Genomic DNA, 64,740 nt, shown 5'->3' with positions numbered 1-64,740 from the left:
AAGAGGATCCCGATATTCATCTAGTGCTAACCTAGTTAAAGAAAGAGAAAGCCAACTTAGGAAGAAAATATTATAGGATTCGAAGTTGCTAGAGGAAATCCATGCCAGTTTAGGAAAGACTCTGGGAAAAGTTGGGGAAATATTTTACTGCATCAATAGGAAGACAGGTGTAACGGAACAGAGGCAGAGAATAAGTACATGATCGTGATGGACTACTTCAGCAAATGGATTGAAGCATATTCTTTACCAAACCAAACGTCTACTATCGACGACGTTTTAATAAAAGAATGGAATGGCCGATTTGACGCTACAATCAAACAATTATTCCAAAGCATTTGCAAAACGCTTGGAATCAAGAAAACGATTAATACTGCATTACACCCGAAGTCAGATGACATGATGGATCGAATGAATAGAACGCTTAATCGGTTTTTGGCCGAAGTAGTCTCTAGCTAGAGATCTAGCAAAGAGATTGAGATAGGTTTCTACATTTGTTTCTGCTGGCTTATTGATCGGCCATGAAAGCACATGCGGTCTCCGACTCGAAGAGTGATGGGAGAAGAACTCCTCTGCCAGTCTCCCATGCGATATGAAGTTCGGTTGCCTGCCAGGAACCGATGTTGCGAGGGAGGACTACGCCACTGAGCTGCATAGGAAAATGGATCTCATTCATAATCAAGTTCGCATTTTCATGCAAGATGCGAGCAATCAGATAAAAGATGCATATGATATCAATGCCAAAGACCAGAGGTACAAAAACAATGACTTTGTTTGTCTCTATGACCCTAAGAAATGGAAGAGTCTGTCACCTAAACTGCAAGCATCCTAGGATGAAAAATTCTGGGAGCCATCAACGATGTTCTTTACAGAATACAAGAGCCGCCGGGCGATAAAGCTAAATTCATATATTTTAACCGGCTTACTCCTTATTATGGAAACTACGAAAACGCTGAGTTGCGGCAAATCTAACCAGAGTCGGATTTCACATTTGATAAATTCATGGCCCATCATTTTAATGGCCGAAAGAGTCGCTACAGCCTAACCTGAAGCCTAACCTACAACCTAATCTGAAGTGCAGCAAGACTTGTTTACTGCTACAGCTGAGGCACATCGTGTAGCTAAGGATTTACAAAAGTCTGGAGGAATAGATGATGTTATATAGTTCGGAAAAATTCAAGAGGTGGTTCGGTCTTCAATTTTCTTCGGTCTTGAACTTTCAAGACCAGAATTGAGCAAGCACTTAAGATAACCGATGAAGAAACTAGTAGAAAGATCTTCTACCTGATTACCAAAAAGGCGCTAGAAGTCAACCTATAAGGATGTTTGCGACGCGTTGTGTTCTCTAAAGGAGGAGTGGCTTCCAAGGATCTGAGAAGCTTAACAATTCCCAAACTCGATAACCTGAACTTAAGGCTAATTCGCAGCATGTTAGAAGTGATCTTCAGATCAACAGGCGTGCAAGTTCTCGTATGCCGTGATACTCCCCAACGTCGCTTTCTGGATAAACCCGGCAGTATAATTTTGTATATGATATTGTAAACACCGAGAAACCAGCTGAGTCTCCGTCATTCCGGAATGATACAAATAACGATAGAAGATCGTTAACGATAATCTTCCGGAACAGCGTTCTGCCGAGTATATAAGGATTAGAGAAGCATTGCCGAGAGTTATCAGTTGTCAATTTAGTGAAGTAACGTTCGGAATATTGGCGTAAGATTTAAATAGTTGTAAATACAGTAAAAATAAATATCTGTAGTAGTCGTAAGTGATAGTGTGTAAATAAATTAGTTGACGTTTGTCGATTCTTTTAATTCATACAAATTGGAAAAACACTACAATACATACTATCCTCTAAAGTCCATAGATCCATTCAAATAACAATGTATTTGGTATTTAAATACATTTAATATAATCAAATAATTAATTGTATATACAGGGTGTCCCGGAAATATGGAAAATCTCTCGAATTCAGGTTTTCTAAAAAAAAAATTCCTATTGGTCCTCCTTACGAAGATATGGCCCCTTAAAGACGCCGCTGGAAATCTTGAATAACTTTTGAATTACTTGGTACAATTTAATAAAAATTTTGCGTGGTGAACACTGCTAAGAACCTCTTAAAACGGAGTCCTTGAAACACATTTACCTTGTTTATTTTCCTAGAGGAGGACTAGGTTGTACATTATAATGCTTAAATTTTTAACACTCTATATGATAAAGGCTCTGAAATAATAGATATAGATAGTTTGACCCTTAAGCTAAAGAAAAGGCAGTCTTCTTCATTATGGGTAAAATGCACCGTTTTGTAGAAAAAAAATGTTAAAAACGCAATGTCGTTCTTAGAAAGGCACCTTAACGAAATTATTTAAACAAATGTAAAGCTATGTTTTCATAAAACAAAAAAATTGCCCGAAAAAAAATTTATTATTAAAAAAATTAATTAAAAACTTCATAAGTAGGTTCAACTTTGGCTCCGTGATGTCTGATACACTCGCGGGTAGGACGAATCGTAGACAGCTCTACTCGCCACAGCCACCTTGGATTGTTCCTTATCACAATCAATCCTGATTTTTTGTAAAAGTTCTTCCCGAGGACCGACTGGAGTTGAATACATCAAAGTTTTGAGGTGACCTCATAGGTAAAAATACAATGGCGTTAGATAGGGAGACCGAGGAGGCCAAGCAATATATCTTCCTCTACCTATCCTAGGGTTTGGAAAAACGTTATTCAGGTGGTTTCTTACAGCAACGCTGAAATGGGGTGGGCCTTCATGATACATAAAATACATGTTTCGGCGAATCGAAAGTGGCAAATGCTCTATTAAATTCAGAAAAATATTCTGAAGGAACTCCAAATAAAATTCTTAATTCAATCTTGTCGGTAACAATCAAAAAATTGCCAATGATTCCTGCCCTGATATTATTTGATTGGATCTGATGTTGATAATGAGAAACAACAGCGGCATGAGGATTTTCATCAGCCCATCCATGCGAGTTATGTATATTCACAATACCATTTTTCGTAAACCGGTCAAAAAAGGCTAATGAAGTTTGGATTAGTTCGCTGCTGATTTAATAGTCAGTTCGCGAACTGTATTCTACGAGGCAAATCTTCAGGAGTTGGTCTATGCCCTTTTTGTAGATGATATGAGATAGCTGTTCTTGAAGTACTTTATGTATTATTATTTTTAGTGTATTAAGCTGAGCGGTTCATTTTCCAGTGCTCGTTGAAAAGTATCAGCTACAGCATCTAAAATATTTTCGTCCAATTATATCGTACGTACTATTCTTTTCTGACCAGCATCAGCACTTTTTTCCCAAAACTTGCTAAAATTATAATAAAGAAAGTCAATAATATAACCTTAGTAAGTGGAATCGCCTACCAGTTTCTCTTAGACGTCGGTCAATTCGTTAAAATGTTTTTTGATTTGGAATAGTGCGACTAGGAAATCTTTCTTCATACAACCTTATTGCTTTCAATGCATTGTAACACGCAAGACCCTATATAAGATGCATATCTGCATACTCCATAAACGTGAATTCCATATTTCGACTTAAGTGAAATTAAATTTACCAAGAAATCCAAAAATCAGTAAATTATTATCGAAATAAAGGATCGATGTATCATGTATTAACAACGTGAAAGGTATTAAGTTTTGAAAGATAGGTATTTGTTTATTGTGGACCATAGAAACGTTTTCAAAAGTGGTGCGTTTAGAAAAACACAAAAATGCCGATAAAAAGATGCAAAAACATTTTTGTTTACATTCTTTTTTAGGTTGTTTTTTCAAGAACCAAACTGCATTTTTAAAAATATGGACTTTTTTAGATTAAACAACTTAAAATGGAACCTCTCTGTTGTTTAAATAACTGTCGCATCGCTAAAAAAATATATCATGGTTCTTTTTAATTAAAATAAAACAGTGAATTATTTTTTTTCTCTAAAGCGGCTTATTCTATCGATAATGAACAACAGTAATGTCTTTTACGGTTCAAGCTATTCATATTTATTATTTCAGAGTATTTATCATATAGGATGTTAAAAATGTAAACATTATAATACAACCTAGTCCGCCTCTGGTAAAATAAAGAAGGTGTTAAATGTGTTTTGAGAAGTCTGTTTTAAAATGTCCTTAGTACTGTTGATCATGTAAATTTTTTATTAAATTATACCAAATACTTCAAAAGTTATATAAGAAAAGCCGATTTCTTGAATACCTTTTAAAGTATTTGCAGCGGCGTCTTTACGGGGTCGTATCTTCAGTCGTCTATCCACCCTTTGATGGGCCTATAAAAAATTTTTTTAGAGGAAGTTCCATTGTTATTTGCACAAATGCAATTTTTCTACATTAAACATGCGTTTGATTTTTATATAAAATATTAATAGTGAATATAGATTTTTGACAACATAATAAATAATAAAATAATAATAAATAGAAAATATTATAATAACAATAAAGGATATCCCACTAGTGTTTTATGAAGGTTTAAACGTTGGAACATGTTTTAGTTAAGTATTTCCAGGATATTAAAAAGAAAAACATAATATTGTGAAATATTGATGTTTGAATAAAACTTCCTTTAGAACTAAATTTTAGAACTTCCTAATAAAAGAAATGATAATTTAACATAATTTAAATAATACAGAAACTACACCTTTTAAATTTAAAAAAAAAAAACTTTTTTTATATAAAAGTTGTGAACAATTTAAAAAATGTGAATTCTTAGATTTTTTATTCTGAATTATTAATATTTTTGTTTTTTTGGAATGTGAATAGTTATAGTATTTTTAACAACGATTTAAAGAAGGTTGCAAAATAAATGAAATATAGAACATCTAGAACTATGAAAAATTAAACCTTTTATCAAAAAGTAACTCAAAAAAAGTGTAAAAGAATAACGAAAATATAGAACAAGAAAAATAAATGGTTGGTTTGGTTTTTATAAACCTTTTATTGGCTTTATAGTTTCTTAAGCAATAGAATGTAACTACATAAAGAATATATTTATATATTTTATGTGTTATACGAAACATAATCTATTTTTTAAGTTGACTATTCTAAAGAGTGATTGGGAATGTTTTGGGGATTATTCCATAAATGTAAGTTTTCAAGAATTTTAAATTTCTACAAGATATTTCCGAGATGCAATAAATATCATAAAATATAATTATTTACTTCATAATAATATAAAATAGTTTTCTCAAAAATAAGATTTGGAAAAGCCTAAAAATTTATAAAGTATGGTGTTCAAACTATTTTTTTTATATACCTAACGTCAATTGCCAGTACTTATAATAGATTAAGCTTGGCTTGGATATATTTTTAATTTTACCACTTCGTCAAACTACTTACTTAACACTCGAACAAGTTTGTTGATATAAATATTATTATCTTCCTGTTTTCCTTTAAAATCTACACCGGGTAAGTAATTCAGAATCATTTAGATTTTTATTTCATATTTATATATAAATATATTTTGTTTCGACGATTTCACGTCTTACGATATAGGTTTCTTATCTAACCTTATTTTAACTAATTTTGGCTTCGACAGGATGTTATCCGAAAGCCGTAATTTTAATACTTTCGCAAAAACATCGACTATGAGACAATAAATGATAATAAACTACAATTCTCCTAATGTACGTACATACCTTAATATTATAAGAATTATTGAGTAATAAAATTCGCTACTTATTTATATTTTTTTAATTAAAAATTAAATTAATTTAGGAGATATTTTTACTTTTTTTTAAGGAGATGCTCAATAACACAATTTTTGATAAAACTCTACTAATATAGGAGCTATTATATATATTTAATCGACAGTGCCCTTTTATGATTCTATTATAACCTTATTAAAAGGTTCTCAGAAATTCCATAATTTTCTATAGTCTACTATTGATTTCTTCAATATCTTTATTATAGCCATTTGTTGAGCACGGCGCTGTTTATCCTATCAGGTAATTTTAATACTTTCAGTACCTGGAACTTCTGGAGCCCACTCTCTTTCTCTCTACCATTTTTATTTAGGAGTTTTACTTTCTTTTGTCGGTAGTCTCTCCCTTTAACTATTGTCATGTCGTATAATTTCATAAATCTCGGTTTAGAAAATCCTGGCGATTTTGCCCATTATAAAAAATGTTAGGTGTTTATCCGGGCTAATTGTATCGTAATTCTGGCTCTGTGACTTAAGTATTTGATGGGCAGTATGTTTTATGTTTAAGGTTTTTGGTTAAGGTTGTTATTTAATTTCATAGTTTTAACAGACGGTTTTCAAACTTTCTTTCAGAAAGGACTATAAAATATTATAAATTAAATTAAAAACACTTTTTAATTTAATGAATATTTAGTGAATAGTAGTATCTTTGTCATAAGTTTTTATATACTCACATGGCTTGTTGCTGTTTTATATAACATCACATTACTACTTCCACTTCACAACATTCAGGCTATTCTTTTTTATTGCAGTTATTTTTATATATAGTTTAGGTATCTTCTATATAAGTTGACAACCCTGACCTTTTCATGTTATTTGTCACATAGTCAGACAAAACATGAAAGAAAAATTATAATACATAAAACTTCTCATGTATTAACATTTTCATACATCATGCCTATTATAGTAGACGACTTGCCTATAAATTATTCAACATCCGATCTTAAACAACAATAAATTGTAAAACAATCATTTCAATTATTGGCAGCAAACATGTGATTTGCAACAAAGTACTGTACCGAGCGTGACGTATAAAATTGACCTTGTCCCAGTATTATGCAATTTTTACCATACGATTGGAACGGTACTGCTAAATAACGTAATTTGGATATTGATAGATTTTGGTTAAAAACGCTTTCTCCTTTTGATTTTTAACGAAAGAAAAACGAGTGCTATAATGACCGTGTTAAAGTTTTGTTACGTAATTTTTTGCAATTATGTGCCAGCTCTCACCATCTAAGTTGCTTGATTTGCATTTACGCCTTGGGACAGCTTGTTTCCTTTTTCATGGTTACAAGCAAACGTAATCTAATGGGCAAAAATATATTCAGTTGTCAATATGTTAATGTTTATATCCCTGTCGTTAAAGATCAGAACTAAAATATTTATGTACACGTGTATAATAGCTATAAAATATGTTTGATCAATATTACGCTTGGCTTGTAAAATATTGATAAAATGAATTCATGTTTTTTACCAAGTTCAAATAGTCTGTAGAGCTTATCTGAATTCATTAATATGTAAATTCTTCAATCATATGTTGCTAAATATCAATTAATATATCAATTACCACAAACAATTAACTGATGTTTTCGATAGAAGTGCCAATTGACATCTTTTGAACAAGAATCGAGCAAAGTTTTCTCTAACAAACAAAAATTTATTAATTTTACCTTTCGTAATATAATCTTAAATAGATTTATGATACATTTTAAATATCAAATGTATCATAATTTTTTGTTCCAGTCAAGTTATGACTGGAACAAAAAATTATGTCCAGTCTGAGAACAAAATATTGTTAAATTCTTAACCTCTGAAATGCCCCACAGGACTTACTAGCTAAAAACTAACTAGCCAGCGTATTACCTCCCATTGCTATATCAGTCCATTCCATTTAATTACATTAACGGAATGTATCTCGGACAGTAGCTTATATGTTGCTAGACGCTTCTCTAGGACGCTCGGTACTATTATTGAACTAGAGATTGAATTGATTGATCTTTTCCGGTATTTGCTACGTCTAATTTTATCTACATCAGTTTTAATTGAAAAATCTTTGTAGACATTTTCACTTTAAATTTTAATTAAATTTGGTTCTCAATCCCTTTTTTCCGTCCAAGTCTGCGAGGTCTGCCATCCGAGGTTTTTAAATGTAAAGGCGCGATAACAATGGTCGTAACTAAAGTCCAGACAGACCAATCGGTCTTTACCGGCTAGTCAGTGATCTAAGTCAGCACTAGTGATTATACCACAGATCGATATGATCCTCGATCGAATGACTAAAAAATATAAAACTATTAAATAACATGAGGTATTAGGCAAAGACTTCAACTAATCTAACATAATTACATACTCTACGAAGATATACTGATAATCCGCAATTTCATAATTACTTTAATATTTATAAAGTCTAGTTTGGAGAAAGTACAAAATGAAACCAGAGAAAATTGCATCAATATTGATGAATTAATTAATTAATTAGGCATTGGATCTAAATCGAACAACAAAAAATTGGAACTAAATGGTTTTAATTAAAACTATTGGTCTGTGGCCGAAAAAGTACTAAGTTTTCTCAAATCCTTAATTCACCTCATCTTATAGTAAGAATATTAGGACTCAATTTCCCTTTCACATACAGACCCAGATGTAAAAATAAAAAAAAACTTCTGGCATCGATGGGTTCTCAGTTAAAATTTTAGAATATTTACCAGACCAGGCACTCTCCTCCCTTGCTTATGCCATAGATAATTAATTTGAACCTACAGCTTTCCTGAATTTCAAGATTTCTGTGATAATACTATTATTTAAAAAGGGTGAACTAAATGATCCTGTTAACTATCGACCCATATCGCTTTACCCTAAAAATCGTAAAATTCTATTTATTAGTCTATCTAAAATTATTGAGATATTGGTTAAAAAAATAATGATCTTTTTTAAGGAGTAATATCATCTGGGACCTATTTTTAGTATTACATATAATAGTTTTGATAGAAAAATAGTGACATATTTCCGAAAAGTACCGTGCTTAGTTAATTTTCATCTTGCAGTGTAGTGCAGCTCATTGTAATTGTTATTCATAAACTGTTGGTATACCAAGTTTGATACTTGCTTTGTAGAAATGTTCCCTTAAAAATAATTTTCAATTTTAACTTGCCGCTGGAGACGAGAGGACGAGAGTCAATGATCTTGACCATCCTGTTGTCTTGAATGGGTTATATCCAGCTGTACCAGTGGTAACCATGCCACAGTACAAAATATAACCTTCGGTTGTATAACAGCTTTTGCATGATGTGAGGATAGGTCCCTCCCTCTTTTTACCGTTCTGTATAATGGCTCTCAACCACGAACTTAATAAAGATACCTGGACTGCTACTTCAATGAAAAGTAAATGACCGCTATTAGGGGGTCGCCATTTTTGTGATTGTGTCCTTTTCATGTTGATAACTCTGACCAATTTCAGTTGTACCAATTGTAGGGAAACAAAATAATTAGTTTTTGAGAGGTTATGTTTAGAAAATAGAAAGTTACATTTAGTTAAAAATTTAAGATAGTTGCCTTAGATCTGTAATTTTTCTTGTACTTCTTTAAGAATTTCATTAAAATTTATGAAAGAATCTAATCCTCACCTAAAATGAGACAAAGTTTCAATTAACTTAAGATAGATGCATGATGCTTTTCAGAATATTTGTTTTATTATTCTGATAATCTTGAATCTTATAAATCCTAATATCATGAAAATGATAATCTTCATTTAAATTTTTGCTTATACTTACTTAACAAATTTAAATAAAAACACTTTCATTTTCTTTCTATTTTTACCATTACGACTTTTAATTTCCTTCTATGTACAGTGTTTCTACATTAATAGGTACAACCATCTATAAAAATCAAAATATAGATGATTTTATGAGGTTTTGTAATTAGCAAGGGTTTATATAGTAAAAAATATAAACAACTCATATTATTCTATCATAAACACAGTCAGACAATTCACAATAATTTGGTCTTCAGAAACAGTGAATCAAATACGTATAAATGAGGATGGTGATACATTATCTACGTATTAAATAAGGAGAAAGCTATATTGCCTTTTGCAGACGATATACCCAAGCGTCATTTACAAATCGCCAAAAACTAGGCAATCCGCTATACTCACACGTCAAACGTTTCGTTCGTCAAAGTTCGTGTTCTCAACATATTGAAATTCCGTTATCATTCGAACTATGATTATTTTTCATACGCAGCAGTCGTACATTGGCAAATTATCATTTATGACCTATCATCGCCACATATTTTTTATTCATTTTGTCATTTATCTTCTTGGTTTAAGACATTTTCTAAAGCTAGAGGATTTAACAGTGGCACATTCTACCTTTTCAGCATTTACAGAGGGACTTTTGCTGTTAGTTGCGGCTTTCTTGAAATAGCATTTCCTTGATTATGTACGTGTCAATCATTCTTTTTAATCTTTGTTATGCATGGTAACCGGAATATAATCTTTACGAATGGGTTATTACGATGACGTCTGTTTGCAAGATCATATCTAATAATTCTATCCCAATCTCTATCTTCTTCGATAGAAGGCAGCCTATCTTCTTCACCTTTTTTAGTCCACGAGTTTTAATAGTCACGTCTAGACTATTAAAACTCTAAGAGTCTAAAAGGGATTCTGTTTCTTTAGCGAACTTTCTCTAGCTATTTCTCTAATTTGTCTTCAGATCATAATCCGTTGCCTAAGTTAACCATGATTGAAAACAGATATTTTTATTCAAATGGTTAGACCTAGGATTCCTATTTTTTTCATTAACCCAAAAAACTGTTATACTTCTTGCTAAGTGAGTTGGATCTGAGGTCAAATAAAACTCAGATTTTAATCAATAGATTTTAACAAAACTAGGTTTAAACAGCAGTATTAAAATCTAGGATTCTTATTAAAAATCGGTTTTATTTTATTCGATACAATAGTTATCGGTTTCAAAATTGCGATTCTATTGGAGTATTTTATAACTTCTCACATTATGCAATATTGTGTGTATTTGCTGCTATATTACAAAAAGATGATAAAAAACTCTTTATTTATGTAACTCATGTCCCACTTACCATATGTCACTACAAAGAACTGTCAAGCACTATAATATCTTTGAAGCTTCTATGGGGTTTAGGAGATCTATGGTAGGGTAGTCGTTTGGAGTTCCCTGGATATTATTCTTTTAACGCTATCGTCATATCTGACTGTATGTATGGGAAACATAACAGGATAACGATAAAATAGCTTGACATTCATATGTAGGTTAATGGTCGTCCGATACCAAGATTAAGTTTTAAGATTCCATATTTTCGTTTTAAGACTAGTATTTAATTGTAAAGCTATACTAAATATGAGGGCATATTTTGTTTGTGCCTAACAATATTTTGTTAGGCACAAACAAAATATTGGCCTTGAAGGAGATATTAAGTTTTTGTTAATTGTTGCAGAATATTGAAATACCACAGCTACACCGGGTGACACAGAAAAAAGGGAACACTTAATAACTTTTTTATTTTTCAACATAAACAAATGAAATTTGGTAAAATATCTATATATATATATATATATATATCTATCTATACCGATAGAATAGTCATAAGAGCATCTTTTGACATATTCTATTGTTTTTATCACTTCCGGTTTAACAGGAAGAGACTCTACCTTTCTTATTTTAAATGGGACACTTGGTATATTATTACGAATTCCGATAGAAAATAATATTCTGAAAACAATGATTCTCTATTTGCTACTTTTTGTTTTATACTCATGGGAAAAAAAAATCGTTTTTTTTTAAATTTTAAAATAGGGTGCTATGAATGCGTTGAAAGTTTTAATTTTTAATCAAGTAATCACAGAAAAATAAATTTCATTGCATTTTATTGACGACTTAAATCGTTTACACGCCTATTTAAAATATCCAAACTATTAATTTTGGCATTTACTTTATATTTTTTAAATAGCACATTATTGGGAACAACCACTTTTGAAATGCGGTTTCTATTTCCCAATAATTTGATATGATTATTTTTTAAATCAGTCGATAAATAAGTCCATAAGAAGAAAAAAAAGACAGATAAATAAACGCATTTAATTAATAAAAATAGCATAGAAGGCTTTGATTTCTTGAATAGGCTGCGTTTTGACGCGTTCTTCAATCATTTTTCAATTGTCATAATACATGAGATCTTGTTCAGCGCAATTATTATTTGTTATTAAAATATATTTGCTAATATTTGAAATGTTTACCAATGAACAAAAGGTTGATGTGCTGTACTCTATATTCCCGCGCATACGTACTTTCATCAGACAAGAAGGTGGTTATTTTGAACAATACATATAAAAAGTTTATATTAAAATAATTTATAAACCTCATATTTTTTCTGTTTGTTTACCGCTTGTGTGTACCAATGTTAAATAAAATATGCAATATTAAGATACTGAAAAAATATTGCATTGAAAAATTAGTTCTTTTATTTTCAAATAGTAATATGACGTTTGACAAAATATGATGTATTATGTCAGTTAAAAAAAATAAGCAGGCGTGTCATTACAATACTTCATGTTCGTTCACTTTTGTTAATTAGTTTTTTTCTTCTTATGGGCTTATTTATCAACCAATTTAAAAAATAATCATATCAAATTATTGGGAAAGAGAAACCGTATTTCAAAAGTAGTTGTTCCCAATAATGTGCTATTTAAAAAAATAAAGTAAATGCCAAAATTAATAGTTTGGACATTTTAAATAGGCGTATAAAAGATTTAAGTCATAAAATGCAATGAAAACTATTTTTCTGTCATTACTTACTACCAAATTTCATTTGTTTGTCTTATTTAGTGGTCCCTTTTTCTCTGTCACCCGGTATATGGAATGTAATGTAAATCGTACTGTAAATAATAATTTGGTATGTGGCATTTGGTCAAAAGGTCCTTCCAGCAGCCAGCTTATAGATCCGTTGAACAAGGAGATCAGATCTACGAGGAGATTTAAAGAGGTGTAAACTGACTATTAAGGCTCACTGGAAATCTGTTCAAACTATTCATTTTAAGCAAACCAAATAAAATAAATAATTAATTTAATTTACATTTTATACATCTAAATAATAACCTTAATGCATGTCAAATTTATATTAGAAATTTAATAGCTCTAATACTGATCTCTTCTAGGAACAACAATTTTACGAATACAATCCCTAAAAGATACCTATCGACATTTAAAAATTAATGGCAAGATCTCTATATCAACCTAGACAACCTTGAAAGGCTTAAAAAAAGTCAACTCTTATGTACTATTGTTACATGTCCTTTTCAAATAAGGCTCTGTACATGGGGAAATAATTATAAGCTATTCAATAGAATGAATAATAGAACATGGCAGCTGTTCATAACATGCCATTATAAAACTCCAAAGAACATATAAATAATTCACCGTTAAGACAAAAATAAACCCTTTCTCGCCTACATGCACAGTACCATGCATTTTATAAATTAACGGGCAAAAATTACCCCTCACAAACAAACACTTTCTATAATAAAATGCCAACCATTTTATGCTTAGGTAGAAAAAAGGCCTAAAGACCTCTTGTTCTGTTACAGCCGTCTGGTTTCTATCAGTTTCATAAACGTGCTTTTGAGATATTACCTTCACCCTAATTCCAAACTACGCAGTTGTCGCAACACCCCCGGGTTTATGGATTCTGTGAGTTTCTGACGCCATCATTTATTAAAGTGACAGCTGCATCCGTTAGTGATGACGATATAGAGGCAACAGCACACACACGCCGACAAACCTTCTTGGGACCGAAAAAGGTGATAATGGTGGATATGAATCATAGACGATAAGGGTTGTCAAAAATTATCTTGTTGGTATTCTGAGCTATTGGGGTTTTCAAAAGATAGATAATTAATTCTCTATCTTTTAATCTTTATCTTTAAATTATAATACGGCTTAAAAACAATATCAGATTCTATTAAATTTCACGAGTAAAATAAAATGTAAGATATAAAAAAACATATATTAATCTCTGCTTAAAGAAGTACTGTTTATTTAATGTCTAAAAATTAGATTCAATTTAGATTCGCATTTCTAAATATTCTGAGATGATCTGGACTCAATTACCAAATATAACATAGAAGAGGTATCGACCTCCTGTCGGCAGTTAGGTAAATATGGAAAATAATGATCTAGACTAAATATTACGGTTGAAATATTCAGATTTTTATTCAGTCTGACGTCTAAATTTACAAAAAGAATAAAGAAGAACCTATACTAAAATATAACAATAATTGAAGTTTATTCATTAGATGCCATGACGAGCCTCAAAGCCAAACAAAAAAAAAGATTCTTCTTAGCGGAAGGTTTATACTATAATTTGTTCAAGAAATGATACATCTCTTATTATGTTCTGATAAGTATTTATCAAGACAGGTAAAAGAGGTTCAGGTGGCTAACTTACTGAATCATTAAGAATTAAAGAGCAAATAAATCAAATATATGTCGTCAACTACTTAGGTTTTTAAGTAAAGCAAGTTTAATTCTTCCTAATTCTAAAAGCAGTCAATATATATATTAAATAAATAATCTAAATATACTCCAGTTGTAATACATTCTTAATATCATTTATATGAGTTAATTCCGAAGTTTATTTATTTATATTTCTTTTAATTTTCTGTTTTAGGTTTAAAATAAGGTTATTGATCTACCAAAACAAATCGTTACTAACGTATCTACTAAAGAAGTAAAAAGCAATAGGATAAACTTAAAATGCCTGGAAAGCATTAAAAAAAAACACGAGAAATTAAATTCCATGAAACATTAAAAATGATTAAAATACATGAAAATGTCGTCAAAGGCATGAAAAATTACTGCCAAAAGCCTGTGAAACATTTCTCTGGAAAGCAAGAAAAGAAAATAGCTTAGGTAGAAAAAAATTGAAATGTCTAAAATAAAATAAAAAATTACTTCAATACCTAAAATATATGAAAAGTCCGTAAAATATGTGAAAAATGACTTGAGAATACAACATCCTGATTTAACGGCCAAGTTTACCAATGAAATACTTATTTGAAAATCTTATTTTTATTACTTTATCAATCATTTTTTTATTTTTATTAATAATCATAACTCAACGGGTAAAAATGTAATAATCAAGTTTCTTCTAACTTCTTGAACCTATCTATCAAACAAATCGCAGCCATCACTAAAAAATTACATATAGGTGCATAATAAACATAGACATTTTGAACCCGCATTATTAAATTTTTAGCAATAGTGAAACATTTAAAATTTTAAATTAAAGTACGACTCATGAAAAGACAAGACTACAAGCTATTCTAATAGTCAACACCCGAATCCTGCTAAAAATTTCTCGTTTAACACTATCTACTTACAAATGATAAAATACCAGGAAATGAGCTTTTAATTTGTCTATATAATAAATAGTACACATTAAAAGTCCATTAGGTCTATGACAAAAATACTCGGCGCGCCATCTCGATTTAAAGCTGTTAAGTCGATTATTGACTGCAAGACTTGCAGCGTTTGGTGACCACTGACCTTCGGATGATTACATCTCTGAATGGTATTTAAAGGCCACAAACTGGTTGACACAGTTAAATATTGAATGTAAAAGTTAAATTATAGATTTATCAGTTGTTGCGTATAAAAAAACTATATGTATACTAAGACATTTTGATTGTCAAAATGATGGGCTTATGGTTCAAAGTAATTTCCTATAAAGTGATCTTGATAGATACAGAAACAACTATATTTTTACTTATTTTGTAGGATACTACGTCATTTTTATAGTAAAAATTAATTTAGAAAGTACTATCTCACTTGCTCAAATATTGAAAAGAAGAAGAAAATAGATTTATTCACATATTTAAAAGAAATATGAACTTAAATCTTTAACGACTTTTAAATACGTGAATATATTTTCTTCTTTTCAATATTTGAGCGGGTGAGATAGTATTTTCTAAATTGATTTATATTATGAAAGTGGCGTAATACCCAAGAAAATAAGTAACTTATTATGAATTCGTCTTGTAAAGTTGATATATATTTCAATTATATTATTATTCTCCAATTTCTTTAAAGGACGCTATAAGGTCCTCTATAGGTGCGTATCTTTGTATGGCTCCTATAAGTATCAAGTTTCCAAAACTACTTTTCAAACCATAATTGCTATTGAACCTATAGGATGAAACCAATAAACTTCCGTAAGTTTTGTGGTAAAACTAAACCCAAAAATAAAACCGAAAAAAAAAACAAAAACTTACTGTGCATGAGGATGAATATGATAATTGTAGTTTCAGAGCTTTAAAAACTTTGTTAAATATTGGCGCCCAACAGGGATCCTTAATTTGTATTAATAATTTTAAATGATTAAGGCATGAAAGAAAATCCGTATAGTACTTTTTATGTTGTATTCTTTTTTAAAAGTAATACATAATTTATACATAATCTATACTTACATTTTCGTTTCGCATTTAACAAGATATACCTGTATCATATTATTTATATTCATATATATTGGATGTGTTTCCTCTCTTGCGCTTCCTTGATTCAGTCGCTATCTACCCCTGCCCTCTGTGCAAAAATATAAATAAATTGTATTTTTAAAAATTTTTTTTCAAGCTCTCATCAAAATGTATCGAAAAAATATTCTTACGTAAGGTTTTTTATTTTCTTTTTATTTTGTTTCCTTTTTTGTTGCTTTTTTTTGACGATGTGCCACTTAAAAGTGCCTTGAGAAACGGTTTTTAGAATCGACATGCATTCCTATTTGCTAACTTCACTTACATCATAAGTACAACTATTTTGTAATTTTTGATATTGGCAAATAAACGTTTTGAATTTGATAATTTTAAAAAAGTATAATAAATAAAGTAAAAATAATTTTAATAATTATTTCTTTTGTAAATTAATTAGTGGTTTAATATAACAAGTTAATTATACTATTGTGCCTGTACCTTTCATGTATTTTAAGAATAGCACATTATGTTTGTTTCTAGAAATTAATTTTTTAAGCTTTTAACATCATTCTGTGTCCTATTATATTGTGAATTTGTTAAACACACATGGTCCAAAAAGCACTGTTTGGGCACCTAGACTTTACATAACTCACTTTGGTTTATAGACGTGCTAAGTAATTAATGAAAAAAACTGGGAATCATATAAAGTATTATGAAACAGGTTTACTCCAGCGGTACAAGAGTTAAGAGAGCAAGCATTATTTTAAGCATAATACTATAAGTAAAAACAATAAATTTACATGGAAAGCTTTACGTGATTTGAATGTCTATTCTACCTTTAGTATTTTTATGCAACATTTTTAAAATGTCTATAAAAGCAAGCAATTTTCCCACAATGGAAAACTTATATTATCATTCCTCTACCAAAGTCTTCGATTGCTGATAATTTCTCTCATTTGCCGTCAACTGGTTTATTGAGTATTTGAAAAAAATCATCAATTTAATATTTGAAGAGAAATCAGTATTTCGGAAAAGGTTTAGCACAGAAAGGGATTTGGTAAATATTTTAGACAACATTATTAATGCGTGAGATCACGGAAATACTTTGGCAGTAATTTTTTTAGATTTTACTTAAGCTTTCGATACATTGAGTCCAGAACTTCCCTTAGCTAAGTTAAAGTATTATGATATTCAAAAATTAGTTTTTAATTAATTAATTTTTTTGAAAGTCACTTATCTATAGAACGGAAGGTGCCGCAAGCGTTGATTTTGTGCCTTTATTATTTAGAAGTTTTATGGCGGATTTAAGCAAACATATTCAAAATTGCAATATACGTGAATATGCAGCTGACAAGCTAATAGGTGTAAAAATTTGAGCGAAACCTAAAGCAAAATCTAAAAATATGGAACCCAAATAAATCACCGGTAATGTTTTTTTTGGGCCTAATATTGAATGGGTCTCGTGATATTTCAGCAATTATAAAATATAAGAATTTGGGAGTTTGTTTCAATGAGAGGTTATGTTTTACGAGGCACAGTTTAAGTTTAAAAACTATTCGAAAAGGCTATTTTTCACTAATAAATCTATTAAAAAGTAAACATACTCATGACTACAAGAATATAAAGCAATTCTATGACACTTTTATTTTGTCTCTTTGTGACTACTGTTACTTTGTTTACGGCCCTTGTCTTGACGTGATAAACAAGTACAAATTAGGAAAGATCCAGAATAGTTGTGTAAGTTTTATTTGTAATTTAAGGTTAGGAGATGATGCCACTCATAAACTAAAAGAGTTGTAGTGGTTGAGTATTGAGAATGGACAGAGATTTCGTTATGCATCATTTCTCCATAAATTGCTTAAGGCTGAATCACCAAAGTATCTCTTTAGACATAACAAAAATACCAGATACAGAGAACTAGTGTCATTAAAAACTTTTTACCTATGTAAAAATACTAAATGATCTGCCAGAATCTATTTCTAAGCAGTCAGTTCTGACTTTCAAAAAAGAATATAAAACATACTCGGTTTCCATGTAATAATTTAGGTCACCTCAAATCTATCTTGAAGTTTGTTCAACAGAATTTGACAGACCAAATAATATATGAATGTTCAATGAATATTTTTGATATAGTATGAATGCTTAGTTATTTAATTCAGAAGCTTGATAATATAATATATTATTTTTCCTCGCATCTTCCCGAATTAAGTTAAGAATTTCTTCTGAATTATTTAATTTTATATGTATTTTTTTATTAATATATTTACAGGTTTAAAGTAAAATATATTTATATTAAATAAATTAATAAATAAATAAATATGTCTTTATATCGTATCAAATGCACATTACATTACATTTGCCCAAAAAGGCACAGATGAACTAAAGCTACTTTTATCTCTTAAACCTAATAATAATAATTACAAATGTTTTGTCAAACAAGCAGTAATAGTAATATAAAAATTAACCAAAGAACAAATTGAGAAAAAGAACAATAATTAAATACATTTGTAAGTCCGCAGAGAACAAAAAATTAATTGTGCAATTGTTCCTCCAAGAACAAAGTTTTATAATTATTTTCAAAGCAAGATATTGGAATTGAAAAATTAGGTCTAAATCGATTATAAATTGTTAATTGTACTTTTCTATATTAACGTTTTGACAATTTTATTAATAAAATAAACACCATATTGACCAGATTGATAAATATAGACCAAAACTCTCCCTTTTAATTAATCAATTTAAATGTTGCCATGTCTCGCCATCTGAATAAATATTGAGTTTTATTGGATGTAAGCGACGTTAATGCGATGACGATCGATACAAACACCAACTGATCTAAATGATTTGGTAATGCAATATTTATTGCTTAAAATGTGTATCCAGTAGATGAATATTTTGTTGATTACGATGAAATAATGAAGTTGAAATAACAAAAAATTGTTGATAAATAAAAACCCTGAAGTGACAGGTCTTGGCCCTTGACAGCTTTCCCTAGAAATTGACTTTTAAATACCGAACTACGTGCTTATACTTTGTAAGACTATGTACAATTTGACACGTACAAAGCTTCATTAAATAGCATTTAAGTATAATAAAGAGTGTAAAGTAAAACATGCTTTATTGTCTGAATCGCAACTAACTGAGAAAGGCTAAATATTATTGGTTTTTCTACAAGTAAATTGCATAACCAAACTTTAAGAAGTCAGAAATTGCATTTTTCATACCTCATTCAGCCAAGTAGTATTTACATCTTTTAAGATTTTGAACATATGAGATCCCACATTACTATGATCCAACATATTTTAAAACCAAAAAATATCGGCAAAGCATGAACAAATAATTCATGGGCAGCTCTAATAGGTCTTAAGCATTGATGTCAGCGATGACTTCCTTAACTATTGTCCGGTGATTCAATATTCTTAAATTTAGAAATAAGAAGAAGTCACTCGAAGGCCAAAACTGGTAAAGGTCTATCAAACTTCAATTAGCCTTATTTTTAGCTTACCCAATAGTGACGCATGATACTCTTTGGTGATAGTATTTCCCTTTTCCCGTAATATCACGTGCATTATGCAAAATACAACAGCCATAACCTATTCAGCTGCTTACAGCATCTTTACATTCTTTGAAGCCCATTCACCAAACACTACTGTTGTGACTGTGGTTTTGTCTCGAGTGTAATCGTTTTCTGTGTTTCGTCAAAGTTTACCAAATAGGCTATACAATATAGTATATATAATATATAGTATATTCTGTAAACTTTGTTTTCGTTTACAATTAGTAATTGTAAACGAAAAACAAACAAAAATTTTGGTAATCTGCAGAGACTCATCTGAGTTACTAATTCACTCTATTTTTTTCTTCGGTCACTTCACATACACAACACCATATTCAAAATGCATCTACATTACATCCTGAAAGATGTTCTTCAGTTTTCTATTCTATTATTGTTAAACATTTGACGCCATGACGATAAAAACAAAACCATTTGATAAATATGGTTGTCACTTTGCCAGACACTTAGATTTTTCAAAGACTTATTGATAGGACAAATCCAGGACTCCACTTTAATATGCCACATTATTATAGCAGTAGTTTACTTAATCAACATACATAAACGAATATCCACAGCCCTACAAAGAAATATATCTGATTTTACTGAAAATCTTAAAAATTGAAACTGTACCAAATGAAGTATAAAATAAATATCAGAAAAATCAAAATAAAATTAAAAAAAGACAAAAAATATATAACAAAAGTGTTGAGAAAAAGATAGTTATTGCGACAGTAGTAAAGCTATTTTTGATGCCTAAAAGCAACATCTGTATTTTATTTAACGTCGCCCCAATGAAGAATCTTATATTATGAAGTATATCGGTCATGAGAGGACAACATCTATTCCTCCATTAACTGTCAGATTTAAAAAGTGGAATTTATTAGATTTTTTTTTACTATTTAGACCCCTAATAAATAATAATCTTAGCACAGCATATCGATTACGTGTTTGACAAGATTTTACTTAACATTTTTACATGAAATATTTTTATACAAGCGCATTAGGGTAGTAAATTTTTTTTTTTTTGAAAAACATTGGGAACAATATTGCATGTTAAAATACTTGCATAATGAATAAGTGAATTTTTTGATGACTGCTAACTTATATGGTTTTGAAATTGGTCTATTAGATGTCGTATAAAACCGAACTATTAGGTTTGTTTTTAACTTAAGAGAACTAAACAATACATTTTCTACGATAATTGGTTTTGCAGTATAATTACTTGATTCAAATAAAACAATTGCTTCAAACATTTTAAATCCATTTTTCTCAAATTACACAATTAGCAAATCAACATTAGTAATTTAAATTCCCAGTGCTCGTTTGAAAATCCGAAAATGGTTTTCAATCTTGGCTCCACTTAGTATTATATAAAAGATGAAAACTAATTAAGAAAGTCGTCGGTGGTGTAATGCAACTAAACTTCTAGTTTCTAATGACAGGATCCTCGATGATTTATGAAACTACATTAGCATATAATTTTAAAGAATTTAAATAAACTTTAATTTTCACAAAAAAGGTACAGTTTCTACCTGAATAGTATTGAAAGCTTTGGATTTTTCATAGATTTAGGTACTAAATGGTAAAAGGTATTTTTTGTGTCATAAAACGGCAACTAAAAATGGTCGTGTTAGTGATTATAAATTTATCAAATTAAATTCGAATATTGTCCGTCTGACTACCTGCCAAATACTTAATTGTAAATCAAATAACAGTTGGAAGATGTGCAGTCTTTTTGGAATTGTTAAAGCAGACAAACATTTTATGTATATGACACGTTTAAATATAATAGGGCTCGATAGATTACTAAATTACGTACCCGATTTTGATTTTGGGCTTTCAGAGACCTGGATTACTTCACAGGGTGATACTTTGCTTTTTAATATTACTGGATATAATTTTATAAAAAGAGATCGAAACAGTAGTAGATGAGGGCTTCGCATTTATGTAAAAAAAATATAAATAAAATATACATTAGCCATATTTTCCACAACAATTTGAATATCTTAGTTTTAAATTAGATTTAAATAATAAAAATATACTTATGACTAATAACTTCCTTGATCTTTGGAGGATATCTTAAGAGTATGTTAGTACTGTTTTATGACAGACAAGTTTTTTTATGATAAACAAGTTCAAGTAAAAAACTTGAGCTTGTTGGAAACTTTCGAACTTCATAAAAAAATAAGTCATCTTACTATAATTAACACTGCTTCAAATACAGCTTCTTTCTGTACGTAATAATTATTAATTAAAATATTGAATATCTCTATGTATGTAAATTATGCCTGAGAGTATTACTGATTCCTGTTTAATATACAGTATCGGACAAAAATAGAGCCACGATACAATTTTTTTCTTTTATTAAAAAAGCAAAAGCGCAAGAAGAATTAAAACTCAATAAAACAAATACACTCATTAATAAACATATATTTATTACATAACATACCAAAATTCTTCCGTATAAACAAGATCATAAAAAGAAAAAGAAAAGTTAAATATTTTTATACGACAAAAATTAAGCGACGCTTACAATAAAAATAAAAGAAAACATTATCAGATTGCGCCCTTAATATTTAGTCCACAAGCCTTTATTTGCGATTACCTGGCGGCACCTTTGAGGCATGGAAGAAATTAAATTATTAATTATATCTTGTTCAATATTTTTCCATATATTTTTAATTTCTTCAAAAATATACTCTTTATTTTTATAAGTTTTACTTCTAAGTTGCCTATCCACAATTTCCCACAGGTTTTCGATCGGGTTAAGATCGGGCGATTGGGCTGGCCATTTAAGAATGGCTATTTTATTTTCATTAAACTATTCTTTTATACATTATGCTGTATCTTTTGAATCATTGTCGTGTTGGAAAACAAAACGTAATTGCATATTCCATTCCGCATAAGGTAGCATGACATTTTCAAGGATATATTTATACTTAAACCTATCCATAATGCCCTCAATTTGGTAAATTGGTCCCATTTCATAGCCAGAGAAACAACCCCACACTAACACGTTGCCACCTCCATATTTTACAGTACCTTGGACATACTTTGGGTCAAGTCTTTTACCTGCAATACGACGAACATATTGAAGACCATCACTTTTATACAAATTAAACTTTGACTCATCACTAAAAAGTACTTTTTTGCATTGCTCTGGTGTCCAGTGAGCATGTTGTTCTGCAAACAGAAGACGTGCTTTAATATTCTTCTTACTAAGAAGCGGTTTTTTGGCAGGTCTGCATGCTTTTAAGCCTGCTTCAACTAGTCTGCGCTGTATCGTTCGAGAGGAAACATTAGAGCCCCCAGCTTCAGCCAGAATTTGCTTTGCTGACAGAAAAGGATTTGCCTGCGAGATCCTTTTAATTTTTCTATCCAGTTTCTTTGAAGTTTTTCTCGGTCTGTTTTCGGTTAACTACTTTTCCTCTAATTCGATAGTTCTGAATGGTCCTCGACACAACAGATTTTGAAACCCTTAGTTCTTGTTTTATTACGTATTGTGGTGTTCCCATCTTATACGATGCAATAATTCTTTCTTTAAGATCAATAGAAAAACTTTTACCACGAGGCATTTTTAAACAAAATATAGATTTCGGACCAAAACCGATGTTTATCTACTAATGGTATGAACAATATCGATCAAGTCGCTTTATTTTTGTCCGATACTGTATGTAAATTTAAATATCTCTAAATGCAAATGACAATACTAATACCACAGATGTAAATAATGTAAGCTCCGTGCGGAGCTATTTACATCTGTGCTAATACCTCAGCATTTAAAAATGAAGCTTAGCAGCTGTCATAGCATGACGATAATTAATAATAATATAATTATTTAATTAATAAATATGCACTTGTAAAAACGAAACTTATATAAGAAAAACCATATACTTATTAGAATACTACCAATATAAAAGTTTTAACGAAACTCAGAGAAGGTGCATTAAAAATATATGAAATAGAAAAATGAAGGTAGGCTAAATTATTACAGAGAATTAAAAAATAGTACTAAACATGTAATAAACAGGGTAAAATTACTTTATTTTCAACAAATGCCAATAAAAAAGGGAAAGAATTTTGGAAGTCTTAAAAACGAAATTTTACAAAAAATAAAATTAAATTTTTCAAACTCTATGGTATTTAAATCATTAGCATCTAATGAAAAACTCAATTTTTATCTTACTTATAACAAAAAAATATAAATCACAAAGCACTTAATATAACATTAACAAATCAAGAGAAAGCTATATAATTTTATATAAGCATATTATAAAAAATATTAGAACAGCATTAGTAGTAGATAGGAAAGAAGAAATTTTCACAGCTCAAAAAATTAAATTAACAGTGATTTAGAAAATGGGGCTTCGTTCGCTGGGAATTATAATTTTAAACTGAACCCTGCAATCTTCTGAAAGGTTTGTAACAAAAAATAAAAATCGATTAACTGAAGTTATGGCTATCTTCAAAATAGGTGGTGAAGTTGGTTATCGAGAAAAACAGCTAAGAAGTGATAATTGACTAAAATTTACCTTTTACAACACATATTAATAATAAAAATAGGTCGCTTATGCCCGATTAAAAGGTTCATATCAGTACAAAAATATGCTACCACCACAAGTAAAATATTGGCTGTGATGTGCTTGTTTTATCATTGATCGATTACTGACATATTATACAGGGTGATTCTTTAACAATTTATTTATCTAAAAAAAATTAAAATAATAGCTGTTTGAGGTATCATTTAAAATACCATTTAAAAATCACGTAATTTAAATGCAAATTTAATTTTAAGTATGAGCTATAAAAGAAAAATTTAAAAGTATTTAATAATCGTATAATTTAATATGTAAGATTATCAAAACTGGACAAACCGCAATTCAAGACATTCTAAGACATCTATTTTATTTATTTTTACTCGAGAAGTTTCACATAATACTAGAAGCCCTTACCTACTGATAATCCCTATGCACAGAATTTTAGCTTACGAAAAATGATTTGAATATATAAGTATTCGCATGTGGAATGATCTGCCTAATCACATAAAAGAATGTTCATCTAGAAGTTTATTATTAAATAATATAAAGGGTCATGTATTAAACGTAAGCTTGCTGCAGTGATATGATATTGCTGCTCAACTGATTCCCGCTTTAAGCTTATATAAAGCTAAATTTTTTATATTTTAGTATTTTCAATTTGTTAATTTTAGTCTAGCCTCTTTTTTCTCCTAGCTTGTCCTTGCGCTGATTCCTACACTTTACCTATTAGCTTTTAACTTATTTTAGGCTATAAAGCATACATACTGTTCTATTTTTTCTTTAAACGGGTTGTACGACACGACAAAACTGTTTTAATTTTATTTCATTTAAAATAGAAAAACCTAGGTCTAACCCCTGACATTAGTTATAGTTTGAAAAAGAACATTGTCATTTATACACAAATAACTTGTTTTAATTAATTCAAAATACATGTGATTTCTAGAGTTGAAGAATGGAAGAAGTTATCTTATAGGTTTTCCAAACTGTGCTTAAAGCTGTTTATTTAAATATGTATATGCCCCTAGAGTCTAAAAAGAATCTAGAGACATAATTTCTCTTTTGTAATTTAACTTTGTGCACTTGACTAAATCTATATGTATGACTGAAGAAATGTTTTTTATATTGAGGATTTCTTTTTAAGATACATTATATTTTATTTATGTATGACATATTTTTTTAACCTTATGGTATATTTTGTCTGTTGAAGTAAAATTAATGAGTAAGTTTATCTGATGGCATATCATGCATTGACTTAAGCTCTTGATTCTTCTGCATTTTTGAGGACCTATTCTTTCTTGTCATTTCATCTTAATTTTCATCTTGCCAATCAATTACTTGATTATTGTAGTTTAGATAACCCTTCTTCCCCAGGAACTGAACCATATTAAATTCACATTAAAACTTAAAGCAAAGGTCTCGTAGCAGCATTGTAATATAATTTTAAGTTTTGTAGCTTAAATACATATTTATTATTTTACCCCATTAAAGGGACATTAATTAAATACGACTTAGATAATGTAATTTAAACATTAATGAATTAATATTATCGGTAACTCAATACTTTTATATATAATTAAGCCCTTTTGCTTTCCCTATATAAACTACTTTACTAAATTGGATTTTTTTATATTTAATATACCTACGTCACAAGGTAAAAGGATTATGATTACTATGTCAAATGAAAAAAGTTCTAAATAATAATGTTCACGTAACTAAAATAAAGTTTGGCGCCCAACAGCGTAACTAATCGAATTGTAGTAAAAACCATGCAGTCTATTGAACAAGAAAAAATTGGTCCTTCGAATCGGACAAGCACTATATCAGGTATGCGTAAAAACAAGGTAAAAACGCAATAGACGTAATAAATTGAAAAGTTGACCGACGGCCTGTAAAGACCATGTGAAGACAATAACCGAAAAGGGCGTCCAGGTCTCCGTACCCATGAGAGAGAACGTAAATACGTGCAGTGCACCGAGTTAAACGCAGCTGGACGACTGTTTCTCTTCACCGAAGTGGGGGAGCCAGAAATCCGAGGGGACCGCACTCAGTAGCAACTAAACTACTACGAGAGAATCAACAATAAACGTAAATCAACACGGATTTGTTTTAAAAAACATGTGTTTTGTGACGAACTATTGCGCGAGTGATTCCTAATATTATTCATCTGGACAATGAGATAACTTCTGACCCAATTGGTGTACATACATAATAATAATCCAAGATGTATAAGCTACTGGGAGGTTTGGCTAATTACCTGAAATATCAGGATATTGTGACTGACTGTGCGGTGTTCCGTATGCATAATTTGTTTACTACCGCACTTTTGATGGCATGCAGCTTGATCATTACGGCAAGTCAATACGTAGGCAACCCTATACAATGCATCAGCGATGGAGCGATTCCCAGTCACGTGATCAACACGTTTTGCTGGATTTCTTCCACCTTTACTATGCCAGATGCTTTTAAAAGACAGGTATATTGATTTTTTTGAATTATTAGATAAAATAATGTTGTTTATTAGAATAGTATACCGAAGTATATCGAAGTAAATTACGTTTACGCATGCGCTACTTTAAGTTAAATAGTAAAATATCAAAATAGGCATTAATTACAGAATAATATGAGTAAATGCAATTTGTGATATATGTGTATTATTATAGAAAATTCTCAATACTATAACGTCAATTATTCAAGCTAATGACTGGTTGACTTATGCTACTAAACGTTTTTCTATAATTATTTGAATGACGTGATATTCGCGCTTTATTATTAACTAGAAGTTCTAGAACTGCATTTTTCAATTTACAAGTTTTACTAAGCTTGCTTCTACAATTTTATAATTTATTTTTTTAGACCAGTAAAACAAAATCTTGCCATTTTGATACATATATAAAGGTATTAAAAAAATTAAGGACGACGAAAACGATGCTTAATATCAATCAATAGGTGCAAATAAAAAGATAAATAATCAGGTTCTAATTCAATAGTAAATATTATTTTTTTATACCATGTAAATTTTAGAATCCTCAATCCTTTTTTGAGCAATATTAAAAACAATAAACAATAATGAAATGGAAGAAATATTTTGCCAATGAACAATATTGGCGCCCAACAATGGTTATTACAGAGTTTTAAATGAAATAAATTTTCCTTGAAAAAGGATAATGTGAGTCTAAGTAACTGTTCTAAAATAAAGTATGAATTTCTATGATATTGTTTTAAGAAATATTTCTGTATGTAAATGGAAGAATCAATGGTTCCGAAGTTATTCTAATATTTCGTTTATACGTTGATATAATTATGTTATAACAGTGACTTGGGCAGCTTTTGACGAGAACATATTAAAATAAAGAAAAAAATTAGATAAAGAAACCCACATTTTTCTGAGATTATTTTACATTTTACATTATTTAATATAAACTTCTTTTATATAAGTTGATTTTGCCAATTTGTTAACTAACAAGCATGGAGTTAACATAATAGTTAAATTACAGTTCCTCTTGTTACAATAAAAATAATAAAATAACACGTTAGATTAAAATTGGTGCAGTAACTGTAAGATGATTCTTTTCAGGTCAGAAACTAATAATTTTTGCAAAAAAAAATTACAGGTCTAACAGAAAGCTTTGACAAGTGCAAATGACGTTCGCTTGTCTTGTAATTTGAAAATTAGATTAAACAAAAAATATGTAGATTTATCTCTTGAAACAATAGTAATCATTTAAGTCGATTATCTTACGGTTTGATAAAAGACCAAATGAAATTTCGAGTCTTCTAAAATCCTTTAAAGCCAACGTTTCATGCTATATTTGAGGAATATTAGAAATTAAAAAAGATATTAATATACCTGATATACCATTAAAGAGCTAAGGACATACAGGGTGATTGACGATCGATGGTACGGTAGTTGTATATAGAAAACGGAACTTGAGCCTCTTTTAATCATACTTCTCTATATTTATTTTTCACGATTTTCAAGAAAAAAAATACATATTTTTTGTTAAAAACTAAGGAATAACAGAAGGAAGTCAATTGTTTATCTCTCAGATGTTTGAGTTCCGAAGAAGCTCAAATTTTAAACACCACTTTAAAAGACTATCTTGATTAACTTTCTATGGCGTGATTGAATTACAATTATACAAGATTGTCGAAATAAAAATTAAAATCTTTAATTTACTAAAATGGTGAACGCTTCATTTTTTAAATGGAATATCCTATATTTTAATTTATATTCTAACGGAGTTAAAATATCTTTAATGTAATATATCATATTCCTATACCTAAGTAGTCGCGTTTTATAAATAAATACATATACGTAGATATATATCTAAAAAATTGGTCGAAATAAAGATCTGAAAATGTCTGCATCCCAATCTGCAATGCAATCTGCATCCCTCTACATCCCAAGGATAAATTTGTAAAAAATTAAAAGTCTTGAGAAAAAAAATATTTTGAAGCAACAGATTTTTTACTTCAAAAATTTACGAAATGTGCATAACTCAAAAACCACTAAAAATTACATTTTAAAAATGTCAATACAAATTGCTGGAGTAATTTAACTACATACCTGTTTTAGCTTTTTGCAAAAAATCAAAAAAAAACTGAGAAAAAATAATTTTAGAAAGGTTCTAGGTTTAGAGGGAAGCAAAACAAGTAGAGATGATACCAGCCGACACGTGTTTCTGCTTTTTGGCTTCTTCAGGGCAGGGCAACCAGAAAACCAAAGGAAAAAGTAAAGGAAAGAAACATAAGGGATCACGAACACGAGGAAACATCCAATTAGTGTAATCAGCTCTATTAACTCCGGTTTTGGAGCAAAATACATCATCCACATTGAGGAAGAACCTATAGTCCATATAGTTCGAAAAATTAAAGATAGTATGAAGACTTAAATAGCAAATGAGTGAAAGTTTATCGGGATAATCCGTAAGACGGAAGCAGAACAAGTAAAGATGGTACCTGCCGACACGTGTTTCTGCTTTTTGGCTTCTTTAGGGCAGAAAAACTTATTCTTTAATTTTTTTTCCAAAAATTTTACAAAATGCTCATACTTTAAAAACAAGTGGACATGAAATTTCAAAACTTTCAATACATATTCTTGAAGTAATTTAACTAAACACCTATTTCAGAGTCTTTTCCAAAAATTTTCTTCTAATAATCCTTTTTTTTACTTTTACGTATAACTACCGAAGTATTTTGTAGTATAAATAGCATTTTTTATCCATTGGTTGCAAATCTAGATACAATATGTTAAATTTTCTACATGTACTTTTTTTAATTAAGTTTATTATAAAAAATAACCATAATATTATAACTAAAAATGTCACTGTCATTTATTAAACAATTGTGACATTTTCATAGCGAACTATGTAATTTAAAAAATGAAAATATTTTATAAGATTATCAAATTTCACGAAAATAAGAATTTATTAAGAATGCGGCCACTTAGGTATAGGAATGTGTTAAATTTTAACTGTCTATTAGAAAATAAAATAAAATATAGGATATTCCGTTTAAAAAAATTGGCTTTTCGCCATTTTTCATGATGTTTAAAATTCGAGCTGAAAAATAAACAATTGGTTATCCCTTGGTTTTTAACAAAATAGTCGCAAAAATATATTTTTTCTCGAAAACTGCTATAAATAGGTATAGGGAAGTATGATTAAAAAAGACTCAATACGAAACAGAGAATCAAAATACCTAAAAATAAATAAGGTATTCCATTTAAAAAGTCAAAGGTGCTGCCATTTTTCGATATAAATGGCAACACTGCAGTGTTAAAAATACTTTGGGCTCTATAGAGTTGTCTGTTAACATGATTACCAAATTTTCAGAAAAATGCTACGTTCCATTTTCTATATACTGCCACTGATACGTACCATCGATCATCAATCACCCTGTATATTAGCGCCATAAAATTGAACGTAATAATAATTCTACATACCATTCATTTTTGGTATTTTAATTGCAATAATTTATCATGATATAAAAAGGAGTTCGAGAAACTTAATAAGTATTGACAATTAATTAGTTTAAAAAATATATTTTACATTATTAAAATTGTTTATCAAATGTTTTTAAAAATTAATTAATTATAGCGAAAATTTAAGGTTACCACTTTTTTACATTGAATTATTCAAAATTTACCATCCTTAAAGAACATCTTAAATGCTCTTTATACCTATAATAACCTCTTATCATTAAATAAAATGGGCCTCTAGGCTTTGTAAACGAGCTCAACAATGCACTATTGAAACCAGTTGAACAGGTCAAAGACCCCGGGCATATACTCATGGGTTCTAAATTGTCGTCATAGAGCCTTTACCACCCATGTGTCTTGGTCGAAATATTAGGAATGAGAAAAGCAAATCTAAATATTGTTTGTCTATAGAATTTTAAATATAAATGACCTCTTAGAAAATGTTATGTAATCGTAGAAATGATATATGAAGCTTTATTTCATGCTTTTAAAAATTTTTCTTTACAGAAAAATATTACATATTATTATAACGAAAAAATGGCGATACCTACCAATCTATTACAATCACTAACTTAAAACAAAAATATACTTCGACAAGAAAGGGCTAATTCTGGATTAATTTGAGATCGCTGAGCACAAAAATGATTAAAATTTTTTTTCAAAGAATGATTTTTGAGATTTTTCCAAAAAACATATGTGCAGTAAATACCTAAAATATTGGAATGAGTGTCCGTACATAATAAACATATTCTGTTGAAAGTTGAAAAAGATAGCATTTTTTATTCACAAGTTTATTCACTTGTTTCTCAAAGCAAAACATTTTCTAATACTAAAATACATTATGTGAAGTTAAAGATAATATATAAGATGTCACCTACATCAAACCCAAGTTTGTCCAAATCGGACCAAAACTGTCGCAGTAATTGACGTAGTTGCACTTATAGTCAAAACACGATTTTACTCGCTTGTCTTGTGCCTCGCCTTTCATTCTAAATTCAAAGGAAAAAAGTCCAAATGAATATAAAGTAGGTGCATTTTTGAAGAAATGCAGGAAGCATCAAAAAAGTTAAATTTCGATATTTTTTACAATTTTCAGCTATATTAATATAAAAAATATATGTCAAAATATCTACGCATTTGAACAATAACCCATTGCATTGAAGCTTTTCAGTGCATGAATTAATTATGACGGTAACTTTTGCTTCTCTCTTTTCCAGAATGCATTCATCAACTTTTTGGAAAACTGCCAAGATCTAGCTTCGGAAATATTTAAGCATTGTTGAAACTCTTTGTCAGTGTATAATAATTACTGCTTGAGTTTCTCCCTTGGCTGTTTTGGGAACTTCGCTTTTAGGTATTTTAGAGTTGTGTTATTCTAATTTTTCACGAAGGCTTTTAGAACATTTGAAGTCCAAGTTTTAAATGCACCGAAACAAACGAAAATTACTTTTTTTTTGGCCACAAGTGCTTGTCATTTAATTTTTTTTCCAATCAGTTGAGTGAAATATTTTTTATCGGTTTTGGTATGACATTATATTCGTCCGACCTCTCTGCAGACTAGTCAAAATGGCGATAACATTAAATCTTTCAGGCCCTTCAAGTCTCTTTACAATAATACTTAGTAAAAAGTACTGGAGGATCTAATTTTATTAATTCGTGTATTTTTATTTAGGCCTTCCAATTATTGAATTATGTCAAATCTAACATCAAATAAGATTAACAAAATGGCGCGGCCAATTTTTCTTACCTAGTAATTAAAATTAACGTGCCGAGAGTTTTTTAAAAAAGCTAATGCCGGAATTGGTTCTGTTTCGTTTTAAATGCGCCACCCAGTATGAACTGTAGTTAACCAGTTCAAGTAGCTCTTGCATTATCTTGTATGATTCTTCGACATTTGTGAAATGGGCAACGGCAATCGATGGTCTCTTTCTTCTGTTCAGTTTTTACCGCGATCGAGTATGATTGTAATTTGGTATATGTATCTAATTCCAATTAATAGGATTCCTGTTAACATGAATCAAATAATTCAGATTTTTCTCTTGATAAGTTGATGTCACTACTGAGATCCTTTATTGCTATTTGATTTATCAGCTTCTATTTTTCACTCACGGTCTCTGGAAAACTACTGGAATTTGAAATCGAATGTGTGATTTCTTGCAAACAGTGAATCTACTTTTGATTTGGGTGGTTTAAGATTTTGGTACTGAGAAGAATGAGGTTCGGTTTGTTAGTGACAGACGATATTTCGGAAGACACAGTTTTGGTATATTTTTCTCCTTGAATTTCTATCAGTCACAAAAAGCAATCAACAGAGCATTTGCTAAATTCACTCTATCGTATAAAACATGTAGGGCAAGTATAGTTTGGATGTTTTCTCTATAAGTAAATAAACACAAACAAAAAAAGGATCAGTCTCATTGCTCTATCATAGCTTTATTGTAGACTGTAGATCAATAAGTTAGGATACATTGACAGTGTGTTTCTAAACCTATTCAAATTAGAAAATTATATGACCAATTTTAATCATTAATAGGAAATAGAAAGAGGTCGACTAAATTGAAGAATTTTCAGATCAATGCAATTCTTTGTCCAAGAAACTACTTTTTATTCTACTTTACTAAATAATAATGATAATTGCGGCATTATTATTACTATTTAGTGAGGGAGAAGGAACTTGCAATAAAGTGTCACTTTTATTTTACCACCTTTATTTACCTCGGCGTACAGCAAAGATATTACCTAAACTATACGAGGTAGAGTAAAAAGTTTTATAGTAAAATTGTAGGATTGCCAAAAATCTACATATTTTTAAATAAATAGGGTAGGTCACAAAAAAGTTATCATTAAATATGTATTTTTTATTGTGTTACCCGATATATTATTTCACAAAATAATTAGCCAGGAAGAAAGTTTTACTTTGATGAGAAACTCGTTTTTTGTCAAGATACATTTTTGAAAGCAAAAACTAGTGAAATTACAGGATTTTCCAAATTTCACTCAAAGTAAAAAGAAAAATATTGGTGTTCAACAATAGCGCGTTGTCCTACAGAACTTACGAAAAATATACTATACGAAACATTCGCTCCTTTTCCAGGATAATCAGTTGGTATATTTTGTTGCCTTAAGGTTTTTGTGATGTTCATATTTCTTATCTATGCAGTACATGAAAAATTTATAACTACAGTCTGAGGATTAAAAAAAAAATTGAGGAGATAAAAAAATGTTTATGATAATACTTGTCTGTTAACACCAAGCAAATCATAGTTAAAATATTATTCCTATATTAAAGATATAACATGTTTATTTTGTTTATTTTCTAATGTAACTTTTGTCACCAATCTTGATCCGTATCTGCGGAATTTTAATTTTAATTATTTCTACTTAAAAAACTCCCAGATTTCTGTTTTCGTAAACCTTACTCCATATGTACCACATTCATTAGCTTTTTTATGTATTATACATAAAAAAATAATCATTTTTTAATTCAAAAGCCAATGTGTTTAGAGAAACCTAACTTGTTCACATGTGACTAATATTTAACAATACGTATTTAAATATATTTAAATATTATCAAGGTTGACTGACATCATCAGCCACCCGCTATATTGAATGAATTTTTTATCAGTTATAGTATTTAATGATTCTAAATAAGTCATTTCAGTTGTGAGAATTACTCTTGAGATTCTTAGTATTGTATAAATAATTTAATACAAAACATAATTTTGATTAATAAATGCATTAATTCAAATGGCTCGTATCATAATCATTTTATATTTGCCTTGACTACAATAACGTACCAGTTTAACTTGGACAAAAACTGGATCACCAAATTATACCTCTGTGACCTATTAGATTAGAACTTAATTGAATTTCCTAGATCAATTGGGACTTTAAAAAGGCTATTTTCAGTTTCCGCTCTTATAAACTGTGGATTGAGCGCAAATGAATTGTATGAACACTATTACACAATCTATGGTTATGATTTTATTTAGGATTATTTTGAGAAGTGAGTGCATTAATAATTTTTTAATTTATTGACAAGTTTATTATTCACAATACAGTTAATCTGATAGATGTAATATTATAATACCTGTGGTATGCATAGTAATACTATTATAACCATATTTAACTTATTTAATTAATATTCAGTAATGGTTTTGCTGAATGCAAAACTGCAAAGCTAAAATAAAAAAACTCAAATTGACATCAGAAAGTCTATTAATATTATTATAAACATCAGTACAATTAATACTCACAAATAGATTGCAAAGCAGCCGAATTTGTTCACTCTTATAGGATGAGATCATCCTTTCTTGAGTCATTTATTTTATTTTAACAACTCATAGTACTAGTGAAAACAACACTATGGAATCATCACTATAGCTTTTGGAGAGTTGCATCTTTCTGGTTTACATTCTAGCTACAAGATCGAGAGCGGCTGTGAGTAATCTGCGTGCCATCCTACCACCTGTTTCGGCAGAATTCTATTTTGGGGCAATTACTTTTTATCCTGTACATAAATTATCTTCAGTCAGTAAGTATAAGCAGTCTTGATTTTCACAGTTTTCTGCTGACTACAAATACGGCTAATCGCCTAAGTAAATCGTTTTGGTTAAACTTGCGCTCTATAAATTTAAAAGGTTTTATAATGTATGTGTTTCAAATGTGTTCTGCACCATGTGCCTATTTCTAAATAAATAGTGCAATAGTTTGATAACACAAATATATTGAGCGAGGGGGCTTAAAGCTGCAGGTTGTCAGGCTGTTAGAACAGCTACACGAGCTTGATATGGAGTTTGACCCGACCTTCAGGTCAGAAGACGGGCAATCATTTTTTATTGAGGGACTTTAGATATGACATTTGCTTTTAAGATAATGCATCTTTATACTTTGTTCAGATGATGCTTGTTCTTCTAGAAGGGTGCTCTAAAGATAGCGCAGATAGCGCTGCCGTTCTTGTCTCTTATTTTGGGTACCCATACTGTCTTTTCCCTGTACATCTAAGAAGTAGCCGACCTGAAGTGTTTAACCATTTGCCCGGAAACATTAATTTTAGACTTCAAATATAAATTATACTAATTATTCACTGGCCGACTTGGTCATGTTGACTCATTTTAATATTGTATTTTACCTCAGCTTACAGTTTTGTATTTTACTCTTGATTTTTTTTTTGTACACCACAGGGTGGCTTAAATATCATGCATCTCAGAAACCTATATACTAAAAGGTCAGTTAAATAAAGGAAAGTTTTTTGTTTTTCATATTTATTTTAGTTCGGTTCGACTTTCATGCATTACTACTGTATGTAACTTCTTAGCGCACATAATTGATCGAAGGTATGCCGTAATCGTCAATTATCTTATCACCTATCGAAACAGAAATTGGATTATTGAAATACTTGTAGTTGTTAATTTGGTCTTGAAACCGTCCAAAAATATTCTGGCGCCGTTTTTTTTATCTGTATTAAGTAAAAAATCCGGTTTAAACAGAACGGAAAACACTTTTCGTATATTCTAAAATTCTGGTTTTTGGGTACAGAAAGTCAAGCTGTTTATTAAATTATTTGTATTCTGTTGATATTGGTACTTTACATGAACCAGCACATATGCTCAGAGACTAACGTACGGATCACCGATAAGTAACCCTGTATTTTAATGGAATGTACGTATTATGGATCTACTATAGTAAACTATATTATCAAGCAAAAAATTATAATAAAATAAGAGACATATCTTATTATGGCTCCTATATCATATTTCTATATTATTAAATCGCATCTTTTAAGTAATGTACTAATTAACGTAGAATGCCTTTGTTGTGGCATTTTAAGGAAATCATAATCCAGGAGTATAAATAAACTATAGTATATAAACTTAATAATTGCTCTATGTTGAACTCTCTTAAACGGTGCAATTAAATTTGATTGATTGCTGTGGGAAACTTGTTTGCTTTTAAAATGCACAATCTGTTATTCCATTTAGTTAAATTTATTACTTTATACAAACGCCTTTTGTAATAAGGGTTCAGATATAAAGTGTCCAATTACAATTTTTACTGATTCAGCTTATGCAAAAATAATGCTGCACGATTTGTATTTCTATCATAATGTTATTGTTAATAAACGTGTCATAAAAATCGCATAATTATTTTGCTAACGTGTTAAAGAATATTTATTAATACCGTGTTGATAAGTTACCAAATAGTTAAAAGAATAGTTGAATAGTAGAATATTGAATTTTATTATTTTGTTAGATAAGACTATTATAAACATTTGTATATGAGGTTTCAGAGAGGATATTTGAATAGCAACTTAAAGAAAACTTTAATTTTAATCCTAACCAGGGCTAATAAACCTTAGATATTAAAACAATATCTTATAGATGAGAGTAAAATTTTAATTAGCCTGCACATAAAATACATTATTTTGTAAGGCAATGGCATTGCAATTTGCATGCGTTTATCATAAGTGACTGTAATGAAATCGTCCTTGTGTAGTGCATAAAATCAAAGTGAACCATGTAGAAATAATTTATTATCTACATATTGAGATGTCTGTTTTGATATGCAAAAGAAACATGTTACGTGTCTAAAAATATTCAACGGTTTTATCAATAGGTTTTCTGGGAAAATAAAACTCATTGTATATGCGGGTTTAATATCTTTCAAGTTACATGATGGCATTTAAATATTAAAAAACATAGAGAATTGTCACATAATTCAATTTATATTTTTTTTATAGGTTGGTGTAGAAGTCCCTCATCTAGGATTGGCCAATGACTTCAGTGACAAAGATGCTCAAAAATTTTACACATACTACCAATGGGTTTGTTTTGTGTTATTTTTCCAGGTAAGATTATTTTTTAGTTCCTTTGCTTTAAAAATCATACGAATAAAATTGTTTCTTTCTAAAACCCGTATTGTAATTGGTGCAGTCATGCAGTTATCATCATGAAAGAAAAGATTTAAAAATAATCTAATTTTTGTCTTCGAAAAAATTCGATTTTAAAGGGAAAACTGAAAAAAAAATTGTAATATAAAGATTCTTTTAACGACAATTTATCTCCAAAAAAAATACGCTATGAACTGAAGAATGAAGCTAGTATGTATGGTCTAAAGTAGCTATGGTCCTATAATAAATTGGGCACATCAAAATAATCTAGAGGTCAAAGGTGTTAAAAGATAATTAACCAAAAATTTGGAAAATATTTAAATTGAACACATCTGAATTTGTTTTGGAAACGATACACATTGATTTATCAAAAACACAGAAATTCATCGTCGAAAAAATTTAAAGAACTAAAATTTTAAAAATTTGATATAATAAAATTTACAGAAAGGTGATAGGAAGAGAAAAAATTCTTGGTAATATAGTGTATGACCACCCTTGTCGTTAATAACAGCTTAACATCTGTCTGGCATGTGCCTAATTAAAACTTCAATGTCGTTTTGCTCAATTTGTAGCCATTGCTCTTGCATATAGCTTGCAACACAACTCTTTCCTTGTCTGGAATAATTTTCATTCATTTAAAAAACGCCCTTTCGACATATCTCAAACGTGCTCGATAGGATTTAAGTAAGGGGATTGCGCAGTCCATGGCTATACCTGAACGCGCATTGTCGTGCATAAGTACAAAATGTTCACTAAATTTTTTAGCACATGGATGAACAGATGAAATTCTTAAATGGTTTGCAAACGAGGCGTGTTTCCAGGTGTTTACCAAATCCTTAGCATAAGGCAAGTCAAATAAATACCTAAACCAAATCTTGATTTATCGGTAAAAGGGGTGCATGCCTAGTCACGCTCTTCCCAATGTTCTTCGTCCCATCCCAATCTCCTTCCACGAGTTCAGCGGAAAAGTACTGAAGCTCTAATGAACGTCTGGCGAAAATATTGTTTTCATGTAACCTATTTCTTATTGTTTAGTGTAACAGTGACACTAACACTATGAACTTCAGAATGTAGGTCAATTCTAACCTGGTTGGCGGTAGTATTGGGGTTTTGTAATGCCTAAATGCAAATAAACCTATTATGTATAAGTTTTGTTGCTCTTTTCGAATAATACGTCGTTTTATCTCATCACCAATCTGCCACAACCTTCCTCTTGGTAGAATTAACAGTTTCTGTGACGTCGCGGATGTTTATACCGCCCTATATCAAATCAACATCTCGTAACTGTGTTTCACGATCAAAATGTTACCTTTGCATATTGACTATGTTGCACGCATAATAAAAACAAATATTCACTGCACTGACAGCAAAAATAGTAGTGAATAAATTTTCCATGTGAATTATTTCTCGCGACCTCAGTTTAAGATTTAGTGAAAGATAATTTTTTGTTGGATATAGGTCAAAGAAAAACTACTTCATACGATCGACTTATATATTTTGGCCGGCATTTCGATTTCTATAAGATCATCCTCGGAACTCGAACAGATACAAAACACAAACAAAATCATACCTTATAGCATAGTTACAAAGGTTTAGTTTTTGCACACAGTAAAAGTAAAAATTAATTCTCAATCAAAATTAAATTTTCTTCAGGTATAGGACATACGTAGAATTCTACAGGAAATTCAAAAATGAAATAAAAAAAGTGATTTTATTTTAAAAAATCAAGTTGAAGGTGGAAATTCATTTTTGAGCAATCTTGTGTATACAAACTTCATATAAAAAAAAGCGCAACTTGAAATAAAAATCAATCGAGTTTTTTGCAAAAAACCCATCGCTTAATTCTAAATGAATTTAGACATAAATTTTGAAACGCACTGTATAGATTTCTATATTGTTTCATGACAGTATAATCATTGCTTTTGTAATCTCCTTCTAAATATCAGATAATCAAAACCTAATAACTTTTAGGCTATAGCTTGCTACACACCCAAAGTAATTTGGGACTCATTCGAAAGCGGTTTAATGAAAATGCTTGTCATGGGTCTTCACATTGGGGTTTGCCGCAAAGACGAGAAGGAGAAGAAGAAAGAAGTTATTCTTGAATATTTAAAAACGCATGTTAAAGTAAGTATTAATACTTTATTAAAAAACGAGAGACCATTAAACTTATATAACCAAACTGGTTGTTTAAAAAAGGTCAATTAACCAAGCAATCTATCTTATGTATAACCCAGTGATTTTTAAGATTTGACACAATCGCAGATTGAACCTTGCACGAATAGGCAAGATCTGGGTCATTGTACTGTTACGCTTTCTATTCAGTTATCTTGAAACTATATAATAATGCTATAGGTATCACTTATTGGACATGGAGACGTTTTTCAAACTATTGTACTAGTATAGTAAAATTTAAATATAAACATTAAATAAGCAACATTTAATTAAGCTATTACTAAATTATACGATTGCCTAAGTATAATATTACTGTCATAGAGAAAATTATGGTATTTTTTTAGGATATGTATATGGAATCTGTTACTATCATACCATAACCTATTTTAAAACGACTTCTTGAAGCAGTTCTCTTGACTAACTGGTTCACTTATCAGGAGTTAATATATCATCGAGATTTGAGATACTTTTTTGCAAAATTTTGTATTGATGGAAATTTTTCATCATAATCGGCTCCAACTTTCTTAACTATGTCGATTATTCTTATTCTATTAAGTATCTCTATTCTATACATTATCAAAGATTATGTGTGTTTGATATTTATTTATATATTAAATTTTGCCAAATGATGCTTTTATGACAAACATTTTAATCTTCGCACCTGTTTCCATCAGGAACTAACCTGGAACTAATATTGTCTTGGAATATTTTCTGAAGCAACTTCTTCCAGGACTTATCCAATTATATTAACCAAATATGAATACAATAATACTTTTGTCTAGGTTAACATAATTCAGCTTACAGTTAATATGACAGAGATTTTTGTATGTATATTGGAATTTATCCTTAATTGTGAAAATGTAAAAATATGTTCCATTCATTTCTAATATTATTTATTAATATATGGCCAATAAGCAATAAAAAACGCTGTTAACTACTATTAACGCTTGTAGTCTCTATACTACAATATTGTATAATAAATATTAATAGTAGAACAAATAAGAGACAAGAATATTTTTAGTCTTAATGAGGCGTTGTTTTAAAACGTGACCCAAGAAACCCATTATGATTCTAATATTCACTCTCAGTTATTAAACTGAATGCTAAGTGAAATATAGCATGATCCAGTTGCAGCTTATTTTAATTTAACAATTTACTTTATATAATTTTGATTCTATGTAAATAAAATAGAAAAAATTATTGTAAAAATAACAGCTAATTTAATTTGGTTTATTTTAGAGGCACAACCTATACGCTCTTAGGTACTGGGCTTGCGAGTGCCTATGTCTGATCAACATCATTATTCAAATGTATTGCATGAACAAATTTTTTGACGGCGAGTTTATAAATTACGGCTGGAGGGTCATGAATTACTCACAGCAGCCACAAGAAGAGAGAGTCGATCCGATGGTCTATGTCTTTCCACGTGTCACCAAGTGCATTTTCCATAAATATGGTAAGTATTAAAACTACTAATTATAATACACCGTTAGCGAAATATATAGGTTTTGGTATTTCACAACAGAATATAACTATCTTAGTTTTATATAAGTTAAGATATTTTCGTTAGGTACAGCATATTAATAACTAACTTAGGGTTAATTGGCGAATTCTATATTCTTGTAATATACTCTTCTACTAAGTTGTTTTTCATAATATAGTTCATTGTAGTTCCATGTTTCCCCAATGTGCAATGAATTGCTGATTGTGTTATATACATTTCCTTAATCCACTTTTTTAGGCAACCTCTTGGCAAGGTTTTTTGAATGCTTACTATTATATGATAGTGTAAAGATATCAAGTTGGAGGCAAAGTCAAGCAAATACTTTAAATAAATTTCAAATCGGGATCTTTTTCTTTCCTTCAGTTGTGATGAATTTTTATAATATCATATGAAGCATATGAATGTGTATCGTCCCTACAGTCATTCTTTGGACAAACAGTTTATAAGCAATAGTTATTTGGCGAGAAAAAACTTATAAAGTCGAAATTATACCCATTTGTAATGACGTCATTTTTGTTTATCTTTGTTTAGCATATTCCAAACAGCGGCGACAACAAACTTTTGAAAAAAAATGGTGTCTGATGATTATTCATCTTTTATATACTAGGTTATGTGAAATATCCGTCACTGTCAATCAAAAATATTGGTTTGTCAACTTGTTCTTGAAAGTTATTTCGAAAAGTGTTAGATAATGCCTAAAAAAAGATATAATAGGTATAATGAACAATCGCAGCTGATGATTTTAAATATATTGGCTTTTTTTTCAACTGGAAAAGGAACAAGTCCGAAACGGAATTGCACTTTAAATTGAGAATGTGATACAGCGAGCCGCAGATGCAACAAAATTGAGCACAACAACGATCGCAAATATAAAAAAGAATGGGATAAAATTAGATCAGGATTACGCAGCCCATATATCTTCCAAGCAAAAGACAGCAAAAACCAAAATTACAACATATTTGAAACATAGAATTCGGGACACAATTTATTCTATGTACGCCAGAAAAGAATATGTAATATTGGCAACAATAAGAGAAAAGTTCAGGGAAGAAATTGAATATTTTGAGTTTCATTGACTCCTTAAGAAGATGGATCAATAGTATAGGCTTCAAGTGGAAAAAATCAAATAACAGAAAATATTTGATGGACTTGCCAAATATTGTTCATCAAAGAATCAATTTTTTAAGGGACTATATCAAAAATAGAAATGTAGGTCCGGAAGGTTTTACTCCAGTTTTCATTGACGAGACGTGGATTTTTAGCAAGGGATCATTTCGTAGTAGCTGGCAAGATGACACCAAGCACACGGATTCAAGGAAAAACAGTGAAGGTAAAAATTATCTGGTTATCTTTTTAGATTTTTTTAGAATAAAAACTATTGCCCTTGTAAGGGCTCTCTAACTTCATAATTTCATCTGTTTTATAGTTTCATATAATTTCTCTCTAAGACAATATGAGGGAATTTAACTCCATACACTACTCGTATGTGCATGGAACATTACTTATTAATTATATTAAATTTATGTTCTGGAAGAATGATTTCTAAAAGAAGAGAATTGAATTATCTTTTATTTTTAAGGTCATCGTTATATCGTGGTCCACGCCGGAACCAAAGATGGCTTCATCAAGGGTGCAAATTTAATATTCAAGAGTGGATTAAAGACGGGAGATTATCATGACAATATGAATAGGAAAAATTTCGAAAACTGGTTTAAAACTCAGCTGGTTCCAAATCTTCCCCCAAAGTCATTTATAATCATGGACAATGCAAGTTACCATTCTGGTTTATTAGAAGAAATCCCGAGAAAATCTTGGACAAAGAATAGACTGACCGAATGGTTGAAGAAAAAGAATATTGGCTTTCAAGAAAAAGCCATGAAAGATAAAATATGGAGTATTGCACGCAGAAACTGCCCTAGTGAAAAAAAGTACTTCCTTGATGAATATGTTAAACCTTTAGGACACAAAATTTTGCGACTGCCACCATATCATTGCCAGTTTAATGCAATTAAAATGGTATGGTCGGAATGTAAACGAAAATATGATCAATATATTTCCAATTTTAAGGGGTCACTTTCAGAAGTTCTGACTACATGGGAAAGGGTAATAAACGAAATTTCTATAGATCATTGGCAAAAATATGTTTTTCATACAGAAAAGGTAATTGAAAAGGCTTGGGAGGCAATACAAGTGTGTGATGCCTATGACATTCTGCCACTTGTGATTACGACTGACGAAGACGACGATGACAATATATCTGATTTCAGTTCTGACTCTGACAATACTGACGAGATTGATTAAGCTTTTTTTGTTCTAGCAAATTTTATTTTATGATCGTCATTTAAGTATTCAATCATATCGTTGCAATATCATTAACTTGGTAATGCAATATGGCGTGTTTTTTTGAGTTTGTATGTATTATTTTTTGGAATGGTATTTTCATTTTAATATGTTAACATATTCCTTCAAGCAGCATTTTTTTTCATGAACAAGTAAATTAAATTGTCAGTATTTAAATTTTTCCCAGTGAGTTAAAATAATTTTATACCATTATTCACAATTTTTGTAAGCTCGGTTTTGTTACGTCTACTGCTCGTGCCGAATTCTACTTTTCAAATATGTTATAGATTTGGTTTTTGCGGTCTTTTGCTTGGAAAATATATGAGCAGCGCAATCCTGATCTGATTTTATCCCATTCTTCTTTATATTTGCGATCGTTGTTGTGCTCAATTTTGTTGCATCTCGCTCTATCACATTCTCAATTTGAAGTGCAATTCCGTTTCGGACTTGTTGTTTATGTCCTATTATTTATGATTAATTAATTTAATTAATAATATTTGTTAATTGTTAAGTTTGTTAATAATACAATAAATACTACAAGATTTTTTAAAATTTTTTGGGAATGAAAGTATATACACGAATATAAAAAATAATAATATGCTGCTAAAATAAATCATTTGTTAATTTCTGAACGTATAAAAATACATAGCAGACTATTAATTTCTGAAGGCGATGGTGAAGTTTCTAACCTAATATTGATTGGCAAAAATATCTACACCATACGTTTTTTCTCACCTGGATGACGTAACTACAAATGAGTATAATTTCGACTTTATGAACCTCGCCTTCTAAAGTTTATGTTTAAAACCCTGCCTTAGGTATTAAACATAAATATAAAAATAAATTTAGGCATGCCTGATCAATTTGGTAAGGAGATAAATGTATTAACTTTTAATATCAAATCTAAGTCACAAGTGAAAAGGAGATCAAAAGTATTTGACATTCTATTCCTCTACTAACTTTCGACTTCGACTGAAATTAAAGGTAGAGGAGGCAAGGAGGTCTGGCGAGAATATCCCATGGAGCCCGAATATTCACTCCCGTAAAAATGCGTTTTATTGAAAACAAAATTTTACGCAAAAATGCATCTCTCCTCTCAGAGGCCAGAGCAAATAGGGAGTTGAGCATTTTGCCAGGTATTCCCTTCTCTTCACTTTCGACAATAACGTTTTTAATAAAATCTATCACCTTATTCTATATTCATCCCAAGTGCTGCTTTATGTTCTGGAGTGTCCCATTAATATTATTTGCTTCTCTTTTCATTGTTATATACAATGATTGGTTTGTTGATATTTACTTAGTGCATCTTTTATTTAATTATACAGTGTTTCCAAAAACTCACTGGTAAACAAACTTGTTGAAAAAGGTATTGTAATAGAAACTTTGATACAAAGCAAAATTGATTAATTAAATGTTCAAAATACTTTCCTTGCACTTCCTGATAATGCGCAAGGTTGAAATAAAATTGGTCAATAACGTTTCGAATCATTTCAATTTGGCTGTGTAACTAATCATTTGTTATGCGTTGTTTTCTATATTTTCAGGTTTAGTGACAAATACTCTATTTTTCAAATTGCCCCAAAAAAAGAAATCTAAAGGGGAGAGGTCTGGGGACCTAGCTGGCCATTCTATGGTAGCCGACCTGCCTATCCATCTATTTGGAAAAATTAAACATTTAAATAATCACGCACCTTTCGACTATACTGCGGAGAAGCTCCATCTTGTTGAAACCATACTTGTCTGTAGTTTGGACCGGCCAAACGCCTAATTTTAGGAACAATGCGGTTTTGAAGCATTTTTAAATACTTAACGGAAGTGATAAGGATTTTGAATATCGCAGCCCACATTTACTTTTTGGGGGATACAGGGTACGCACTTCCCATATCTAATTTAGAATTTTATCGGTCCAGTACCTGCAATTTTGGCGGTTTAAAATTCCATAAAGCATAAACGTAGCTTCCTCGGAAACACGATGTTATTTAATAATTTCTGATTTTGGTCCATGTTTGCCCTCTCAAAAAAGTTCTTGCACCAACTGAATTTTATATGGATAGAATTTATTTTGTTTTGGAATTACTTGAACCGATGATTTGGACACGTCAATTTTTTGAGTAAAGTTTTAAGTAATTTTCGTAATTTTCGAACTGTGGGGATTTCAACGAAACATTATAAATCTTCTAAGCTTTTTTCATCATTTATTGAGAATTTTGGCCTACCAGATCTAGCATTTTCTTTAATCCTGCTAGTTTCGTCGAAACTCTTTACTATTTCTAAGCAATTGATAAAGTAATTGGATTTTGATTTGAAAATAAATCATTAAATAAATTAGCGACGTCTTCGTATGGTCTAACACGATCTCCATAATCCCTTAACCTGATTAACGTAATTTTTTCTCTTTGATTTAATTGAGCTATTTCAGACAACATTGAACTTAGCGAAGACGTCAAATATATTAATCAAAGTATCCTACCTGCCACCTGTGACACAAAAAAGTATCGAGAATTAAATAATTTAGATTTTAAAGCCTGGCCAAGTTTTTAAAAATGCTGATTTTCAATTGTTGATAAATTTGAAACAAATTAAAACGAAAACAGTTCAAGATTGATATAGGGTTTTATACACAAAATGTGTTAAGTGAATTTATCATAGAATCTAAAAATGCATTAATAAATGGGGTGTTACATTTAAAATAATAAAGTTGACAGCTGCCTAGTCTTCTTGACGCACTCTGTATTTATGTCTATTTTGAATTCAGAATGGTACCAGGATATTGGCAACACGAATTCTAAATGTTTTTTAAGTTAGGTAAACCTATTATTATACTTTGCATAAAATTTCCCCTTGTAGTTTTCCCAATATTTACTAAATCCATATACTTTCTTACGGCAACTACCAAGTTCGATAAAGTGGCATCGTAATCTAAGTAATTTTAATATTTAGTTCTAGAACAGTTTGCTACAGAATTTCTATAGTATCACGTCAGTCTTAACTTGCCTTCCTCGAATTATATACAAACATAAGATCTTTAGGCAACATCTCAACCAAAGGATTAATAAATATGATATAATCCAAATCCATAATATTTAAAATAAAAAAGTAAAAAATGCTCAACTAAGAAAAATACTTGAATAAAATTTTTCATTTTTAATATAAACGTTATAATTTTGATGTAAAGAAAGGAACAATTCAGTCTTACTTAAATAAACAGTGAAACCATAAATTATCGAAAATTCGTCAATAGTTTCTTGAAATAAAATTCGCCCCAGAAATGTTCAGGCAGATTCAGGAAACCTGACGATACGGTAAATGTTCCCTCTAAAACATTCCAGGAATATTTCAATAGCTGATACAGATTTAATTGGTTTAAGATTTATTTTTTCTTAATTCACAGATAGTGCGATACATTCGCAGAATATCTGATGTTACTAGTCCATGTGTAATTATATAATACAACTAAATTAGGATAAATTTATTTTAAGTTTTCAGGTCCTCTTTTTGCGCTTGTCAGATTAAAAAAACATATATTATATTTTCTGATTTTCTTTGACCATTTAATAGATCAATCCCTAATTGCAAAATGTAACACTCACTTTTTTACGTAGGTCCTACCGGAACGATCCAGAAGCATGACAGCCTCTGCGTCCTACCACTTAACATAGTGAACGAAAAAACTTACGTCTTCATTTGGTTTTGGTACGTGCTCTTATTATCAATGCTTACTATTTTGGTCATCTACAGAGTGATCATCATTGCCCTGCCAAAAATAAGACCGAGAATCTTGCACGCCAAACACCGTAGCATTCCTATAGAAGTATGCAACTCGCTGTGCAAGAAAGTGGATATGGGAGATTGGTGGATTTTGTTAATGCTTGGTACTAACATGGATCCGTTAGTTTATAGAGAGATTATCACTGAGCTTGTAAAAAATATCGAGCTGAATAAAGACTATAATTAAGTACAAATTACATGTTTTAGAGTTGCTACTACATAAGTAGAAAATGTGATAACTTTCTCAAGTACTTGGGAATTTATTTTCATATTCGATGTTAAACTTCTAATCATTTTCTATAAAAATTGAAGCGGCTGAAAACAAATTGTTTTTTACGTCTGATAAAATAAAATATAAGGATACAAACTCCATTCCGACATATCTAAAGAATTTATTATAAATTTACAAGTTAGACAATTTATTTAGTTTATAGAAAGTAATACTATTAGATAGTGTACTCTTGGTTATGTCTCAAAAATCTTAGGTTAGGGCACATAATCCATTCGAGTTGAAACTGTTTGCGTTAGATCTAAGTTGTGAAAGGGTAAAACTGCCAAAATCCTAAGAAATCATACTGGTTAGAGCCATATGACTGCAATTTTGTGATTTTTCGCCAGAATGTTTTTGCCTTTTTGATATATTTTTTATACTATAATATTTTATAAGAGGGATTTTCGACTATTTATTGTAATAAACTGATGTTAAGTATATTAATGACCGTCATTTCTTAATCCATTTATAAAAAATTTAACGCAATCAAATTTCTCAACTTTAAAACAAAAAAGAACTATTGATGATTTTTTTGGGTTAATAATATTTCAGTAGTGTGCTTTATAGCTTTTTTAAAGCAGAGCTACGAGCTGCAAACTTTTCTCGTGCCCTAGAATAAATCCCTAGAACCTAAAGATAAGACTTGGCAATAACGATGTTTGAGTGGAACCGGTGCTAGTCTTAGACATCATCTCAAGGCTAATTACAAAACCTACGACCCTTATAAAGTCTTTTACTGAAAGAAAACTTTACATTTCTGAGGACTACTTGAACTTAAATAGGTCAAACCATTTTACCTTATAATCAATATAAAATTTAAAAAAAAGTGAAAAATAGGTATCCTATACAGAACAAAAACAATTTCAATTACTTTACATAAAACACAAAAATAAAAGACACCCCCAAAATAGCTGTATGCTATCCCAGGAGCATCACGCAGCTGTAGCAAGTTCATTGGAAATTATTTATATTATAAAATTTGTGATCTCGATTACTGAAACTAAAAGATAGTCTACACTCTACAGCATACGTTCCATACAGATTGGGGAATTGCAGATTACGCCATTCCCAAAATGAAGCCAACATCATTTCCTTTCGTCGATGACTAGCCGCCTCCAGTCGTCTGATACTTTTTATACAATTCGGCAGTACAATGTAGGGATTTATTTTCAATTGCATTTAAAAACAGATTTCTTGCGAAAAAACAATTTTTAATGTAATTTCGAATGTTGAGACATCCTTTTTGTCTTCAAGATTGTCAAAAATGCCACACTAAGGTGTTTTTTATGGCTTTGTGCCCAGCACATGTAGCCACAAGTTCCAAGTGGAACAACAGCATTCACGTTATATGATGGGTCTTATCTCACAGCCACCTATACGCCTGTGTCTCGAACAAATTAGATAAACTTATTGGTTCACTTAATTATCTAAAAACTTATATCTAACTCTCTATAATATAGATATCTGCTTAAATCAATTATTTTAATATCTGTGCTTATAATACTCATTTACTTTATTTATTTTTATATATCTACTACCTAATAGCACAGATTTAAGTAGCTACGCTCTAGCGTAGATTTAACTAGCTACGAGCGTAGCTAGTTAAATCTGTGCTAATAGGAATGAATAGGACATTGACTTTTGAAAAATTTAGACAGGGTCACTCGCTCCTCGCCTTGCAAGGCATTGTTTTAATTTAAGACAATATAGGGTACCTCGGATAGGTACGAAAATAACACTAGGAAAAACATAGGGAGTGTCTTTAACTAGCTTATATTTTACATCCTATGTCTAATTTTATCTATCTTATCCTAAACTAACATAGTATACTATTATAATTTTACTATTCAATATTGCAAGTCTAGTTTTTATATGAATTATATTTTGTTTTTACATAGCTTTAAAAATTTAGCAAAAATTGCTTCTAGTTTTTTATTTGTGGTAACTTCTATCATAAGGATTGCGTGGCACATTGGAAGTAAGGATAGTTTTCCAAGTTCCATGTTTAAAAATTGTTTTTACAAGCAAAAAGTCTATGATTCAGATCATCAATTGACTGATTATCACAATCGCAATTTTTTGTGTCTTTCATGTTTATTTTATATAGGTATTTATTGAAATTACCGTGTCCTACCAAAAACCTAAAATAAGATATTGACAAGTATCTTGGAAAATTATGGCTAAGGACTAAACTGTTTTTGTCCAGCCTTTTTCTAATTGAAGTATAGAAATTTTTTGTGTTTGATACATATTCCAAAAATGTGTTTTTTCAACATTCAAAGGCTTTTAAGTAGCACACTAAAGTTTAAGAGCCTGTTATCGAAAGGATCCAGGAGCAAGAACGACTGGAAGTAATGATTTGTAGTGCCCTAGAGGTGGATTCAACATGATCAAGTGGAAATGTTCAAGAGAAACTGGGTATAGACAACACCTTCTTAAAAAACAAAGGACTTGCGCGTGACGTCATTCAATGTAGGCTGATATTATTAAGCATTATACAGGGTGTTCACTTGAAAACTTCCCACCACGGATTTATCGAAAACCACTGTTTAAAAAAAAACGCCGAAATACGTCAAAAGGTTTGTCAAGGGGGACAGCTTTCTAACCTAAAATTACTTCACCCTCTACCCCTAGGGTCATCCCCTTAAAAATTTTAAATGGCAAGGGGTATCGAGTAACGCAGCTTGTTTAAAAGGTCTTTCAAAGTCTTTTATTTTGACGTTTGATTTTTTTAAATCGGTCGATTCATTTTCGAGAAAATTAGAAAAATCTTTGTTTATCTTAATTTGTTCAGATAGAAAACAAAAACAACATATCAGTTTTTATTTTAATAAGTGTTCAAAGTGTTGCCCGTTTATGGCCAAACAATGATATAGGCGATGTTCAAATTCCTGACGGGCATTTTCAAAAACATGTTGTGTGATATCATGACAGCTGTCGATGATGCGTTGACGAAGTTCATCCAAACTTTCAGGTTGGGGGGTAAACACAATAGATTTCAAATGACCCCATAGAAAAAAGTCTAACGGCGTTATATCAGGAGATCTAGCAGGCCATTCTATAGGCCCCCTTCGTCCTATCCATTTATCTGGAAACTCGTCGTCTAGCCATTGCCGAACGGGAAGAACATAGTGAGGAGGAGCGCCGTCTTGCTGGAAATATATTTCGGCGTTTTTTGTAAACAGTGGTTTTCGATAAATCCGTGATGGGAAGTTTTCAAATGAACACCCTGTATATGAGTACTAAGATAATATTTATGATAAAAGGAGTTGAATATGGGATATTTAATAGGTATTAAGGGTTTCCGGTATAAACAGGGCTGCCAGATATGAATTGAACCCTTAGTCGCGCCCCATTCGATTTTTTTTCCACGAAAATGAATTTCAAACCAAAAACCCAACTCTTTTAAGGGGTAATTATGTCATATTTTTATGTCAAAATGAACATATTTATACAAAAAATTAAGATATATTTTCATGAAATTAAATAGTAGACCTAATTTATTTTTTTTAAACATTTTTAAGAACTGTTAGTCACAGTATAACTTAAAAGTTTATTTTGAAATAAAAAACATTTAAAAATTCAAATATTGAAAACTACTTTAACATGAAATAAAAAAGATGGATAACTTTATTTTGTGTCTAATCTAAAAAAAAATAAGTGTAAAAAACTAAATTAACATGTTATAGTGCTATTATTTATAATTAAGTAGTGTAAAAAAACTAACAGTGGCAAAATTTGTTTCACCTGACTCAAAGTCGAGATGAGAAAATGTTTGTCCAGGTTTGTAATTAAGTAAATGAACAGTGTCAAAAAACTAAAAAGGAGGCCTTAAGGAGTCAATAGGATGTGGGAAAACTTAACAGATTAAGGGGTAAAAAATTGCTCATTGATTTACTGTTTATTGAATTATTATCACTTACTACACAAAAAACTATGTAACCAATCTCTTCCAAATTTTCTACTATTGTTTTTTAAAGTTTCATTTCAAAATTTATCACAAATACAGGAGATATATGAATAACTTCTGTAAGGCTTAAGCATGGGCTGGTTATCATAAATGCCACTGCAGATTTTGCTAAATTATGATTATTTAGTGCTGTTCCTACTGTATTGTCAGCTTTGTAATCTAAATAAGGCACAATGTAATTTGTATTTTTCTGTTAAATATTGATCAGCATAAGTATTACGAGCATAAGTTAAAAAACAATTATTTCTTTCATCAATATGTGGTTCGGTCAAAAATTTATTACAGATAGATTTGATAGTGTCAAGATGTGGTAAAATAAAAGGAGCATGATTTCTTAAATATTTGTATGAATGAGGGCTAATATTTAACCCTTTGGGACCCAATTTTACTTTTAATGATTTTAAGGATGTTTTTGCGAGTTATGGTATTTTAAGAGATCATTTGACAATATATACTAGTTAAAATAAAAAAAAATATACAGGGAGAGCATAAAATTGTGGGACAAATATATCCCAGCGGGATTTTTAGGTGGGTTATAAATATCCCTAGAAGCCAAAAAAACACATTTTTGCATTTCAAAATTTTTATTTTTTTATTCACAAAAAGACAACCCGCAAAGGTAAGTATTTTAGGACGAATGATAAAGCGCAAAACAATGCTTGCACAACCCTACATCGCACATTGCACAAATAGTTCTTTTTTCTGAAGAGCGCAACGAGCACATCTTTGCCGTTTCGATGTTTCTATTGGAAGGCGATCACCCACATTTTTCATTACTTTTGATCTCTTTGATCGCTTTCCACAACTGTTCTCGAAGTTTGACTGAAGTTTGCTGTTGTCCTTCTTCGATTAGGTCCTCTGATAAGGTAAATAAAAATTCCAGTAAGGGTATCTTTTTTTGGATACGACGTAAGTCATTATATATTACCCAGCTGTTAACAACAGCAATCATCAAAAGTCGATAAAATACTTTTTTCCACTATTTGCATGATTTTCTGCCAAAGTCATACACACCACTCATCTGATCAGCCAGATCCACACCACCCATGATTTCATTGTAGTATGCAATAGCAGTGGGATATGGTACGTCAACTCTCTGCCCAGTCTTGTCTTTTCGCTTCACACAGGTCATATCAGGGGTATGACAGTTACTCAAAAAAAGTAATAAAAGTAAATAAACTTCGAGGACAAATTTTAGTGAATATGTCTAGCAAGGAGGCATTTGCAGCAATTGAAGGATGTATGATACATTGACTTTCATTTGAAATGCTAAGTGTTGGGACATAGGTATTTGTAGGTAATGACCAAATTAAATTACCAGTTGTAACAGAAGTTTAAGCCTCTTGATCTGAATTTTGAGCAGAAATAACGCCGTCGTTAGTTGGGTTAGGTTCTCGTTTGCATCACTTTCAATGTCTTCACTATCTTCGTTCGAAGTATCCGAGGGCTGATACAACTCGTCGGACTCTTCACTATTATGGAATGGGTCTTCTTCTAAGGAAGAGTCTTCATATGGGAATTGCACATCTTCGCCGGATGACAACTCTTTTAAATTGTCAGCAAGATCTTGAAGCTCTGCCCTAGTCAACTTCTTTCTTGACAGACTGTAAAATACCATTGGGATATAAATCACCCTATCAGAAAACCCACTAGGACACATATATCCCATAGCCAAATATTACACCCAAAATGCAAAAACCATCAAAATACTTTGCTATTATATATGCTGAACTTACCTAAACAGATTGTTTCAAAAACCACACAAAAACTATCAAATTTGTAAAAAAACAGTGTGAAAAACCAACCACGTGCTCGCTTTTCGGCGTTTACAATAGAATGACCTCCAAAAAGCGTGTTGCTGCCTGTCGAAAAATTGTCAGATAGCGCCCAGCAGATGTTACGAAATGTATGTTGGGATTTATTTGTCCCATTGGGGCCGAAAGGGTTAATAATATAGATAGAGCATAAGACAATTGTACTGAGTGAGTATCTACAGCTTTCTTTTGAAGCATTAAGCAAAGTCAATTGTTCTGAATCAAATTGTAGAATATCTGTAAATTCAACTGAGCCTTTAAGATTTAAAAGAATATCAGTAACAAATTTTGAATTTTTTTCGTTTTTTGAGTTCAAGTTGATATGAATCAGGTTTGGCAAGCAATGTGTCACTACTAATACTAATTGATTGAAACTCAGTGGCCAGATTATTATGTAAGCTCAAAGGAAATGACATTGTGTTATCAATTGCGTCTATGATACTTTTTAGTTGACTCAAAGTATTTATTGGTGATTTTAAATTATAAATTGATACACAAACAGATTGGCCTTATAAAAATGACTCTAGTTTTAAATTTGAATCTATAACAATTGCCCATGTTATTATAAGGGCCAGTGTATATTTTAGCTTAAACAATGTCAAATTTTCAAGTGTTTTCAAAATTTCTGCGACAATCCTTTATTAAAAACCATCCTTCTTTAATATGACAATTTTTGAATACTTTTAAACATTCCTCAAAAATCTCAAAACAACTGACCTTTTTAAAAGCAAGATAATCTTCCTTACTGTCCTTATGGTTTAAGAACTTGTTGCTCCTCTAGTTGCTTAGATTTTTCATCTCTACTTATACGAAATAATAGATTTTTTTAACAGTCATGGGTAATTTGGAAAAATGGTTAGTGTGGCATTTTCCTTCAAGCGAGGTTTTTTCAAAGTGACTGAAATAATCCTACCTGTGTACCTGTAACAGAATCCTGCTTGGAATTTATCCATACAATGCACTCAGGGACAAAATGAAATATACAAACTTTGGTGTTTTTATTAGTCGCTAAATCATCTCGCGGAATGGCTCGCCGCCATTTTTGTTTTAACTCGGCGTTTTTTGGGAAACTAAAAACATGAACTTTTGGTCCGTTATCGTAATTTCCGAGGCATTCCAGTGCACAACACTTAAACGGCATATTAACGGGGTTCCTTTACAACAATACGATCAGATAGAAACGACCGAAAATTGATTAAAATATGTATAATAGGTATTTTCTTTATTTTCAAACCGAAAAGGAACCGAACGCGAACCGGCGAATAATAAATAAACTGTTTATAAAAATTATAAACAGTTAAACATCAAAATGAAAACACGTGATGCGTGGTTGAGCCAGCGCATCGTCACAAAACACAGTCGCCCAACTAGAATTGACGTACGTCTCGCTCCGATAGCATATCAATATTTCGCAGAGTTACTGCTAAATACTCTCTTCCGATCTCTTAAGCCGGCCGCACACCTACGTAAGTTACAAATGTGGCGCCACATTTGTCTTTCGACATAATTTCGTTCAACATTTTGTACATTTGCCACAAATGCGGTACAAGCACGCACATCAGGGCTTAGTTCTGTTCCGCATTTGTAGCCATGTCGTCCTCTTTTGATGACGATAATTTTATGATGTGACAATTATTAAGTCAAAACCGAAGAAAACGTCGTTACTGGGTTCATCCCTATAATAATGGTTGTTCCAAAAAGGGAAATTTTGAAGTATCAAAGCGATGAAGTATCAAAATGATGATGAATTTCAAGCTTACTATAGAATGTTACCGGCAAAGTATGGTCATATAATATTTCTCTACTTCCTGAATAAATAAAATGCTCTATGTAATATCGTCCTTCATTTTTATTTTAAAACGTGACACGACACGCCGCAACAAATATCGGACAGGCTGATTATCCGGGGAGTAAACACAAATGCGGTGTGGCTTCAAATGCCGTTTGGTAGCAAATGCATCTTAGGTGTGTGGATCCAAATTAAATAACACGCGCGCGTTAAATACTGTCCGATACATTTGTGGAAAAGCATTTGTGGCGCAGTGTGCGGCCTGCTTTATAGCATTTTCTACCAGCCTACATGTGATGACGTCACGACAATTTTTATTTCAGCCGAGAGGCCTTAGTGTTAGTTCTTAAGGTGTTGGTATATACCTTAAAACTGTTAAGTGTATTTGGAAAAAGCATAGGTATAAATATTTCAAATATTCAAAAAGAAGATATTTCCTGATGACCAGTGGCAAAGAATGAAATTTTGTAAACCCATGATGGAAAAACAAAATGAAAATTAAATTTTTTAACAAAATATTTTATTTTCAGATGAATCTTCTTTTCGATTACATGTGAAACATAATCCTTCCATTGTTCCATATTGGTCTCGGGAAATTAAGCACAGAAGCTTTCCATTCCGTACTCAGTATCCTCAAAAATTGAATGTTTGGGCCATTTTTTTATTGATGGTTCTTAAATCACCTAAAAATACCTTGAGTTGCTGCAAAACCAAGTTCTTCCTGCTATTCAAATCTCTTATGTAAATCTGGTATCGGTCTAATTTCAGCAAGACGGCTCTCCTGCTCATAATGCGGTTATGGTAAAAGAATTTTTAACAAATACTTTTCTTAACAGTCTTAGTATTGGGACTAGCGATATTAAATGGCGATATTAATTATATTAAATGGCCTCCTAGATATAAACCTCCACAAAATATTAACCTATGGAAGGTTAATTTTTTAGGCTGATGATAGAATTTAATACTTCTTAGATCGGAAACTCCCATAAGAACCATTAAACGGCCATTGACTGTTGCGCCCTCTGAATGTCCAGAAGTAGTACTAACCTCAAATAAAAATAGGTTTGTGACGTCATAATAGGAGGTATTTTAAAATTTGATATAGTCCTCAAGTTTTTACTTTTTCTATTTGCGTACTATAATTTCTGAAAGACCCATTTATTTTTATGTTTCCTACTAGATACGTAGGTCTGGGTTTCAGAAATTAAACAAGAAATATTTAGAAAATGTATTACTATATTATAAGTAGAGATTCTAGAAAATAATTCACAAGTTTTACAATAAAAATTAACTGTTATACACGCTTGTTAAAATACTAAATAAAATTCTTCCAAATTCCATAATATATAAACTTATAACTTAATTTAATGAGGAACTTTGTTGTATGAAGAACAAACTTAGTAAGTTAAGATTTATGCAGGGTATTACAAAAGGTTGTAGTAAATGTATAAAGGTCAATAAACATTTAATAAAATCACCAAGAAATTACTGCATTTTCAATTCACCAGTAATGTTCCTTAGTGAATATTATAAATTAAATAGCTATCAACAAATTTTCAATGAAAGAGGCAACAAGTAAACATTATAGCAGCAGAACAAAAGATAAAAAATCCATAAATGTATTACTAAATTATAAAGAGGTTATTAAAAAAATTCACAAAATATAATTAAATAAAATATAAAATAATAAATATAAAATATTAAATAAAATATAAAAATTCTTCCATGTTCCATAATGTATAAACTTAATTTAATGAGGAACTTTGTATGAGAAGCAAAGTTTGCAAAATAGAATTTATAAATGGTGTGGCAAAAAGTTATAGTAAATGTACAAAGGCAATAAAATTTTTATAAAATCACCAAGGAATTAGCCCTACCTCATTAGTAGTGTTTCTTAGTACATGTTATAAATCAAATAACTACCAACAAAATGAGAGAGGCAATAAGTAAATATGTTAAAAGTTAAATTACAGGAGATACCATTTTTCTGTTTGCCTTGTATATGATGGAAAATTGCTTATTTATTGAAACTGCTAAAATTGCTCTTCTCTCAGATTTGGTATCACATTTTGAGTAAATTTGATAAAAGTTTTGCATATTTAGAAATATTAATTCTTAAAATCATTAAAAAAAATTTAATCTTATCCCATTTTGCCATATTATCCCTCTAGGATACTAAAGACTATATAGGTATTAATAAAGAGTATAAAGACCTGGGTGCAGTTTTTAAATTTCACAAGTTAAGTATAAAATATTTTTTAATCTGATAAAGCTAAATTATTAATGAGCTTAGTTTAACCCAAATAGTTTATAATTAATTATCATTTTATTATCATTATTATCTTAAGCTTACACCTCTGGTGGGGTTACTTGTTACGAAGACCATTCTAATTTCTTTGTATTAAGCCTGAGAGCTTAACCGAGGGTATGGCATCTGGTTTCAGGGCCCTTCTTGAATTGGGCTTGAATCAATGTGGAGTAACCTAATTTTCACATGCATACAATTGTTTATTACTGAGAATTTCATGTTTTCCAGGCGTAAAAATTTGAACCCAAGTATTAAACATGTTGGGCCTGGTAAAAAACCAGGCAATCTGTGTCTTTTGCTGTCCACAGATTTACCACAACAGCTTCTTCTTAGAATCCACTTCTCACTTTTGTTGTTTACATTTGCACTTATCATTTTCACAAAAAAAGGGTTATTGCAATAACTATTTATGCAAATGCAATGTCGCCAATGTCTATATTCGATTCAAAATTTTTACTGTTTATATCTCAGTTCTTTTACAATATAATTCCCTGCTTTTTTGGAAATTTTTTATATACTACGTGTCAGCATACCGAAATGAAAACTAATCACAGCTGACACACAACACACTGAACTAAACAACTAGAAAAATTTTGTTCGAAATATGAGAACAGATCAATTTCATTAAGATTTTTCGGAAAATTTAATTCATAAAGTAAGTTTTTCGACAGAAGTAAAAAGAATGCCTGTGCAAGCTAAAGAGGTTTGCACAGGCAAGTTTTCAAGGGCCTCTTACTAACATCTCGTCGTACGAAAAACAATGACGTAGCAGGCGAGTAGCAAAACGCACGAAATGCGCGTTGCTGTATTTCAGACCTCTCTGTGCGTAGATGCCCTAATGCCCCTAACCTGTATAACCCGAATGCTTATCTTTTCAAGGAAACTACAGCAGGGAAAGTAGAAAAAGTTGCAGTCAATGAATGCGAAAGAACTAGTGACAAGATTTTTCTTTAGTTAATATTGTTGTCTTAGTTGATTTTGACAAATTAATACCAGTTTAGTAATTTCGTCTCCCTAAACCTATTAAAGTTAAATAAAATAAAAAAAATATTTATATAAATGCGTATCGTATTTACAAGAGATGCTTTATCTTAAAAAAATTACATTAATACTATTATAGCACAGATCGTTTAGAGATGCCATCGAATTTCATATAACATCACGATATGTATCGATAACCATTTTTGGATATAACTTTAGCATGAGTTGGGCTGATTTGGGTAGTTAAGGCAGATTGGAAAGAGTTTTAGTTTAAAAAGGGGCTTACTGAATAGTTCCATATGAGAAGTTTTTTGTACTTCAAAAACTTTCTTAGAGGTAGTTTTTTCTGAACCAAGAGTCATCCACACAGAATGGCTCACGTCTTCCCGCCCTGCAATTCTTCTTAGATATTTCTGGATCTACGTGTATTAAAATGCGCTCCTCAACATCAGGTGTACGTACCGTCATATTACGGCCAGGGTCTTGGTGTCTGGGTTCAAATGAGCCTGTGTCTCTTAGGCGTTAATCAATTCTCGCAAATATCCAGTGAGAAGATGCCGACTTGGATATTTTTGAACATAACTCTCTTTAGCTCTTAAAAAATAACTCTATTTACAATAAGTATAATGAATGTTTAAAAGAATATCTTGATTTGGGACATATATATCCCATTGATATTTCGAAAAATATTGGATACTTACCGTCTTACTATATATCTCATCATTGTGTTCTCAAACCAGATAGCTCTACTTACTACTGCAAGTTAAGAGCTGTTTTTGATGCTAGCGCACCTGATTTAAATGGGCAAAGCTTACATAAATGTCTTTATGCAGGCCCCAAACTTCAACAACATATTGATACTATTCTCTTAAATTTTAGATTTCCCTCTATTGTCTTTACTACAAATTTTAGTAAACCCTAAGCACACTCCCTATCAACGAATATTGCATCGATTCTCCCCGAAGGATCCAATGCAGAACTTTGAATTAAAGACTGTTACTTTTGGCGTTAGTTGTAGTCCCTATTTAGCCATCAAAACCAATTTAGAGGTAGGAAAAGAATATTGTAAAGACTATCCGAAAGCTTCAGAATTATTGAAAAATTATATTTTTGTTGACGATATTCTCTCAGGAGAAAACTCTTTAACATGTGGTGGTGAGAGCAATAAATTTATCAGAGAAAAAGGATAATAAAAATGAACATACCATAGGCTCTTGATTCCTTTCTTCTATATACTTGAGCTACCCGTCACTCCCGCTACCGGCCGGTAATTTCGATAATATTCTGTGTGCCATCTGGCCCAAGAGCATTGATGAAGTTGTTGCAATAATTGCCAGCGTGAAAGACGATCAATATTGATAGCACCCAAGTCAGGTTCAGGAAAATAATTCAAAGGGGCGAGCGTTAGGATATGTCCTGTTGTTAAAACCTTAAAATCATTTGGGTCCGAGCTCTGAGGGCATAAGAGGCGAGAGATAAGGACACTTTCTATTTTGAATGAGGACGGTATTAAGTTCTTCAAATGTGAGTATTTGCAAACCAATTACACAAACAAGGTATGTTTTTACTGATTTGACACCTGCTTCCCACAAACCTTCGAAATAGAGCATAGGGTGGATTAAAATGCCATTCAATTTTTTCTTCTTGTGAGGCGAGATGAAAGAAAAGAACTTATTTCTTTCCATGCACCGGTAAAGTTTCTTCCCTGATCGCTATAAATGTGGTTCACCCTACCTCTCCGAGCAATAAAACGGTGCAAGGCCGCCAAAAATGCAGCACTTGACATGTCTGAAGCAAGCTCTATGTGCAGAGTCTCTTAGTTGCCATACATATAAAAAGACAAACATATGCTTTTAAAACCTTAGTACCTCTAACACGGCTTGACGTTATAGAGAAGGCTTCGGCGTAATCAACATCAACATGAGCAAATGCCTTTACTGCTGTTAGACGACTAGGGGGTAAGTCACGAGAGGTTTGATTGGCGTAGGGTTAGAGCGAAAACAATTATGAATAGAAATGATTCGATGAATAGTACGTTTTGGAGCCATAATCCAGTATTTTTGGGAGAGAATATATTGAAGAGTTTGTAAGTCAGGTTGTAACCTGGTGTTTTATGAGTATATTCTATGATTAAATCCATTAAACGATTATTGGAGGGTAAGAGAATTGAATGTTTTTTATCAAAATAAATTTGATTATATTTATTACGGCCGCCAATGCGTAAAATATCTCTTTTATCGAGAAATGGGATGAGTTTGCGAAATACCTTTGATAAAAATGTATTAGATTTAAGAGCGTGTATTTCAACTGAAAAACATTTATGTTGAACAACCTTTATGAGGAGGAGCAAGGATTCTTCCAATTCAAAAATTGAAAACATTCCATATTTGCGATTTGAGGGTTGAATTTTACAATTATCAATAAATCTCTTTAAGTAACAAACAGTGTTTTGATTAATTATTAGTGCAAAGCAAGAAAAAGTCTCAAATGCCGATAAGCATTGAAAGCGACATTCTTCGGAGGGTTCGAAAAGTTCAAAATTGCTTGTTGGCCAATTAGAATGAGATTGTAAGCCAAGGGGGCCCCGCCCGCCGTAACTTATTAGTAAGTAAATCCAAGGGAAAGAAGACCTCTGGAACCTGGGTCAGCCGGGTTATCCTCTTAAATAACATGATGCCATTTAGAGGGAAAAATTAATTCTTCGATATGAGCAACTCTATTTGCGACAAAGGTTGTCCATTTTCGTGGCTCATTTCAATACAAAACTTGTTGAATCTGTCCAAGCAAAAATCTCATTAATTTTAATTTTATTAGAGAAAACTCCCAAAACATAAGTTATCAATTTTGAGAGTAATACGGTCGCGCATAGAAGCGCTAACTCTAAGCGGGGAATATAAATCCTTCTTAAAGGGCATACCTTTGATTTTGAAATCAAAAAATTGTTTTTTATTGAGCCATCTTTATATAAATTTCGTAAGTATACTATTGCACAATATGCGTCCTGACTAGAATCGCAAAATCCGTGCAATTGAGATGAGACTAAATCATTTTTAATAATTCGCCAAGGAATTTTTAATTGAGATAAATTATTAAGTTGCATTCTTATTTTAGTCCAGGTATCAATAATATTTTTAGGAGGCTGGGAATCCCAATCACACCCGCTACTCCAAAGCCTTTGAATTAAAATCTTTAGAGACATTGTCACAAAAAACCCAGAGGATCAAATATTCTTGCAAGTTCTGATAGTAAGTGTCTCTTAGTGTAAGCTATATCCCTTTGAGCAATTTTAAATGTAAAATAATCAAAGTTGAAATTCCATGATAGTCCCAAAATGTTTAAAGTAGAGTCATCACTTGAGTTAAATGAAAGAGGACCGAATAGCCTAGAACAGGAAGGTAAGTGCGAGAGAAGATCGGGATGGTTACTGGCCCATTTTCGTAATTCAAAACCAGAAGACCTAAGAATTAATATGAGATCGTTTTGCGAACTTTGCGAGCGTTTTGAGAACTTTAATGCATCTTGCTAAGAGTTTTCTCCTGAGAGAATATCGTCAACAAAAATATCATTTTTCAATACTTCTGAAGCTTTCGGATAGTCTTTACAATATTCTCTTCCTACCTCCAAAATGGTTTTGATGGCTAAATAGATACTACCATTAACGCCAAAAGTAACAGTTTTTAACTCAAAGTCCTGGATTGGATCATTGGGGGAGAATCGATGCAATATTCGTTGATAGGTGCTTAGGGTTTACTAAAATTTTTCTATACATCTGCTTTATATCCGCAGTAAAAACAATAGAGGGGAATCTAATATTTAAGAGAATAGTAACAATATTTGGTTGAAGCTTGGGGCCTGCATAAAGACATTTATTTAAAGTTTGCCCATTTAAATCAGGTGCGCTAGCATCAAAAACAACTCTTAACTTTTAACTTGCTAGTAGAGCTATCTGGTTTGAGAAAACAATGATGAGGTATATAGTAAGACCGAGAGTTATTTTTTAAGAGCTTTCTTTCAAGAGATAAAAACCTTCGCAGAGCTATATCTTGGGATCCATTAAAGGAAGGATCCGCCACCTTGAACGGTAGTTCAACAACATATCTGCCATCATTATTTCTAAAAGTGGTCTTTTCATAATGCTCCTCAACCAAAACATCATTTGAAGATAACTGAGAGCTTGCAGGAACCTCTTCAATTTCCCAAAATTGTTTTATAGTGTCTTCGAGATTATTGACAGATGTTAAATAAGTATTACGAGGAGAGATATTTTGAGAGGGGAAGGTAGAAACTTTACCCATAACAATCCATCCAAAAGAGGTATCTAGTGCTACAGGTTTATTGAGTGACATAGAGAGAGAATTTCCGCTTAATAAATATCCAAAAATATCAGCACCTAAGAGCATGTCTATGGGTTGAGCTTCATAAAATTTTGAGTCAGTGAGAGATAAATGAGAAAAATTGTTATAATAATCTTGAAGGAGAGAGACTAGGATGATTATTACATATTTTGGGCAAAATAACAAAATCGAGTGTATAAGAAGGGTTGAGTTTTCCTACTGGCTTAAAAGTACATAAAGCGCGTAAGTGAGTTTGACCGATGCCGTTTATATCCAGAGAAAGAGAATACCTTAATAGACCTAATTTTTTTTAATATTTCGAGGTTATAAAATTACTTTGAGAGGCACTATCTAGAACAGCTCGAACAGGTTTATATATATCCCTTGCATCGCGGACTTCTATAATAGTAGTGGCTAATAATACTGTGCTAGAAATATTTGAGACTAGTGAGGCTGTAGTGGCTAAGTTACAATCAACACTTGAGGGGATGAGGAGGAGTGTCCATATGTAAGAGTGTGTGATGTTTTTTAGAGCAAATTTGACACACTGCACGAGAACTGCAGTGCCAGGACGTGTGTTTCGTACCCAAATAATTAGTGCACCATCTCTTTTCTTTTATAAGAGAAAATCTATATCACTTGGATTTTTTGCACTAAAAATTGGGCAGTTATATATGAGATGATTCTCAAGACATAACTGACAGGACATTCTCTTATTTATTACACTGTTCCTCTGATTTTGTTGTGAGTTAACAACAAAACTAGAAGTAGGTTTTGTAGGTTGTACTGAGAGCGATTATTTGGTTTTTTATCATTGAGTTTAAAATGCGACTTTGATTTCTCATAGTTCTGTTAAAAGGTCGGAGCTTTTAACAGAACTATTAGTGTAAAAAACAGCGTCTAATGCTGAACATTGTTTATTTAAAAAACGTTTGTTTATTGTTTATTAAAAAAATTTGAAAGTTGTTACGTAAGTTTTCATCTTTGACTAATTCTGAACCCCATTCTAATTCAAAACGAGTAGCAGTCACTTGATCCAATCGATCCATTAGTATATTAAATAAAATGAAATCCCAGAACTTGACAGGGTAACCTACATTTTCCAAAACTGAGATATTTTCCAAAAAAAGTAAAGGAGCAGAGGTGTCTAGCTGAGGAATTCGAACAGTTCATTGAATAGAGAGCCAGTTAGTATGAGCAATCAAACGCTTATTATCATACCTAGCTTCTAATGCATTATAGGCAACTATATAATGTTGGCTTGTCAATGGTTTACATTTAACGAGAGAGAGAGGAGCGTCTTTTAAATAACTAACCAAATAATTAAACTTTTCAATATTAGTGATAGAGTCATTATTGTGAATCAAAGAGTCGTACATATCGATAAAGGTTGTATTGTAAATAACGATAAAATGTTTTTAAATCTTCATCAAATACAGATACAGAAATTTTAGGAAAGTTTTGCTTTATTATATTTTGATTGAGTTTGAATTTGAGTACCATTATTTTCTTCAAAATGTGTAGAAAATATAGCTTGAATTCCAAAATTAGTTTTATCAAAATTCACTAAAATTTTTTTTTGATTATTCAATTCAGAATTTTCCTGTCCAGAAATTAATACAATTATGTTGTTGTGAATTTTCATAAAATTATCATATATAACATCAATCAACTTGTACCTACACTTAAAAATGGAGTGCTGAGAAGGATCTCTTAGCGCTGCATGCGCTACTTTAAGCAATTCTGTCATTTTTGTTATTTCAATATCGCGCTGAGCAATGTATTGTTTTAACTTCTTTTGATCAGCCATTTTTAAGAAAGTTAGAAAATGTGTATGTGTACGCGTATAAGAATAAATATAAATATGCTTTCTTGTGTATAATAATGATAATTGTAATATTTAAATGACCATTTACATACAAGATTCGGACTCTTAAGCGCAAAATAATAAAGAATTCCAGAAAAAATGACGTGAGAATGCGCCAAGAATTTATTCCTGCAGTGAATAATGTAACTATGCTCGGTAAAAAAAATATAAATAAACAAAATAAATTTGGATACAGCGTAAAACCTGTTTTTGGTCAAATAGGCGTCGAGTTAATATTGCATATAAATAAACTAATATTATCGATGATGAGCAGGTGAAACTATAAGGGAACTGATATGGCGGTTATAAGAGTGTCTAAATGTATGAGTACGAGATTTTAAAAATTATTTTTTATTTAAATTTGAAAATATGAGAATATTGGTATGTGGGTAGCTCAGTATTTTTAGAAAGGATAACGAGCTTGAAGGACCAACATGTGGG

The 64,740-nt window shown here is 30.9% G+C and overlaps 2 protein-coding genes across 2 annotated transcripts; both read left to right on the top strand.

Moving 5' to 3' along the window:
• Positions 1-26,325: 26,325 nt before the first annotated feature.
• Positions 26,326-47,676, top strand: LOC126736429 (innexin inx1). Its single transcript, XM_050440764.1, has 5 exons — positions 26,326-26,782; positions 37,029-37,136; positions 39,150-39,305; positions 40,593-40,809; positions 46,800-47,676. The coding sequence occupies exons 1-5, from the start codon at positions 26,531-26,533 to the stop codon at positions 47,150-47,152; spliced, it is 1,086 nt and encodes a 361-aa protein (XP_050296721.1). The 5' UTR covers positions 26,326-26,530; the 3' UTR covers positions 47,153-47,676.
• LOC126736430 (uncharacterized) lies at positions 41,956-43,460 on the top strand. Its single transcript, XM_050440765.1, has 2 exons — positions 41,956-42,187; positions 42,437-43,460. The coding sequence occupies exons 1-2, from the start codon at positions 42,001-42,003 to the stop codon at positions 43,156-43,158; spliced, it is 909 nt and encodes a 302-aa protein (XP_050296722.1). The 5' UTR covers positions 41,956-42,000; the 3' UTR covers positions 43,159-43,460.
• Positions 47,677-64,740: the final 17,064 nt, after the last annotated feature.

This window comes from Anthonomus grandis, chromosome 5 (assembly GCF_022605725.1).
Source record: "Anthonomus grandis grandis chromosome 5, icAntGran1.3, whole genome shotgun sequence".
Classification (NCBI taxonomy): Eukaryota; Metazoa; Arthropoda; class Insecta; order Coleoptera; family Curculionidae; genus Anthonomus; species Anthonomus grandis.
This window is presented reverse-complemented; position numbering and strand designations above follow the sequence as displayed.

What these genes read in the sequence shown, in the direction of transcription:
- LOC126736429 (XM_050440764.1), top strand. Translation starts at nt 26,531, where the DNA reads ATGTATAAGCTACTGGGAGGTTTGGCTAATTACCTGAAATATCAGGAT. An exon ending in CAGATGCTTTTAAAAGACAG is followed by an intron (nt 26,783 to 37,028) that starts GTATATTGATTT and finishes TTTTTTTTATAG; the next exon opens with GTTGGTGTAGAAGTCCCTCA. An exon ending in GTTTTGTGTTATTTTTCCAG is followed by an intron (nt 37,137 to 39,149) that starts GTAAGATTATTT and finishes AATAACTTTTAG; the next exon opens with GCTATAGCTTGCTACACACC.
- LOC126736430 (XM_050440765.1), top strand. Translation starts at nt 42,001, where the DNA reads ATGGACTTGCCAAATATTGTTCATCAAAGAATCAATTTTTTAAGGGAC. An exon ending in TTCAAGGAAAAACAGTGAAG is followed by an intron (nt 42,188 to 42,436) that starts GTAAAAATTATC and finishes TTTATTTTTAAG; the next exon opens with GTCATCGTTATATCGTGGTC.